This window comes from Pecten maximus, chromosome 17 (assembly GCF_902652985.1).
Source record: "Pecten maximus chromosome 17, xPecMax1.1, whole genome shotgun sequence".
Lineage (NCBI taxonomy): Eukaryota > Metazoa > Mollusca > Bivalvia > Pectinida > Pectinidae > Pecten > Pecten maximus.
In genome coordinates this window covers 3,971,758-4,043,846 of record NC_047031.1, presented here as the reverse complement: position 1 = coordinate 4,043,846, position 72,089 = coordinate 3,971,758, and the positions used below count along the sequence as shown (strand labels likewise).

General features: G+C 35.7%; 3 protein-coding genes across 3 annotated transcripts; 1 reads left to right on the top strand and 2 right to left on the bottom strand.

Moving 5' to 3' along the window:
* Window positions 1-30,251: 30,251 nt before the first annotated feature.
* LOC117315973 (putative nuclease HARBI1) lies at window positions 30,252-33,031 on the top strand. The gene is made up of 3 exons (XM_033870452.1): window positions 30,252-31,226; window positions 32,360-32,649; window positions 32,915-33,031. Exons 1-2 carry the CDS (start codon window positions 30,454-30,456, stop codon window positions 32,646-32,648), a joined length of 1,062 nt encoding a protein of 353 aa, XP_033726343.1. The 5' UTR covers window positions 30,252-30,453; the 3' UTR covers window position 32,649; window positions 32,915-33,031.
* On the bottom strand, window positions 32,800-35,199 carry LOC117315974. The gene is made up of 3 exons (XM_033870453.1): window positions 34,645-35,199; window positions 33,558-33,717; window positions 32,800-33,062 (listed from the first exon to the last, which is right to left on the bottom strand). Exons 1-3 carry the CDS (start codon window positions 35,000-35,002, stop codon window positions 32,837-32,839), a joined length of 744 nt encoding a protein of 247 aa, XP_033726344.1. The 5' UTR covers window positions 35,003-35,199; the 3' UTR covers window positions 32,800-32,836.
* A 5,528-nt stretch (window positions 35,200-40,727) lies between these two features.
* Window positions 40,728-47,162, bottom strand: LOC117315745 (perlucin-like). Its single transcript, XM_033870097.1, has 5 exons — window positions 46,820-47,162; window positions 44,208-44,301; window positions 43,030-43,115; window positions 41,657-41,744; window positions 40,728-41,097 (listed from the first exon to the last, which is right to left on the bottom strand). The coding sequence occupies exons 1-5, from the start codon at window positions 46,946-46,948 to the stop codon at window positions 40,868-40,870; spliced, it is 627 nt and encodes a 208-aa protein (XP_033725988.1). The 5' UTR covers window positions 46,949-47,162; the 3' UTR covers window positions 40,728-40,867.
* Between the last annotated feature and the right edge of the window lie 24,927 nt (window positions 47,163-72,089).

Genomic DNA, 72,089 nt, shown 5'->3' with positions numbered 1-72,089 from the left:
AATCTACTTCTTTTTGGAGACACGACTCTTTCTGAGCAAGAAAACGAATTTATTTTTATGCACACTCAGCAATTTATCAATAACTCTAACAGATTCTAACTCCTAACATCCCTCCCTTCTCTCTCTCTCCCTTCTCTCTTTGATAAGTTTAAAAAAAATCTGAAAGTATTATAAGTTTACTTGTATTTAGTCTTTCCGACGTCGGCGGCAACAGAGAAACGAATATACAAGAAAGTACGGAATGACCAGGAGGACGCTAACCAAGGCACGGGAAGTGATGGACATAAGTAAAAGTTGTGAGCATCGAATAGTGCTAGAATTAACTTTTGCCGTCGTTGTCGGAGAGGATTACTCACATTATATATGTACATAATATTGAATGATAAATATGACGCTCCCCTTCTCTCTCCCCCCCCCCCCCCTCTCTCTCCCTCTCTCTCATGACGTTTTTTTCCACGTGTGACTGTATGATAGTGTGAGATAATGTATTTTAGTATTGTAAATAAGCCATCTTGAATTTTGTAAATACATACAGTTTTATTGTAAAGAAAGGGCTTTGTATAAGTTGAAAAACTTGTGCCCGATCCTATTGTTTAAAGACAATAAAATATGTTTAAATCAATAAATTAACGAGATAATTATCGCGTGTAAACGAGATAACTAACGCGTTTTATTGCGTTTTAACGGGATAACTAACGCATTTTAACGATATAAAATTATCGCGTTTTAACGAGATAACTAACGCGTTTGAACGAGATAACTATCGCGTTTTAACGGGTTTGCTAACGCATTTTAACGAGATAACTAACACGTTTTAACGAGATAACTATCCGGTTTTAATGATATAGCTCTCGGGATTTAGCGAAATAACTATCGCGTTTTAACGGGATAACTAAAACATTTTAACGATATAATTATCGCATTTTAACGGGATAAGTAACGCATTTTAATGAGATAATTATCGCGTTTTAACGGGATAACTGACGGATTTTAACGAGATAACTAACGCGTTTGAACGGGATAACTAACGCATTTTAATGAATTAATAATCGCGTTTTAACGGAATAACTAACGAATTTTAACGAGATAACTAACACGTTTTAACGGGATAACGATCGCGTTTTAACGGGATAACTAACGCATTTTAACGAAATAATTATCACGTTTTAACGGGATTACTAACGCGTTTTAACGAGATTACTATCCCGTTTTAACGGGATAACTAAGGCATTTTTACGATATAATTATCGCGTTAAAACGGGACAGCTTACGCATTTTAACGAACGGGATAACTAACACATTTTAACGAGATAACTAACGCGTTTTAACGAGATAACTATCACGTTTTAATGATATAGCTATCGGGTTTTAACCAGATATCTATTGCGTTTTAACGGGATAACAAACACGTTTTAACGAGATAACTATCGCTCTTGAATAGGATAACTAACACTTTTTAACGAGATAACTATTCCGTTTTAACGGAATAACAAACGCGGTTTAACCAGATAATTATTACGCTTTAATGATATAGCTATCGGGTTAAACGAGATAACTATCGCGTTAACGAGATAAGTAACGCATTTTAACGATATAAAATTATCGCGTTTTTAACGAGATAACAAACGCATTTCAAGGAGATAATTATCGCGTTTTAACGAGATAATTAACGCATTTTAACGAGATAATTATCGCGTTTTAACGGGATAACTAACGCATTTTAACGAGTTAACTATCGCGTTTTAACGGAATAACTAACGCCTTTTTACGATATAATTATCGCGTTCTTACGGGATAACTAACGCATTTTAATGAGATAATTATCGCATTTTAACGGGATAACTAACGGATTTTAACGAGATAACCAACGCGTTTTGACGAGATAACTATCGCGTTTTAACGGGATAACTAACGCATTTTAACGATATAATCATCGCGTTTTAACGGGATAACTAACGCATTTAACGAGATAATTATCGCGTGTAAACGAGATAACTAACGCGTTTTAACGAGATAACTATCGCGTTTGAACGGGATAACAAACGCGATTTAACGAGACAATTATCGTGTTTTAACGGGATAACTAACGCATTTTAACGACATAACTATCGCGTTTTAACGAGATAACTATCCGATTTTAATGATATAGATCTCGGGTTTTAGCGAAATAATTTTCGCGTTTTAACGGGATAACAAACGCGTTTTACCGAGATAACTATCGCGTTTTAACGGGATAACTAACGCATTTTAACGATATAATTATCGCGTTAAAACGGGATAGCTTACGCATTTTAACGATATAATTATCCCGTTTTAACGGGATAACTAACACGTTTTAACGAGATAACTAACGCGTTTTAACGAGATAACTATCACGTTTTAATGATAAAGCTATCGGGTTTTAACAAGATAACTATTGCGTTTTAACGGGATAACAAACGCGTTTTAACGATATAACTATCGCGGTTGAATGGGATAACTTACACTTTTTAACGAGATAACTATTCCGTTTTAACGGGAAATCTAACGCATTTTAACGTGATAATCATCGCGTTTTAACGGGATAACTAACGCATTTTAACGAGATAATTATCGCGTTTTAACGGGATAACTAACGCGTTTTAACGAGATAATTATTACGTTTTAATGATGTAGCTATCGGGTTTAAACGAGATAACTAACGCGTTTTAACGGGTTAACTAACGCATTTTAACGATATAGTTATTGCGTTTTAACGCGGTAGTTATTGCGTTTTAACGATATAAAATTATACTGATGTGTTTAAATGATATTGCTTTCGCGTTTTAACGAGATAACTATCGCGTTTTAAAGAGATATATTTTTTTTATTTTACATTTCAAAATGACCCTAATAGGCTTTCGTAGTATTTGACCAGCTCTGTTTCTAATATAACCTTAAAAATACAAAATTTTGACATTCCCTGTATCAAAACTAAAATATGGTAATAGTGAAAAATCGTTAAAGATATTTGAAAAAAAGAGAGAAAAAAACGGAACAAAAAAACAACTAAACAAGGTTTATTATATTTGTTGCATGTTCACCCAAGCATGTGTTTTGTTTACGAGAGTATTTAAGGAATTATCAAGCATAGATATTATAATTGGTTGACCTAGGTAGCCACCTGCAATTACTATTTGAACATTGCTGCTAAGAAAATCTGTGTTACATAAATAATGGTAATGTATAGCTTGATAATAACTGCCTGTTCATTTAGAAAATAATGGACATGGTCAATTAACATCTGTCAAAAAGGCACAGAAAGCCAAATCTGGTCATATGAGGACAAGAATATATCAAACATTAGAGGCATATGTGTAAGCGCGTGTGGGTTACTGTTGCGTCCCATTGTATTGCTCAATAGTGTATTCATGTAAAATATACATTGTTGTACATTGTTGCAACTCGTACATTCCGATGACGTCACATTGTTTGCAGATCCCGCGTTGTGCCCGCACTGCCTGACACGAAAGCTTCATTATGTGTTTTTTAGTGTTTTTTGTCAGTTTTATTTTATTTCAATTGATCATGTATGATAAAACAACCTCAATCAATATGAGCTGTGAATTTAGTTTTGAGATAAAACGGAATGTTGCGCAAAATATTTCAACTTACACTTTGTCAGTGCAGTCGTGATCGCGGCTTAAATCGGCTGTCATGGCAACGGCGAGGACGGTGGTTTTACCACAGTGTCGAATTTACACACTTGTTTGTACAACCGAAATCTTCTAACTATACATTATGTTTTTGGAAATTATCTGTAAATAACGCCGTTTTGTATGTGTACGTGAATAAATAGAAGAATGTAAGCAATTTTTTTCGGTATTTTAGTACGACGAACAAGTGTATCACGTTTTTTTGTACGGCAAACTACGTTAGTTGGGTGATCTGGCCATATTTACCGACCAAGTGTTAATGTAGTCCTTCGTGCCGGTCACGAGACCACGCGAGACCACGATGACCGACGAAAACATCCCGATAAAGACGGTGGACACCTAACATTAAAATCCGGTGGTAAAAACAACCAAAACTGCCGGGAAAAATAATAAATAATGAATAAAGAATTTATTTTAGAAACATAATGATGTTAGTTCTTTTTAATTATATATGCAACATTAACCCACATGCGTGGACGTCAATCAGACACCAGCTTCAAGAGTCATATGAGGATTGGCGCAATGGAACACCAGCTTCAAGAGTCATATGAGGATTGGCGCAATGGAACACCAACTTTCAGTGTCATATGATGATGGGCGTAATGGAACACCAACTTTATCTTCTTGAGTCATATGAGGATGGGCGCAATAAAACACCAACTTCCAGAGTTAACTGAGGATGGGTGCAATGGAACACAAGCTTCAAGAGTCATATGAGAACGGGCGCAATGGAACACAACCTTCCAGAGTCATATGAGGATGTGTGAAATGGAACACCAACTTTCAGAGTCATATGAGGACTATCGTCGATGTGAAGGCAAAGAAAGGGTTACATAAGGACGAGCGTGAAAGACACAACAGTCAGAATCATAGTAGGACGGGCATTAAAGAGACAGAACCAGTCTGTATAATATGAGAGTATTCGACAAGAAGCACAATCCGAAGAGAAAAATAGAAAGTAATAAAAAGTAGACAGCACAAAAAAAAAAAAAAAATGGAAATCATGAAAGAAAGGTTGAGATCAAAATGCAATGATGAAACAGATCAATATTGTTCATTTTAGTGTTCCTGGATTATAAACTCTGATGTTTATTAGTTTCAGATTTACAATTAGCATCAGGTCACTAGGGAAACAACCCATAAGGAACTTCGCATACGACATGTACATTTTTTGTGCAACTGTAATCTGCCCATAGTCCTGTGACCCGTCGCAAAGCGGCACAATCCTCACTATTGTCATGCGGGTTAGGTTCACCCGGGCCCCACATTGTAGTCAACACATCATCTCCAGGCCCCCACACCCATTCGCCTTCCACTACCTTGTCGTTTGCAGCAAGCCACATGTCTAGGATCCCTGAAAATAAAACAGTTGTAACTTCCACTTCTATTTAAGATAAACTCCTACCTGACATGTGTATTGATTATCAATTTAATTAATAATGATATGCTCTAAGCACCTATTTCCACACATTAAAAAAATGCATTGCTGTACTAAACACACCAAAACCAAGCATCATCGTATTAGCGATTTTCACTTAGACTTGCGGTTTTGCCTATAATGACGGAATTATCATTCATTCATGTTGGCGTAGTTGGATTTTGATTCCCAACGTCCTATTAACAGTCGGGGCCATTTAAGGACATGTCTGGTTTGGGTGGTGAAGGAAAGCCAGAGTACAGTACAGTACCAAACAACTGTCCCGCGTAGGTTTCGAACTCGCAACCCAGATATAAAGGGCTAGTGATAAAGTGCCGGGTCCCTTTGTGCAGTTGACTACTTACAACTATCAAAAAGTAAATGTAGCTTTACTAATTGAAAATCTGGCCAAATAAAAAAAAAAAGAAATCAATTCCTTGTCGCTTATTTGAGTATAGTGAAAAAAATATTGAACAATCAGATATCTATATCCTTACCCCGTGTTGTGATTTCCGATACGAGAAAACTGTTCACCTCAGCGTTGTCAACTCTCACAAGCGTGGCATTTAATGAGTTACAAAACACCTGTGCAATTAAAACAAACTATTATTATGGTATTACTCATTTGCAATAACTTTGAAATACATGTCTCTTTGTAAGTTAAGATATCTATCTAGTAATCACTCTGTACCGCCATGTATACGTGATAGTGTCCTAAACATTGGTTTTTATCACAAGATAAATTCAAGCAAATTGATATGACAGGAAGTAGTGTGTTTTTGCCATTTTTTATTTCATTAACTCAAATGATTAGTTGGTCAAAGTCTTTAATAAAAACGATATTTTTTTTCCACGAATTCAAGTATTGGAGCATTTATTTCTTAATAAAATACATCAAGGTACATTACCATATCATTATTAACCCCTTCACCCCGTCATTTTCTGTTCTCATTCTATTCTACATTTTCTTTAATTTCTTATGTCTCTGATTTATTCTTCTTATAAAAACAGTACATATAACAACTACATGTACAAGCACTTGCACGATGAATAATTACTATAATATTATATCTAATTTAGAGTTTTGGACAAGGAATGTTCTATAGACTTTTAAAACCCATTAACAAAACAAAACCTTACGCAAATGACCTTGTTCTCGAAAATAGCACTATAAAATGATTGTTTTCTTCTTCTTTTGAGATATCTTCATGCTTGACCAATGTATGCAGTATTATTAAAATCGTTCAAGTCATTACTTCGTCTTTGCATTTATAACGCTGATCTTGTCCTTTTACATTGGACCTTTAAACAGGAACGTTGTAGGGGTTTTCTCACACTTAAACAATATATAGATTTTGATCTATGCCGGTAAAGAATATTTAAAACAATACAACCATTGTGTGTTCAGCTAATCATATTTTTTTTATCAAATATACACATGTACCGGAAAATATTTAACATGAACATGAATAACAGTTTTTGGAGTTATTCACAATCAAAACTGTTATGTCTTTCCGCCTATCCTGAAAAGGAATCGCGCCAGGGAGATATATTTGGGGCATCATTCAAACTTAACGAAAATATGTGGAATGGTATCCCTTAAAATACTCATAGTAAATGTTGAATATAATATATACATGTAGTAATATATAATGCAAATTTTACAATTTTGCTTGCTTTGTTAAGCGACACGGGGTTAGATTATTAATAGTTCCAGATATACTGTTGATACGTCTATACATAAACTAGAAAAGAGAAACAAAAAATAGAAAAAATAAAATAAAAATTAAACAAAATACCGCATTTTGTTGTTCCGTTGTATAATTTCCAGAAAATAAATAACACTTGTGGTTAAAATGCTTCCAGTAGGTCGTAGGACAAAGATCTAAAACATAAAAGTGATGTAGGCTATGATAGTGTATAAACCGTATATGATGTAATATAAGAAATGTATTTGAGGTACATCATTAAGTACTGTTGAGTTCCTTATTGCTTAATACATCCATCTAAAATAATTGTGTTAATACATTGAGATGTACGTCAGTTTGAAATATAAGTTTTTTTATGTATTGAAATGTACGTCAGTTTTAAATGTAGTTTATTGATACTGTATACCTGGTATTTTTCGCCCCAGGTTATTTTCGCCCTTGAGCAACACAAAAGATATTCGCCCCGTTTCAATTTCGTCCTAAACTACTTGTAAGAAATGTATTTTCCTCGTTCACAATCGGAAAATTTCGTTCGGAATTCTCGATACAATTGTACTCGGAACACTCGGGATTTATCCAGTTCCCCCATTTTCTTTTCTTCGCATATCCCGCTGAGGTGTGAAATGTAATCAGGTGTGAAATATACAACGCTTACCTGTGTTCTGATTTACTTTTGCCTATATTGATTCAAATAGTATTAGGTATGCATGGTCGATTTTAAGCAAACGCGATGAGTGGTAAGTTCACCGTGCTGTGACTAATTAGAAGTCTACTGACCAGTGTTTTCTTTTGTTCATTTGTCATCGATTGAAGCCACAAGCGACGGTGAAGTCATCAAATCAGCCTTCACAATGGCAGAGACCTATGTGTGTGCATAATTTTAAAACATGTTTGGATTTTAAAAGTTACTTAGTATTTAAAGCTTTTGTTTAAAATCAAATATACTAAACCTAGTACGCTGTCTTAGCCGATATTTTCGATTTAACTCCACGTGATATCGCAAATTTACAAGGCCAATATTTAGATCTAGATTTTATTTCACATGCACAGATTGGAATAAAACAATTACCTATTTTATAAACTTAGTGTAAATATATAGCACGTGTTGCCTGTAACTGTATAGGATATAACACACTTGGAAAGTACGAGGGTATGTTTTGGATCCGACTACAAGTAGCCTATGTACGATAACTTGTAAATCCTGCAATTGAGCTTGAAATTTTCGTCGTCATCTTAAATTCGCCCTATCATCAAAGGGCGAAAATTGCGAAAATTAAACGGGGGCGAAAATTACCAGGTATACAGTACATTGAAATATATATCACATTGAAAAGTAGTTTGTTAATACATTGAAATATATATCAATGTGAACTGTATTTTGATACATTGAAATGTACGTCTGTTTGAAAAGTAATTTGTTTATGTATTGAAATGTTCAGTAGTTTTAAATGTAATGTAGTAATACATTGAAATGTACATCATTTTGAAATGTAGTCTGTCAATGCATTGAAGTATACATCAGCTTAAAATGTAATATGACAAAACATTTAAATGTACATCAATTTGAATTGTTGTTTATTAATACACTGAAGTGTACATCAATTTGAAATGTTGTTTGTTAATACAAAGAAGTAAATTTGTTATCCTAGTTCTTGATAGTGACAACGTTTTATCAGGAAAACTGTTGAGGACATTTCACTCTCAGTTAGTTGATTGTTCTTATCATTTGCTGTGCACTGATACGTACATGAACAGTGTACAATCATTGTTCTACTAACGTATTGGGCTATTGAAAACAATAATTAAAAACAAGTAAGCATTTATGCCATTTTTGTTGTAGTTCATCGGAGTATGAAACACATTTTTTTATGAATCCGCGTAGCGGATTATTACAGAAGTTTGCAAACACGATTTGTTTCTTACCCCGATGGCACTAAAAATAATTGACATCAACCCTTATAATATTTTTTTTGAAAAATATTTTCTAATTAAGAACATGTTTTATGTACAATTTTACTGGTTTTAAATGATATTCATTTTCTCAAATCAATACGCAACGTCAATTGTCGCATTGTGACGTCACAGTTTTCGCGCCATTCTCGGAATTTCTTTCATAGAAGAATGAAAAGAATTTTTCGACCAATCACATTTGAGTATTTACCATGAAAACAAGGAAAAATGAATTATTGTGCTATGACTTTAAACTACTAAAATATACTGAAAACAAAATACACCTCGTTTCAACCTCAAAACACCTTCATGTTCTTATGCCACATGCATTCTCCATTAGAAGGTGTTTTTTTTAAACATACATTTGTGTTTACATTTCATTTGTTATTAGACTGGGTTTTTTTAAATGCTATGAAATTGTGTCCCTTTTGTGTACAAATGTGGTAAAGCTGTTAATACTATTAGGGCTTTGAGAGAACCAATTAGGATTTGACAAAATGCAATTGTAATACATGTTCATGGGCGATAGGTTGATATTATGACAATGGATCAATGTGAGAGAGTTTAATGCATTTGTCCTCAGGACGTTAAAATACCCAAAATACGCGAAGCAGATATATATTGATTATATATACCTAGGTCAAGACAAGTAGAGCTGTCATCCCTCATGTCGACACATACTTCAGTCTCCGAACACCTGCCAGGTAAACAGTTAGAGCTACTGTCAATCTAAAATGTAGAAATCCGTTAGGAACGGTGATAGCAAATGGTGGAAATCAGTGCACCAAGTTCAATCGGCATGCATTAAGATTGTATCTGCCTAATGGTGCGATTTTGTGATCATGAACTATTGTATTGATAACGAATTGCCGTGTTATACATTGTTAATGATAAGTATAAATCGCACAAATTCCAATATGAAACTGTCCTGTATAGCTAACAAGTTATAGCTGTATCCCCATTTGGATATATTAACAGATGTATTTAATGAATGCCCTGGTAGTTACCTGGAAATCAAATTACATTCAAAATAATTCAGTGTTTTCATGTTCATTTGAATTAACATCAGTCTTAAAGACTAGTTTCTGTCATTGTTATCTGCACAGAAATCCCCCTGGATGTTTAAATCCCAAAGGAACACTGATAGCAAGTGGCGGACATCAGTGCATCCAAGCTCCAACAGCATGCATTGAGATGGTGTCTACCTAATGGTGCTATTTCGTGCCATGAACTATTTTATTAATAACGAATTATCTTGTTATAAATCGTCCACTTTCCGATGGTTGAAATTGTTAAATATTATATTATCGAACATGACTTTCATATTATCATTTTTTTTCTACGGTACCAAAATGTTATTCCCCCAGTTGGAAATATCCTAGATATGGGTATACACGTATGGCTAAGCAGTAATTGTATACACACTTCTGTATTGTATAGGAGTTGTCAGTGACCCCTCGGTTCATCTCCATGAACAATATGAAGGCCTTCATACTGTACATGCAAATACAATTTATATATCTACAATATCCATAACGGTATAGTCATTTTTGGAGATATCTTATAATAAAGGTAAACGGGTAGCGATATTTGAGGACATTTTACTTGAATAATCAAAGGGGAGTATTTTTTTAAATTGATATGGTTACTAAAATGCTCAATTAAAACATTCGTATGAATTAAATGAAAAAAACAAGAAGTAAAATCATTGATAGGACAAAATTTATTATTATTAATCATGAAATTAAATATGTATGTTATTTCACTTTCATTCCTGTATAGGGAGTACAATGTTTGTAAAGACAAGACGTTACATTACAAAAATACAATAAATAAAAATAACAACAAAAAAACTAAAACAAAAACAAAATCATTATCAACACAAAAAAGAGGATGAGAAAAAGGAGAACAATTAAATAATAACTACACAATCAACCATGTCTCTTACACATAGAGGCACAGATACTATGCACATCATAAATCAATTGGCATAATATTTTTAAACATATATACTCAACTACTGTTGTATACGTAATTGCTGTATCAAACATTTTTTTCTTTGAATTTCATTTTGCAAAACAATGATCAACTACAATGTGGTATATTTTATTATATTGTATGGATAGGTAAAGGTTGGCACACATATACTTAATATTATAATTTTTTTTTGATTTGCAACGCAGAAATCATCCCAAAATCTATGTTTCAAATCCGCCTGGAGAGAAGATTGGGTTGGTTTGTTACATCTTTGTGTATTTATCGGATAAGGCATGGTTTCCGCCTGTTGCATTCCTAGGTTTACATTGATCCGTTGATAATTTTCTGGTCGCTTATTGTTATAAAAAGTTGAAAAATAAGTACAACATAGAAATAATGTGAAATTATTGTATCGTTTTCGAGATATGTGGATTTCGATGAATGCACCGCTTAACGTTAATGTTATTCGTCAAGTTAGTTACCTATGACGAAATAACAGGCGTGTAATATCATCAGTATTGTACATTAACAAATGTAACAGGCAGGTTATTCACTATCATCGTTTAATAAACCATGCTTTCATTGTATTTTAACATTAAGCATTCAACTATAAGTTATATTTAAATGGTAAGCTAATGAATCTATATCAATAAATCAAATAATAGATTCACGACGCGGAAATTTCTGAGTAATTACGAGTAAGCCAGGTCGTATTGCAATCGCGTTTCGACAAAGCCTATGTTGAGTAGACGAATATGTCATGTAAACTAAAGGAGACAAAAAAACTCACGTCGCAGGCGTAATCGAGACGATTCCAAAAAATATTGTTAGTATTATTTAGACCTGACGACCAGTCCTCAAAAGTGCTCGAAGTTGGACAGGTAACGCATTTCATATTTGATTCTCATTCAACAAATTGACCTGTTTGCGTTGCAGTTATATGTGACAGGGGTTTTGTCTCTGCTTTTGGCTTTAGGTTCTGTCCCATGGCCGAGACATACAAACATACACAATGTATCTTGAAAAGTAAGTTGTTACTCCTGCTAAATTGCAATAATTTGTGATTGGTTCGCCCGTCCCAAGATTAATATGACAAGGAATGTGCTCATGTTGGTGTCTTTGGAAATAAGAAAGTGATATGTCGTCTTGCCAATCAAAACCGCTGCAAAACATTCCCTTATATAGTATGTGTAACTCGTCCCATGTTTAACAGTCACCTAATCAACAAATTATATATATTTAATATGTTTTAACAAAAAGAAAAACTCACGTGTATAGATTCAACATCCAAAAGTGACGTCATAGAACGTTCCTCCCCGTACGTCATCATGAGCTCACATGTCAGTTTTTCCCGATTGTGGTGGATTTTCTCACATAATTTGTATCTCTTGCATACCTTGATGCACTGTAAGACCCCTATGGTATCCAAGTGCAAAAAGGATTTGTAATTCTTGTTCGATCCCAGGTCATCGTGTAAATTACCGGCACACAGGCCATGTCCATCGACAAGTAAAACTGTTTTTAAGATGAAAAATGTTGTCACTGTCAGGTGATGAAATATACTATTTAACATCATGTGGCTTCGTTTATAGTATTGTTCAATGCCTTGTTCACTGTTGCAATGTAACTTATCCCTTTGTCTCTAGAGTTATAACGGGTGCGACTGTCTAATGACAAACGATCAATACTACTTTTATTACGTGTGATAGATAGGTCTAGTAAGTAATAACGACGGTATAAACCAATATAAGGTTCTGGATCCTAACAAACAAATGTTGGATGCGCATTACTAGAAATATATATATGTCAAGTAGTAATAACGACAGTGCCGACAAGTAAATTGTCGAATTTTCGAGGCAATCTGTCCCTTTATCAAGACAAGGGTAAATTACATACGATCACATATAGACATATAAAATGGAACAGTTACAAAAATATAATAGGTATAAACAGAGAAAAAAAAACGTAATGTTGTGAAAATAATCCCCTCGGCCGATACCTAATTCGCCGATGGCCTATTATGATTAATTATGAAACACCTTAGGTGGTGTAGAGATGCTAAAAGTAAATGAATGAATGAATGAATGAATAAATAAATAAATAAATAAATAAACTAAGTATTTAAGTTTTATGTAATATCGAGTATTAATTTCACACCCTAGACTCAAGTGTTTGCAGGGGAAAATCTATCATTTTGGTGGACTTTTTATCTTACACAGTGGTTATGAAGGGTCCTCAGATATTTAATTTATTATCTCATTGGAATTATTTAACCAAGAACTTAATATCGAGTATGACCCATCCTCGTCTCAAGTGCGTATGTGGAATTATTCTCAATTCTATGAACTATTTTCACAGGCACATCCGCTGTACGAGTATGATGGGCCGTCAGATATGGGTTTTACTATTACTGTTGTAATATTTTTTTTCCAAAACATGATTATATCGAGTATAACCCACCCTCAACTCATGTGTCTTAAGATAATTTATCTCTTTTATGGAATTTTTTCCATGCACATTATGCGGGCATGATGGGCCCTCTGATATATATTGAATTTACTATTTCATGTGAATCATTCCGCCAAGAACTAAATATCGAGTGTGACCCACCCTCGACTTATGTGTATATTGGATTTTATTTCTTTTATAGAAATTTCCCCATGCTCATGGAATGTGCGAGTACGATGGGCCCTCTGATATTGACTTATCATGAACCTAATATCGGGCATGACCCAGCCTCGACAAATGTGTTTAAAGGGAATTGATTTCTTTCATAGAATTTTCCCTATGCAAATTAAATGTGCGAGTATGATGGGCCCTCTGATATTGAATTCCTGTTGATTTTATGTCAATGAGGAAAATATTAATATCGTAAAAAAATCCAGTCCACAAATTCCCCAAGGAAACTATTCTGCTCCAGAACCTCCAGGCAAATGACGAAAACGTGGCGCTGCCAGCTGAGACTCTGATGATAATGTTTCCTCCGGATACGGTACCGGTATCCCTGATTCAAACCATGTGCAACCTACTTCAGACATTAACATGGGCAATAATGTTAACTTAATAACGCACACAGTGGATCAAGTTATGCAAAGGATATCCGGTATTGTCGCAGCAGCAGTAGCTCAGGCTATGAAATCTGTAAATGTTTCATTAACTAACACAACATCCAGTTCTTCGGATGTAGTCCAACCCCAGCCTCCTTCGCCGCTGCCTACATCTACATTTGCAAATGTGTCAGAAGCCTTACACAACTGTGCCCAACCAGCTACCTCTGGAAATAACAATGTGGCAACTATTGACACTATTAACATTACTGGACCATCATCAGCGAATGTACCAGTAGTACATCTTGAACAGCCAGCCAACGACCATTTATCGGCTACCACAGCTGTTCTAGGTAATAACTTTCCAGACAACGACATTCTTTTAAATCTGAACTTGCCTCTAGGTTTCAGTGTCACTGATAAAATCCGTTTGAAAATTTTTCGCGGTGAATTCGTGAAATTTTCTTCTTTACTTTTCCCCATTGATGAAAATGACACCCAATTCAATATTACCATGAAAGGGTGGTTTAGGGCTGACTGCTCAGACAAAAAATAAGAAAATATTCCACATTGGACAATGGAATCAGGCCTTTGACATATTTGTTTCTATTCATGTTAACATATTTCCTCAAGATATTCAAGGCCTTTTTAATATACGGACATACAATACGCCTTCTTAACGATACTTTTGGTTTTCAAGCAGCCAACTATTATGATGAGAATCTCAGAAACCTTAGGCGTATGCAACCCATCCACTGGGACACCGTTCATAACGAGTTGTAGCGTTTGTCATCATTGGAAGCCTCAAACCAAATCTTTCAAGGACAGAACGGTGGTAATTTTAGAAATAAATTGATAAACAATGACAAACATATGCAAAAGAGAAAGAGCAGTCGGCACTATCCCAACACTCCCTTTCGTAAAAATGACCACAGAAGTAAGTTGCCCAAAGGATTATGTTGGTCATGTTGTTCAGAGGGCAAATGTCAACAACCACTTATATGCAAATACAAGCAAGAGTGTTACCTGTGTGAGGAAAACACTCCGCTAACAACTGTCCCCAGCCACAGATAAGCCTACCAACACCCGTGCAACCTCATAGACTCGCTAGTTATTTAGAAGATTACGATAGGGATATTGCATCTACACTAGTACAAGGTTTCTCAGGGAATTTTCATATAGGTATCAGTGGTGACCTCCCTTTGTTTGAACCTAGTATCATAATTAGTTTGCCTTACAGAATCCAGTCGCGGTAAAGGAGAAACTTGATAAAGAAAGGGCTATGAATAGAATCGCTGGCCCCTTTTCCTTCCCTCCATTACCTTATCTTTCAATATCACCGTTAGGTCTTGTTCACAAAAAAGATTCCGGAAAATTTCGTCTTATTCACAACCTTTCATATCCTAAAGGTCTTTCAGTTAATGATCTTATTCCTAAAACAATTCAGCAGTTCAATACGAATCAATTGAAAATGCAATATCCTTAGTCAAGAAATTTGAATCATATTGTCTAATGGCTGAAGCTGATATTGAAGATGCATTTCCTTTGGTCACTATCCATCCATCTAACTTCAATGTTTTGGGTTTCAAATGGGAGGATCAATACTACTATGACAGATGTTTACCAATGGGCTGTTCCTCTTCCTGCGAACTGTTCGAAACTTTTAGCTGGGCGATTCAATGGATCATGACCAAACATTTTCATGCCAGCATTTCCCATCTTTTGGATGATATTTTCTTTGTATGCCCCCCCCCCCCCCCCCCCCCCCCCCCCCCCTCCCTGCCTGCAGTCAATGTAAATCGGATTTACATTTTATTTTGAGAATATTGGAATTCAAGTGTCAAAGCTGAACAAAAACTCAGTGGCCATCCCCAGAGATAGTCATTTACAGTGTCCAGTTAAACACTGATACTTTGACCGCATCTCTTCCCTGTGATAAAATTGTGAAAGCAAGGTCGCTGCTAAAACATTTTCAAAACAAACGGATAATTAAACTTAAAGATCTGCAATCCATAATCGGGTAGCTGATTTTTTTCTGTATTGTAATTGTTCTAGGGGGGGGCCTTCTTGAGACGTCTTATCAATTTCACTATGAGTGTGAAACAACAGCATCGTCACATTCGCTTAAACAAAGAAGCCCGTTACGATACCCAGGGCTGGCTTTTCTTTCTCTCCGAACACAATGGAAAATCGTTTTTTTTTTTTTTATTTGATTACTGGGTTTCATCTGAAACGATAAAATTGTTCTCGGATGCAGCGGGTGTACATGGTGGCTGTGCGGCAGTTCTTGGCAACCAATGGTTTGTAGTAGAGTGGACAGAGCAGCTTCAGTCATTTCACATTACAGTGAAAAACTATTACCCATTGTAATTGCTATGGAGATTTGGGGCAAACAATTGTCAAATCACAGAATACTGTTTATGTGCGACAATGGTGTAGTTGTAGACATTATAAATAAAACATCACCCAAGGACATTTAATGAGACTAGTTCGACGTTTAGTGTTAGCAACGCTTAAATACAACATTCATGTTAGGACAAAACATATTCCTGGCTTTACTAAGATTGTTGCTGATAAACTGTCACGTTTCAAATTTCAGGAAGCCTTCCAAGTGGCTCGCTCCCTGGTTAATCCAACAGCCTGTATCAGTTCCAGCTCATCTGGTGAAAGTGTAGTAGGCCAGCTTTGATCAGCCTCCCTGGCTCCATCTACTGCAAACTCCTTTCGTCGTGTATTGCAATATTTAATTGCATTTCACTGTCAAATTTACCCTTCCTTGCCAATATTTCCAGTGACCCAAAGAATATTATCTGAATATATTTTACACTTCTTCCCTCGCAACCAGAGTGCTGCTACAATCTATTCATATGTGTCGGCAAACAGTTTTGTCCACAAATTGAAAAGCATGGAGGACTCGACTTCTACTTTCTTTATAAAGAAACTTTTGAAAAGTGTTCATAACACAAAAAGACAATACGATTGTTGACTACCCATTACTCACAATATATTTGAATAGCTATGTCATGCAACAGACAAAGGCATAACCTCCTTTCGAAAATCTCTTTTGAGACGGTCTATGTTTTTATTGGCATTTTATGCTTTTCTTCGGATCGGTGAATTTACTTTGAATCAAAACAATTCATCAGAGAAAATTTTGCAGCTGCAGTACATCTCTTTTCATAGAAATGCACAAACTTTGAAATTGACATCTATGACTTTGCGCCCATTTCTCATAGATATCCAAACTGGTCCTACCAAATTTGTATGCCCGGTTCATACTTTGGAGCAATACCTTCAACTGAATCAACACAAACATGGTCCTCTTTTCCAACTTCCAGATTATTCTCCAGTATCTTACACATATTTCTGTAACATATTAAGGTCATTGCTAAGTTTCATTAATCTAGGTCCTACCATTTACAAAGGGAATTGGTGCGGCTACCTCTGCTACAGTCAACGGAGATCCTGAACGAATTATAAAAAAAAAATAGGCGCTGGAAATCTGATGCTGTAACGAGATAACAAACGCCTTTTAACGGGATAACTAACGCGATTTAACGAGATAACTATCGCGTTTAAGCGGGATAACTGACGCGTTTTAACGAGATAACTATCGCGTTTTAACGAGATAACAAACGCGTTTTAACGAGATATATAACGCGTTTTAACGAGATAATTATCGCGTTTTAACGCTTTGGTTATTGCGTTTTAACGAGTTCAAATCATACTTCCTTGTTTTAATAAGATGGCTATCCCATTTTAACGAGATAGATATCGCGTGTTAACGGGATAACTAAAACGTTTTAACGAGATAACTATCTCGATTTAACGGGATAACTAACGCGTTTTAACGAGATAATTAACGCGTTTCAACAAGATAACTATCGGGTTTGAACGGGATAACACACGCGTTTTAAGGAAATAACTATCACGTTTTAATTATATAGCTATCGGGTTTTAATGGGATAATAAACGCGATTTAACGGGATAACTATCACGTTTTAACGAAATAACTATCGTGTTTGAACGGGATAACACACGCATTTTAACGAAATAACTATCTCGTTTTAATGAGATTATAATTTCGTTTTAACGGGATAACAAACGTGCTTTTATGAGATAATTATCGCGTTTTAAAAGGATAACTTAACGTTTTTACGAGATAGCCATCACGTTTTAACGAGATAACTAACGCGTTTTAACGAGATAACTACTGTAATTAACGAGATATGTATCGCGTTTAAACGAGATATCTAACACGGATAACTAACGCGTTTTGACGAGAAAACTTTCGAGTTTTAACTGGATAACTAACGCATTATAACGAGATAATCATCGCGTTTTAACGGGATAACTTACGTATTTTAACCAGATAGATATCGCGTGTTGATGGGATAACTAACGCGTTTAAACGATATAACTAACGCGTGTTAACGAGATAACTATCACGTTTTAATGATATAGCTGTCGCGGTTTAACGGGATAACAATCGCGTTTTAACGATATAATTATCGCGTTCAAACGGGATAACTAACGCGTTATAACGGGATAACAAACGCGTTTTAACGGGATAATTAACGCATTTTAACGGGATAACTAACGCGTTTTAGCGAGATAATTAATGCGTTTTAACGAGATAAATATCGCGTTTTAATTATATAGCTACTGTGTTTTAACGGGATAACAAACGCGATTGAAGGGGATAGCTATCGCGTTTTAACGAGATAACTAACGCATTTTAACGAAATAAGTATAGAGATTTAACGGAATAATTAACGAATTTTAAGGAAATAATTATCGCGTTTTAACGGGATAACTAACGCCTTTTAACGAGATAATTATCGCGTTTTAATGGGATATCTAACGCGTTTTAACGGAATAATTATCTCGTTTTAACTGGTTAATTAACGCATTTTAACGAGGTAATTATCGCGTTTTAACCGGATAACAAACGCGTTTTAACAAGATAACTATCGCATGTTAACCAGATAACTGTCTCGTGTTAACGGAATACAAACGCGTTTTAACGGGATAACTATCGAGATTTAACGGGATAACTGCCGCATTTAACGATGTATTGATCGCTTTTAAACGAGATATCTAACACGGATAACTAACGCGTTTTGACGAGATGACTTTCGCGTTTTAACTGGATAACTAACGCATTTTAACGAGATAACTATCACGTTTTAACGGGATAACTAACGTATTTTAAGGAGATAATTATCGCGTTTTTACGGGATAACTAACGCATTTTAACGAGATAATTATCGCGTTTCAACGGGATAACTAACGCGTTTTAACGGAATTACTATCGCGTTTTAACGAAATAGCTATCGTATTTGAACGGGATAACACACGCATTTTAACGAAATAACTATCTCGTTTTAATGAGATTATAATTTCGTTTTAACGGGATAACAAACGTGCTTTAACGAGATAATTATCGCGTTTAAAAAAGGATAACTTTATCGTTTTTACGAGATAGCCATCACGTTTTAACGAGATAACTAACGCGTTTAAACGAGATAACTACTGCATTTAACGAGATAGTTATCGCGTTTAAACGAGATATCTAACACGGATAACTTTTAACGAGATAACTATCGCATGTAAACGAGATAACCATCTCGTGTAAGCGGAATACAAACGCGTGTTAACGGGATAACTATCGAATTTTAAGTATCGAGATTAATCGGGATAACTAACGAATTTTAAGGAGATAATTTTCGCGTTTTAACGGGATAATTAACGCATTTTAACGAGATAATTATCGCGTTTTAACGGGATAACTAACGCATTTTAACGAGATTATAATTTCGTTTTAACGGGATAACACACGCGCTTTAACGAGAAAATTATCGCGTTTTAAAAGGATAATTAAATCGTTTTAACGACATAACTATCGCATTTTAACGAGATTTTTTACGCGTTTTAACGAGATAACTGCAGAATTTAACGTGATATTGATCGCTTTTAAACGAGATATATAACACGGATAACTAACGCGTTTTGACGAGATAATTATCGCGTTTTAACGGGATAACTAACGCATTTTAACGAGATAACTATCACGTTTTAACGGGATAACTAACGCGTTTTAACGGAATAACTATTGCGTTTTAACGGGATAATTTACACATTTTAACGAGATAATTATCGCGTTTTAACGGGATAACTAACGCATTTTAACGAGATTATAATTTCGTTTTAACGGGATAACACACGCGCTTTAACGAGAAAATTATCGCGTTTTAAAAGGATTATTAAATCGTTTTAACGACATAACTATCGCATTTTAACGAGATTACTTACGCGTTTTAACGAGATAACTGCAGAATTTAACGAGCTATTGATCGCTTTTAAACGAGGTATCTAACACGGATAACTAACGCGTTTTGACGAGATAATTATCGCGTTTTAACGGGATAACTAACGCATTTTTACGAGATAACTATCACGTTTTAACGGGATAACTAACGCGTTTTAACGGAATAACTATTTCGTTTTAACGGGATAATTAACACATTTTAACGAGATAATTATCGTGTTTTAACGGGATAAGTAACGTATTTTAAGGAGATACAGACCCGTGTACGTTCGCTGTTCCGTCTTAAACGCAAACGCTACGGAAATGGTACGATAATGCTACGGAAGTGCTACGGAAATGGTACGGTAATGCTACGGAAATGGTACGGAAATGCTACGGAAATGGTACGGAAATGGTACGGTAATGCTACGGTAATGCTACGGAAATGCTACGGTTGACGCTCACAAATTATCAACCGTTTCTGAATAAATTATCTTGTTCTTATAAAAAGCGGATCCTAGACGAAGCGAACTCGTAGAAACGACAGTGAAAGGTGTCTGATGGAGTGAATGTTGTATCGGGAAGTGGAAGAACGTTTTATCAAACTGTACTACTATAGAAAACCTCAGTTTGCGAGAATTTGTACAACTTTTACAAATATTAAGGTCATAATTTATTATTCTCGGCAACAAAAGACGAAAGTATTTAATTTTAAAATAAAATCACTCTCTACACTAGCGCTGCGGTAGCGTATGTGTTGTCTCTGTGTGTCCGAACTTTATCGTTTTGTTTTTATGTATTTATCTATATTTTCACTGCATTTATTCATCGCATTTGTACTGATAAACCCTAAGGTTTAAGTAATAAACTAATTGAATTGTAAAACTTGTATCAAAGTGTTAATTTAGGTACAGGTAAACAGATCAAGAATTCTTAACACAGATTGACCAGGCTATGAACAGACCCGCCTAAGGCTAATTGTAAAAAGGAGAAACTGACCAGGTGTGGTTATGACTTACACACCTGAGCCCGGTGACTCCTAATCAAGTGTATATCCATGGCCATCAGGTGAAGTTGATGGTGGTGGGGAGGGGGGGATTAGTACCCATGGCAACTGTACAAGTAAGGGGGGCAATTAAGTCAAGTACATGTACATGCCTGGCAAGTCTATATATAACAATCACTGGTACATATTAATGGTGTGTAAACATTGACGATTTGTTTAAAAGTCTGATGTCGGATCAGAGGAAATTCTGGCTGCATGGGGAGGGATAAAAAATAAAAACAAATATCAATAATTATATACTTAAGACTATACAATGTACATGTGCAATCAGATACGTGTATATCACCAGAGACATATATATGTCTCTGATATCACACGTCTGCAATGGAGCAGACTCTGTATGTTTACGTGATAATGGATAACACTCTGAAAATATTTATTAATGGACTACAACTACAATTGAGTGACAATCAGTTAACCTTTGCACCCTAGGAGAAGTGAGGAGTGCACGAGATTTAAGGTACTGAAGTAAACGTATAATTAGTACACAATAGTTTTTTTAAAACTTATTATCACAAAGGACATAACCCGGTAATACTTTGATTCAATATATAAAGACTTCAACAGTGTAGAGTGAAGAATCTACTTTTGAAATTAATTTTGATGCTGTTTGCGATCATTTTAATCATTTACATGCTTCTATTACAATACATCAGTTTGTGTCAGAGGCCTAATAATGGCTGACTCAGGTGTACATATACTTCATGTAAATATTTGTCAGACAAAATATTAATATTTTAATTGAATGTTAATTTACTAAAGTTTCTTTTACATTGTTATTCTCAACTTGAAAGGTTTTTTTACAGTACAAGTCATCTATATGATACATGTCCAGACCACATGTACATTACATTGAAGCCAAACATCTATGAAAGGCCTGTTGCCAATAGCCAACTGGGCGCAATATGCAACCCCACAGCCTTGAGGACATGCATCCTATCACACTTTACCTGTAAGATGCCAATCAGTCTAGCTCTTTTATGTCTGGCACGTGGTATACCTGGCCAGGTGACCTGTCCCCAATTAACCCCCGGGGTCCAATTATGGCTTATTCTCACTTCGCCAACATACAGAAATTTACCTATATTACCAGGCCAACATGTCAAATTTTACACCTGAGTGAGTTTAAACTATAGCAGTAGCCTGTTCTTACTTTCATGAAAGAAAATATGAAAATGTCAAGTTGATTATGACTTATACAATAATGATTCAAATGAATTTATAGAGGCTACTTATAACAAATCTTAGATAATCACAGTAAAAATCGAAATTTATAAAGTTTACATATACAAAATGTATCATGAAACCATCACCATCTCAAGAGTTTAAATTACAAATGTATACTTTTTATAATAGAAGTATTAACAAGTGTCTTGTATGACTGTTATTTAAATCTGTGTATATGTGTGAGGGTGTGTGTGTTATTTTTTTTTTTTTTTTTTACAAAATAACAATTTTAGAAAAGACACCAAAGCAATTATTTTTTGTGCATACCAATTATTATAAAATTCTATCAAACTAGCAGCGGATGTGTTTCTTAATGAAGTAAAGCAACGTTGAAAAGTTTTTGCTATTCCAACTTTGACGATGATGTTAGTGTGATGATACAAAAAAATACCTCTGTATAATATCAGCCTTAAACTACGCGATTCAAATGATTCACCCTCTCTTTTACATCTTTTACGTGTTTTAAATCAAAATTAAACGATCATAGTCTATATTACATGTTTTGTACACAATTCAACTTACCTAGTCTGGTATGTAGGCATTAATACATATATTTTTATTCAAATCTTTACATAGCCTGATTGATCGAACTTTTACATGATAATTTAACTTTGTAGTTCCACATCTTTTTTTGACTAGGTCGAGTAGCTCAACCCTGCTTTATCCCTGTAAATTCTGGATTATTGTAAGAAATTGGATTGTTCTTAAAAGAGTCCTAATTAATTAAAACTACGTTCGTCATATTCCTGACAGTTTTTTAACGTCTCACTTGTCGGACGAAGATTTGTTTTCAGAATTAAGTCTCTTTTTACTGTTCATAACAAGACTAACTTGATTATCTGGATGATTTCTATTTAGGACATCAGTTATATTTCACATGTGTACGCACTTTATATACCGTATTTGCTCTTACTTTGTAATTAATTTACTCTTGTTATACTTTATCAGATACATACATATATATCACATATGATCCGAAGATATAGATTTGAATTTCCTGTCGTAGTTTTACCGAGAGAATTATATATCACATTTATACGGTCTCTGGTTTTATCAATTTGTTATCAATTTTGTGATTAGACCTTTGGGTTTTAAAACTGAAATAAATAATGAATAACTCCGTAGATCACGATGACATTCTCATTAATGTTGGAAGCCAAGTTTTATGAAGCAGTCTATAGCCTTACCTGTAGGTCATAATTATCTCTTATTGTTCTACCTTTCACACCTAGTATCACTTGGTCCACAGAATACCGTACCTTTAGTTGACCAGTGTACAACACGCTGTGTTGTTTGTATCGTCGCTGACAGTTAAGTCTAACTACCCTAGTTTACCTGTGTGATTCTGTCTGGACCATTTGTACCCTATACATGTAGCCTGACCAGTGCATATTACATGGAACTGTTTTAAAGGTTTGACTATAGCACAGTAAAGGAAATATTGTTTATTTGACACGATCTTCATATTCGTTTCCATCGTAATGCGTCGACTACTATACTAGGATCCGCCATTTTTTTTATCACACTAATATCGATGGACCATGTGACTTGACTTGTTTTTTGTGAGAATGCTATTTTTTCTAAACAAAGATACAGAAAGATGTATAACCATATATATTTAATTCTCACCTCCTAATTAAATTATTTGCTGTCGCTACTATGCTTTAGTGACGTTCGGTAAGTATATTTAACTAAATTTCGTTTCGATAAAAAATACACTCCGTAAAATTTTCTACCGAACGGTTATGAGACGGTCAGCGAGTGAAAATAGGTAAACGCAAATGCTACGGAAATGCTACGGTTAGTGGACGCAAACGCTACGGAAATGCTACGGAAATGGTACGGTAATGCTACGGAAGTACTACGGAAATGGTACGGTAGTGATACGGAAATGGTACGGAAGTGCTACGGAAACGCTACGCTTAAATCGGAACTGCGAACGTACACGGGTCTGTAACTATCGCGTTTTAATTGGATAACTAACGCATTTTAATGAGATAATTATTGCGTTTTAATTGGAAAACTAACGCGCTTTAACGAAATAACTAATGCATTTTAACGAGATAACTATCACGTTTTAATTACATAGCTATCGTGTTTTAACGGGATAACAAACGGGATTGAACGGGATAGCTATCGCGTTTTAACGAGAAAACTATAGCGTTTTAATGGGATAACACACGCGTTTTAACGAAATAACTATCTCGTTTTAACGAGATAACTATCGCGTTTTAACGGGATAATTAACGCGTTTTAACGAGATAACTATCGGGTTTGAACTGGATAACACACGCATTTTAACGAGATTATAATTTCGTTTTAACGGGATAACACACGCGCTTTAACGAGAAAATTATCGCGTTTTAAAAGGATTATTAAATCGTTTTAACGACATAACTATCGCATTTTAACGAGATTACTTACGCGTTTTAACGAGATAACTGCAGAATTTAACGAGCTATTGATCGCTTTTAAACGAGGTATCTAACACGGATAACTAACGCGTTTTGACGAGATAATTATCGCGTTTTAACGGGATAACTAACGCATTTTTACGAGATAACTATCACGTTTTAACGGGATAACTAACGCGTTTTAACGGAATAACTATTTCGTTTTAACGGGATAATTAACACATTTTAACGAGATAATTATCGTGTTTTAACGGGATAAGTAACGTATTTTAAGGAGATAACTATCGCGTTTTAATTGGATAACTAACGCATTTTAATGAGATAATTATTGCGTTTTAATTGGAAAACTAACGCGCTTTAACGAAATAACTAATGCATTTTAACGAGATAACTATCACGTTTTAATTACATAGCTATCGTGTTTTAACGGGATAACAAACGGGATTGAACGGGATAGCTATCGCGTTTTAACGAGAAAACTATAGCGTTTTAATGGGATAACACACGCGTTTTAACGAAATAACTATCTCGTTTTAACGAGATAACTATCGCGTTTTAACGGGATAATTAACGCGTTTTAACGAGATAACTATCGGGTTTGAACTGGATAACACACGCGTTTTAACCCCTTAACTCCCAGGATTTTTTAATGGAACTGAAAAAAATCCGACATTTTGGTTCATCATGATTTTTCACCCTTTTGCGTCAACATTTTTGGTACACAACCCATATATATATAGAAACTTGAAAATATAACCTTTTCAAATTTAGTAACAAAAGTGGTGTTTTTGCATTATTGACGTTACCATGGTAACCAAAATTTATGATTTTATGAAAAAAGTTACTTATTTCATATGTGTATACGGTTTAAGCCACTGAGAGTGAATTAAGTGCTAGTTTATGAAATTAATGATATATCAGACTCTTCAAAAAGGAGGACGAACACAAATAAAAGTAGTATTTTCTTTTTATTTGCAGTTGTTGTCATAGTTACTGACTGAAATTAAAAGCAGTGATTATTGTTAAAAAGTTGTTATTGCCGTTTTATCTGCTTAGATTTCATTGTAAGAAATTTGATTTTTTTATTACAGGTATAATGGTTTAGTCAGCAGTCTATCTATATAGTCGTTCTTGTAAAGAGGACCTTCCCAGGTTTTATGGCAAAACTTCTATTTTTTTTTATTTAAAACGTTACCATAGCATCCAGAAGTGAAAATACGTAAAAATGCGATATTTTACTTGGAAAAACATGCGCATGTGCTCCCATCTGAATAAAAATGTGAAATGTAAAACAGTTTGCAGCTTAGATTGCTGTATATGATTATAAATGTTAATTATAAATCATATTCATAAGTAGGTTATTGTTTTCATGGTTTTAACATTAATAATCAATCTTTCGAAAGTTATATTCAGTTATATTTATTCCTTTCCTATTTTATGGTTTTAGTCAACAGCTAACATGTGCCTCCAAATCATGATATTGAAGCTGATTTTATCAATGTGAATTTTACCATTATGTACAGAAAATGCAGAAAATGAAAAATTGCAATTCCTCTCTTCAACATGTATAATCTATGTACATTCTGTATCCATTTTGGTTGCCATGGCTACTAATTTCGCAGGTGACCATTTTGATGTTTCCGGTCTTCTTCACTTGTTGTATTTGTTCTAGTTTCTCAACACTTATCATACTTAGCCAGCCCACATGTTCACAGATATAGGATGATTAACAAAAAGGTCATAATAACTAGCATCTGGTACTACTATTATACTAAAAACAGATTTACTGATGAAAATTAAAATTATTGAAGGCATGCAAATCAAATGGTTATAACCATCTTTGCTCATCATTATGTGTGTGTATGTCTTCCTGGTTGAGAAATCCTAGACTTAATTCATAGACAATACACATGTAGAAATATAGACAAGTGAAGAAAGTCCAAGGAACATAGTTATTGATGAAAATTTCAGTTTGAATAATCCAGTTTGGCAGACAAACAAGTTGATTGATATAAACACTTGAACTTGTTGGTTACATGTTTTTTATGGATTATAAAGAATTCTGAACTATATTTATTACATGGCCAGGCAAGCCATATTTGGTATAAATGATATATTGATGTACCATGTTTTTGAAAATAATAATTTACTTAAGATCAAAATTACATGATTCAACTTGGAAGCAGTGGAAAAACAACACCAACACAAATATTAAGTTTTGTAATTTTAATCATTGACACAGAACAGTGGGAGATGGCAGCTAAGGGAAACTATGCCTAAATCTGCTGTCTCTGGTGGCAGGGGATGGCATTTATCCTCTAGTATTGGTCACACCACAAATATCCACATAAATAAAGTCCTAAAGCTGATGTACCTGAAATTTGAAATGGGAGAAAATCAATATCATAAACATCCAGATACATGTATATACACTAATAAAATATCTTATTTGAAAGGTATTACAGATTTATTCTAAAGAATATGGTAATATATAATGCTAACTTCAAAATTTCAAATGAAACAGTCAATAATGAAGTATAGGAAATGAGCTCACATACATATCGAAAAGCAGAAACTAATGATTAATTTAAACAAAACCAAATATCCTCATGTAACCAATACCTCACACAGACGAGTATTCAGTTGAGAAATATCCTTTATTGTCCTGTTAAAGACCTAAAACAATATAATAAAATACGATTACACTCTTACTAACATTCCTCTCACGCACATTATCTTACAATCGATCATAAATAGATAAAATATGTTAGAGGAAAATAAGAGTGACTTACCAGGGATCCTGCGAGTGTTAAGAGTTACATGTCTATTCACCTGGGCAGGTATCGCAAGAGTGATACCTGTACAGGTAAACGTTTGACAGGTGGCGGGAAAAGAATAATGGGGTGGGTTAGCCAATCGCACGCTCACATGCTCACGATACATGTATTACTACATCTACCGGTGACCCCATGACCTGAATATATAATATATACCAAGGTTACACTCAGAAGATATAAGATAATAAACATTTTAATTGTAGTGAATTTGTAATTAGATAAATCTATTAGCTTACCTTTGATGTTATATATTAGGCAGAATCATCCATAAGCCAATGTTCACATTAAATTTTGTACACCAAGCTTGCTAGTAAAATTGAGACAGCTCCAGACCTTACAAGTAAGGGGAATACCCGAAACACAAAATAAACTTTATTCAAATGTTTTTGATTGCTTGTTTCACATGGTCCTGTTTAAAAGATACAAAAAAAAAAAAAAAAAAAAAAAAAAAAAATTGAGATATCATTAGTGTGGAATATATTAAAAAGCCTTGAAATGAACTTTTAGAAAGTTAAACAAACATGCCCATCCCACCAAGCAAATCTGCATTTCAAAATTGTTCTGAAAATTCAAATAAGCACACCAAAGAGTTTCTTCTTGCCCTACTGCCAGACATTAGACATTTTGATGGTAAGATCATTATGTCTCAGAAAGGACATCTCTCTATCTAAGTGTCTTATGTTTGGTGTTTAGGTCAGAGGAAACTCGGGTTACTCTCAAACAGAGAAATACACGTTATAACCCTGCTTCAGTGTCCCACTCTTCACTAATAATAACTGTGAAAACTTGTAATTACTTATTTTTTCTGTCTTGTGTGCATCCTTAGAGGATTAATCATAATAAAGCATAAAATGATAATTACTAGCTAACCAGCATTATATCTGCCAACACAAGTATCTGCCTATCTTTGATTTATTCAAATTATTTGCTTTCAACAATTTTCCCAGCCTTTACTGGCATAGAATACTTACTGAAACATGTACAACTACACATATCTCTACACATGTATACATGCATCAGTCTATTTCACATAAAAAAAGTCTGACACAACATATAATGCTGGAATTCGGACAAAAGCTGGGGTGTGTCACATGTTGATCCCCATCCATTTGTTAAGCACAGTACATTGTAACAATAAAAACACTTTATATATGGGGGTAGGGATATGAGCCCTAACATGAATATATATATAATAATCCAACCTATATTAGCACAGCATGATCCAAACATTGTAGAATTCACAACCAGCTAAACTCAAGAACAGCTTTTTGGTATTTTCAGTAATCCTCTATCACCTCTTTTATCAACCATACCATGTGACTTTTTTCTGAATTTATATACCACTGTTGCATAAAATCGGTCTCACTTTTTCATCTCCCATGTATTTTCATTATGTGAAATGCAATAAAAGCAAATTCATCCAATTTTAGTTGATACATGCATGAACAGAAATTTGGCAAAAAAAATCAAGAACGTTTTACTATTTGTACATACAAACATATTAAATATACTGATGTAAAGTAAGAATTAGAAATTAAATTCATAGAGATAAATATTGGTACATGTAATTCTGTACAAAATACTGTATGATGAAATTCAGTGTAACATAACCCTCCCCCCCCCCCTTCCCCCCTTACACACACACACACAACAAACAAAGAAAAAGAAGAAGAAAATAAAACAAAAAATAAATGAAACAAGAACTAAATCATTGTTTTTAATGTGAATATTGTTTTAACTAGTCATTTATCATTTGGAGCCAATACACAAATGTAGGCCCATCTTGTAGGCCTAACACAATAAATGACATTAAAGCAATATTACATACAGATACTCATGTAAACATATGACATGAATATATATTTGTAAAAAATACATATAAGATATTGCTTGTACTTTTTGTATTCTCGTGTCTATAGAACTTCACTTTATGTACTTACCTTATCTACGTTATGTTCATCTGTAGGCCTATCTGAACATGATTGTTTGTCTGTTTGTGTCCATATACAGGGTACGTCCGCAGCTCTTCATAATGCCCAGTGTCACCTCACAGTTTGTTAGTTGAGTTGACAGTGCATGGTCACTGCATATTGTTTTGGTGATGACTTGTATCGGTAATATGTTCGGTCCGCGAAAACAATCGGCACCAGGCACATGTCTATCCCACCATTTAGAAACCAAAAGGGATCATCAAGGAAATACCCGATTACTATAAATAGATTTTGCTGTCGTCGGCTTTATTTTTATTTATTCATTTTTTTTTTATTATTATTTTTCGTATTCAAAATATGTGCTATCACAAAAGTGCAACAAAAGTGATATTTCCTGATGAAACCAAGACCATATATTTACACTTGCACAGTTTTGTCACTATATAACAATACCAGACCGATTTGTTTACCATTCTTGCATGGAAACATTGACCTTTGAACTTGCGTATGAAAATATGACAGGGTACGGGAACTACTTTCGCCAAGCACATGGCTTTGTTTACATTTACAATTTAAGTTCCAAAGGGCTATTTTTTTTTTATTTGAAATCTAACATGTTTGACAATATTAAATATGATAATCTATCAAAATGTTTTGATTATTTATGTTAATATCATAATAAAAAACAGGACTCGTATGCATAAAAATTCTTAAATGGTTAAGCATATGCTTAAGTCAATAAATTCTGCTAATCATATTGATTTTTTTACTTAGCATATTGCTTATCTCGTTAAGTGGCTTGCATGATTTTTCTTAACGCTTGAGAATATTCTTAAACTTAAACAACCCACTCACAGGTCTTAAATCGTTAAGCAAGATACTTACTTTTGCAAAATGGCTGCCGCAAATGGACAGAATAATGCACCTCAGCAGATTGCAAGAGCTTTGAGACGAGAAAGGCACTTCCGAGACAGGTTTGACCCCCTTCAAAATTTTGACGGTCTTGAACTTTATCAAAGATTTAGGTTTGATAGGGAAGGAATCATTTTCATTAGTGATATTCTAAAAGATTACATTGCCCCAACGACGGGAAGAAACCACAGTCTACCCCCACATTTACAAGTCATGATCGCATTGCGATATTATGCTACTGGGAAAATGCAGCTATGTAGTGGCGATAATTTTAATGTTGACCAGTCCACTGTGTCTAGGGTGATCCAAAGAGTCACGAATGCATTGAATCATCAGGATGTTGTCAGGAGATTTGTAACATTTCCTCTGACTGCAGAGGCAATAAAAAAACACCAAGCCGATTTTTACGCGGTTGCCCGGTTTCCAGGAGTTGTTGGAGCAATAGATGGTACACACATACGAATTTTGCGTCCAAGCATCAACGAACCAGAATTTGTGAATAGGAAGAACTTCCATTCAATAAATGTACAGATTGTGGTGGATGCAAATTATTGCATTCTAGATTTAGTTGCGAGATGGCCAGGGTCAGCACATGACGCAAGAATTCTCCGTGAAAGTGGCCTAGCAAGAATATTTGAGACAAGAATGCTGCCGACAAGATGTCACTTACTTGGCGATAGCGGTTATCCGTGTAAGAACTGGATATTGACACCATACCTTAACCCACAACCTGGACAACAGACACGATACAACAGGTAAATGGTCCTTAAACAGTGTTTGATTTAGTCCAACCTTGTTACAAGTTTCTCTTTCAGTCGCGCGATTGTTGTCAGTTGTATTGGAGATTTTCTCAAAAGGGGACTAACTCTATTTGGTATAATGACAGGGGCTCAAAACGGGGAAATTTTATGTACACCGTGTTGTCATAGTCCAGCTCACATTCTCCGAATTTAAAAAAGTAGATGATAATGATAAAAATAAAAAGAGTGTCTGTCCTTATCACCATATTTAAATTTGCAATCGCATTATTTTCATCACCATTTTAAATTGCAATATGTGTACATGCTCATGGTACATGCACTTCACTGCAAAAGTTATTAATATATTAGGTTATATATTAGGTTAATTAATTTGATTGAAATGCATTTCATATTTCCAAATTCATATTTTGCAAATTTATTAAACGTATAAATTAATAGGCACACTTTTATATCAATATATCAAATAATATTGCTAAATAAACAATTTATTCAATGATAAAATAAAAAAATCAGTAAAACAAGAATAATTAATTAGCATGTAGAAATCTTGTTAAAAATATTTCATCTGAAAATAAAATGAAGAGAAAATAATTCAGTGGTATCTGTTTACATTGATACTGGTAGCTGAGATTCTTGGGTTGTTTTTGTATATATCACATTTCTAATTATTTTATGTTTCAGTTTTCAACTTTTGGAGTCAAATTTGAATTAGTTAATTCATGTACTTTAATTACAAGAAAAATAAACAGAATATATATTATATAAAATATCTTGTAATTGATAATATAAACTCATATGAGTTGAGATCATCACAGTATAGTGTAAGATGGTAATAATACTAAATTATGCATGTTATAATAAAATAAAGTTAATAATCATATATTTATTTTATAAAGTTACCTATTGCTATATTGTTTATGTGGGAGAAGACTGATACATGTATAGGCATAGCCTGTTGTCAAATCCCTTTGTACTTTAACATCTTATATAATAAAATTTGTTGAAATGAAAATTGCTATATGTACATGTGTATGAAGTATATACATTGTGTGTATATACCTGTTTATGTAATAGGCAATACTTAGGAATATTTATTTTCATTCTAATTCCCATTTTATTTCACTTAGTGCCCACAAAACAACAAGATGTATTGTCGAGAGAGCCATTGGGCAGTGGAAAAGGAGATTTCATGTCCTACATGGAGAGGTCAGGTTGAGACCAGAAAGGGCTAGCAAGGTGATAACAGCCTGTGGAATTCTACACAACATTGCAAAACTGTTGAATATGCCACAGCATGATGATATTGAGGATGATGGGGATGATGATAATGATGAAGATGGTGATGCCAATAATATCAATGATAATCCAGCTGATGGAAGGGCCTACAGAACCCATATTGTATCAACTCACTTCTGATGTAAGTGCATGTATTTATTTTTCTATTCATTTTAATTCCTTTTATTTAGTATATTTTTAAATTGAATATTAGGTGAATGCTTGATTTTTAATTAAAAAGATAGTTCATATGACATTAAGAATACTATCAAAGCAATATCTAATACATTTTTAATTCATTTATTTCATTTGTTTGTTATTTTGACATATCAATATTCATTTTCAGTTATTTTCTTAATTTTCAAAGCTAGAAGCTGGTTTTGTAATTTTAAATTTTCAATTTCCAGTTCCAGTTTCTGCTTTTTGAGGATGTCATAGGATGTTGTCAGAGATGAATATGTACAGGAGTCTGATGGCAAGGATGACAAGATGGATGAGGGCAGGATTTCTGTGGCCATGGTTACAGTGTTGGGGGGCTGTAGATTGTCTGAAGATCTGTAATAAAAATAAGACAATTTAAAACTGTGAGAGTTTACAATATTTCATTATGTGGACTGTTTTATGCATCATGCAGTTCCTCTAATCATATATTCATGGAAAATAAAATTTACAAAAATGAATGAATACTTCAGCACTGTTTTGGTAAATTAAATAATTGACATTTTTAATACATGCATGTACATTTTAAAATTTTGAATGTACTTAGTGAAAATTCATACAACATGATTTTTTTTTTCTGACTGTCTTTCTGTAGGACAGAATTTGTGTACAAACACATTTTGAAGGATGAATATATACAAAATATATTATATAAATACATATAAGATGAAAATGTGATGTACAAGTACCATTGCAACATAGATTGTACTCTGTGTACATACATGCACACAACCTTCAACAGTTTAAAGGTACAATGTATGTACATGTATGTATGTGCACACTTTCTGGGGCACTTAAATCAATGATAGGTTCATTGATAATAAACAATACCTTGAAATAGCTGAACAGGCTTGATCAGTATTAAGTAACATCATCATTGATGTGTCAACTGCCCCACTAATCCCACAAATGGACACATTGTCTAGGCCGATGACATTTCCTACAGCTTCGGCAATTGGGCTGATCTGAGGGGCAGAAGATGGACCACCACCTGAAATTGATACGTATTTTTAGACTGTTTAAAAAGATAACCCAAATCTCTTGTATTAACTAAATTGACATACAGCTATAATGCAATAATTAACAAAAAAGAGATATGATATAGAGTATGTACTGTGTTTTTTTTTTAAATTTTTGAACAGCATACATGTAGGATCATGCATGATCAATCAATGGTGTATTTGGGGGGAAAAACACTTCATTGAGGAAGTAACATGTTTCAGTAAAAACGTGAATTTTAAACAATTCACACTTGTTATATATTTTCATCTTAATTTGCCAATCCTAATCAATATGGTCATGAAGTTTAAGTCTAACACTGCACTGAAAAGTGTCTGAAGTTATGAATATTTCTATATATAAATATGGAAAACTTGATTTATTGTCCACCCGGTTATCGGCTACGAATTGGATACGAAGGCATGCCATTTGATTTGATCAACTTCTGAACAATTACATGTATATAAGATTGTGTTATCATAAATCATGTTATGTAGCGTTAATTCAGAATTTCGTGCAAAATATGGCATCTTACCCGTTTAGTTGTCGGAAAGGTAGCGTGAGCACACGTACTGAAATTTATTATTGCATACAAATCGAGTATTCCCATTGAAAGGAACGACAACTCTTGGTAACAGTAGTTCCAACCGCCATCGATGCGGTGAGCAGTAAGAACAAACGATGGAAAATATGACGATCTGTTGTGATTTACCACTCAAAGTAAGTAAATTGAATAATAGGAAACAAATGTTTGTTTTACATTGTTCAGTGTGTGCTCTGCAAAACCATTGTTCTATACGCCTATATACTGTTAGTCGTTGCATTTGGCAACAGCATATTTGTATGTTAAGTACATGAAGTAGGTTAAATGGTTTTCGGAACTAATTGGAATTCCGTCATCATGTTAGCGTGAACGTACCTGTCATCACAGCCTGTCTCCTGTGGTCAGACAGCTCTGTTTTACCCTTCATATGTAGATTGTGCCATTTTTTCTCGACTTCCTCCACCGAACGACGGACACATGACGAAGCGTTAATTTTGTCGGAGATTATTCGCCATGTCTCCCTCTTCCTCTGGGTAGTTACCCCGGCCCCAAACTTTGCCCGTAGGACACCCTTGTTCTCCTCCACAAGTTTTGTTAGATATAGGCACTCATCCGCGCTCCAATTCGGCTTTCTCTTTTTGCTTGGTGTCTCTATGTCTGTAGCCATTTTCAATAACTTGACAAGCAGACGACAGGCACGTGTTTTTTTCCACGTGCAGATGTTTGTAAACATAAAGTACGGGAATCGGGATGTCACGCCTTTGGCAACGAGCCATTTAAGAAGGTTGCAATATGCTTTACAAAAAACAACTAAGTATGGTGCTTAGAATTTTTATGCAACGGAATTAAAGCAACTTGCTTAATAAAGCAGATTGAAAATTTACTTAAGTATAAACTTAGGAAAATACTTAGAACTTTTATGCATACGAGCCCAGAACTATTTTTTACCGCGGAAGAAAAGTCTCAATTTGTTGTGAAGCGTCACCATTGGCTGTTCTAATAATTGACTCCCCCCACTGTGTACGACTTTTAAATGTTTTTTTTTTATTTACAAAGAAAAAATATTGTAATCACAAAGACTTATAGAAACAACATCCGTAAGTGTAAATATAGGGATTGGATTTCACTTTTATGTTAACCATGCTTTTATTGAGCAATTGCGCGCTAGCGCCCCATTTAGAATATATTCTTAGAGGAATTGCTCCATAAAAGCATGGTTAACATTAAAGTGAAATCCAATCCCTATATATTGCGTTATGAAAACAGCAGAAACTAAAAGTTGTCGATCGTATTCGCGCAGGTGCTTGCGTTATCGACTCGCTCTTGCACGACGTCAAGTTACTGCGGTGTTTCGTTAAAATAATACGGACTTATGGAAACTTTTAATCATTTATTTGGTACGTTATGACTGATAGAATTGTGTATTTTGGTCAGTATTTTCTTGGCTTCAATTGTATATGTAATGATTACATTTCTTTATGCAAAAAATCATTAAAATTTGTCGATGTGTGCTGCGTACGGTATAGAACCATACATCACATGTACTTTATTGACAAAAAACATCACTTATTGCAGGATTCCTGTAAAATAGTGGAATATGCATAAAATTAAGAGTATTGACTACCACTATTGTGATTTACAGGCATTATTTCTTGCTATATTTTAAGTAATGTGAGATACAAAATCGAATCCGCGCTTGGACGATTACGCCGGCTGAAACACGACGTCAACAATTCAAAATGGTCGAAAAAAAAGTTGGCTTGTTTTTTCAACTCATAAAATGTATCAGAAAAGTTTGCAAAATGAAATTTTACAAAGAACAAATGTTGTTGGATATTTTCTCCCGTTTTACTAGGTATATTCGGTATCTCAATAGGTAAACAAATAAGGGAGATACGACCATTTCCCTAACACCGACGTGCTATTCGCGTAGTTTGGCGTAGTTGGGAGTTAAGGGGTTAAGGAAATAACTATCACGTTTTAATTATATAGCTATCGGGTTTTAATGGGATAATTATCGCGTTTTAACGGGATAACACACGCATTTTAACGAGATTATAATTTCGTTTTAACGGGATAACACACGCGCTTTAACGAGAAAATTATCGCGTTTTAAAAGGATAATTAAATCGTTTTAACGACATAGTTATCGCATTTTAAAGAGATTCCTTACGCGTTTTAACGAGATAACTCCAGAATTCAACGAGATATTGATCGCTTTTAAACGAGATATCTAACACGGATAACTAACGCGTTTTGACGAGATAAGTATCGCGTTTTAACGGGATAACTAACGCATTTTAACGAGATAACTATCACGTTTTAACGGGATAACTAACGCGTTTTAACGGAGTAACTATTGCGTTTTAACGGGATAATTAACACATTTTAACGAGATAATTATCGTGTTTTAACAGGATAACTAACGTATTTTAAGGAGATAACTATCGCGTTTTAATTGGATAACTAGCGCATTTTAACGAGATAACTATCACGTTTTAACGGGATAACTAACGCGTTTTAATTATATAGCTATCGTATTTAAACGGGATAACAAACGCGATTGAACGGGATAGCTATCGCGTTTTAACGAGATAACTATAGCGTTTTAACGGGATAACACACGCGTTTTAACGAAATAACTATCTCGTTTTAACGAGATAACTATCGCGTTTTAACGAAATAACTATCTCGTTTTAATGAGATTATAATTTCGTTTTAACGGGATAACAAACGTGCTTTAACGAGATAATTATCGCGTTTTAAAAGGATAACTTAACGTTTTTACGAGATAGCCATCACGTTTTAACGAGATAACTAACGCGTTTTAACGAGATAACTACTGCATTTAACGAGATATTTATCGCGTTTAAACGAGATATCTAACAAGGATAACTAACGCGTTTTGACGAGAAAGCTTTCGCGTTTTAACTGGATAACTAACGCATTATAACGAGATAATTATCGCGTTTAAAAGGGATAACTTACGTATTTTAACCAGATAGATATCGCGTGTTAACGGGACAACTAACGCGTTTTAACGAGATAATTAACGCGTGTTAACGAGATAACTATCACGTTTTAATGATATAGCTGTCGCGGTTTAACTGGATAACAAACGCCTTTTAACGGGATAACAAACGCGTTTTAATGATATAATTATCGCGTTTAAACGGGATAACTGACGCGTTTTAAGGAGATAACTATCGCGTTTAAACGAGATAACAAAAGCGTTTTAACGAGATAAATAACGCGTTTTAACGACATAATTATCGCGTTTTAACGAGTTAACTATCTCGTTTTAATGGGATAACTAACGCGTTATAACGGGATAACAAACGCGCTTTAACGGGATAACTAACGCGTTTTAACGGGATAATTAACGCATTTTAACTGAATAAATAATGCGTTTTAACGAAATAACTAACACGTTTGCACGGTATAATAGACGCGTTTTAACGGGATAACAAACGCGTTTTAACGGGATAACTAACGCATTTTAACGGGATAACTAACGCGTTTTAACGAGATGACTAATGCGTTTTAACGAAATAACTATCACGTTTTAATTATATAGCTTTCGTGTTTTAACGGGACAACAAACGCGATTGAAGTGGATAACTATCGCGTTTTAACGAGATAACTAACGCATTTTAACGAAATAAGTATCGAGATTTAACGGAATAATTAACGAATTTTAAGGAAATAATTATCGCATTTGAACGGGATAACTAACGCGTTTTAACGAGATAATTATCGCGTTTTAATGGGATAACTAACGCGTTTTAACGGAATAATTATATCGTTTTAACTGAATAATTAACGCATTTTAACGAGGTAATCATCGCGTTTTAATCGGATAAGTAACGCGTTTTAACGAGATGACTATCGCATGTTAACGAGATAACTATCTCGTGTAAGCGGAATACAAACGCGTTTTAACGGGATAACTATCGAGATTTAACGGGATAACTAACGAATTTTAAGGAGATAATTATTGCGTTTTAACGGGATAACTAACGCTTTTTAACGAGATAATTATCGCGTTTTATCGGGATAGCTAACGCGTTTAAACGAGATAACTATCGCATGTTAACGAGATAACTATGCCCGCACTGCCTGACACGAAAGCTTCATTATGTGTTTTTTAGTGTTTTTTGTCAGTTTTATTTGATTTCAATTGATCATGTATGATAAAACAACCTCAATCAATATGAGCTGTGAATTTAGTTTTGAGAAAAAACGGAATGTTGCGCAAAATATTTCAACTTACACTTTGTCAGTGCAGTCGTGATCGCGGCTTAAATCGGCTGTCATGGCAACGGCGAGGACGGTGGTTTTACCATAGTGTCTAATTTACACACTTGTTTGTACAACCGACAACTTCTAACTATACATTATGTCTTTGGAAATTATCTGTAAATAACGCCGTTTTGTATGTGTACGTGAATAAATAGAAGAATGTGAGGAATTTTTTTCGGTATTTTAGTACGACGAACAAGTGTATCACGTTTGTTTGTACGGCAAACTACGTTAGTTGGGTGATCTGGCCATATTTACCGACCAAGTATTAATGTAGTCTTTCGTGCCGGTCACCGGACCACGCGAGACCACGATGACCGACGAAAACATCCCGATAAGGACGGTGGACACCTAACATTAAAATCCGGTGGTGAAAACAACCAAAACTGACGGGAAAAAATAATAAATAATGAATAATGAATTTATTTTAGAAACATAATGATGTTAGTTCTTTTTTAATTATATATGCAACATTAACCCACATGCGTGGGTGTCAATCAGACACTAGCTTCAAGAGTCATATGAGGATTGGCGCAATGGAACACCAGCTTCAAGAGTCATATGAGGATTGGCGCAATGGAACACCACGCATGTGGGTTAATGTTGCGTCCCGTTTTGTTGCTCATTAGTGTATTCATGTAAAATATACATTGTTGTACATTGTTGCAACTTGTACATTCCAATGACGTCACATTGTTTACAGATCCCGCGTTGTGTCTGCACTGCCTGACGCGAAGGCTTCATTCTGTGTTTTTTTAGTGTTTTTGTTAGTTTTCTGATAATTCAATTGATACGGTATGATTAAACAACCCCAATCAATATGAGGTGTGAATGTAATTTTAAGTTTAAACGGCATGTTGCGAAAAATACTTCAACTTTCACTTTGTCAGTGCATTCGTGATCGCAGCTTCGAACGGCTGTCATGGCAACGACATGGACGGTGGTTTCATTACAGTGACGAATTTACAAACTTGCATGTGTACAGCCGAAAACTTCTAACTATACCTTATGTCTTTGGAAATCATCTGTAAATAATTAATTGAATTAATTACGATCCATTGCATTCGTTTATTAACGTTTGTTCGTTTCTATATGCCGATTTCGATACTTAAAACACTGAAGAGTTCCAATATTGGAAAATGAACATTAACACTTGGTCTATGAATCGTCCTAGAGCACCCGACTACCCTAAATCAATACTTATGAAACAGGTACGAGCGTGAAGGTAATTGTATGAGAGCAACGAAAAGTGCTGTACATTCTTACGAAAATGACAAACACGGTCAAAATTACTTAAAAAGTAGTCAATTAATCGGCATTTCTTCAATTAACACCAGTTTATAACGCCGTTATGTAACCATACTTGAATAAATAGAAGAATGTACAGCACTTTTTCTCGGTTTCTTAGCACGATGAATAAGTGTATCATATTTGTATGTACGACAAAATACGTTGGTCGGGTGCTCTGGCCATATTTACCGACCAAGTGTTAATGTAGTCCTTCGTGCCGGTCACGTGACCACGCGAGAGCACGAGGAACGACGAAAACATCCGGGATAAAGACGTTTGACACCTAACATTAAAATCCGATCAAAAAAAACCAAACAGAACTAACCGAGAAATCATTAAATATTGAATTTATATTAAAACATGATGTTTTTTGTTCTTTTTAATTATAAATGCAACATTAACCCACATGCGCAACTTTCAGAGTCATATGAGGATGGGCGTAATGGAACACCAACTTCATCTCCTTGAGTCATATGAGGATGGGCGCAATAAAACACCAATTTCCAGAGTTAACTGAGGATTGGTGCAATGGAACACAAGCTTCAATAGTCATATGAGAACGGGCGCAATGGAACACAACCTTCCAGAGTCATATGAGGATGGGTGAAATGGAACACCAACTTCCAGAGTCATATGAGGATGTGTGAAATGGAACACCAACTTTCAGAGTCATATGAGGACTATCGTCGATGTGAAGGCAAAGAAAATGTTACATAAGGACGAGCGTGAAAGACACAGCAGTCAGAATCATAGTAGGACGGGCATCAAAGAGACAGAACCAGTCTGTATAATATGAGAGTATACGACAAGAAGCACAATCCGAAGAGAAAAATAGAAAGAAATAAAAAGTAGACAGCACAAAAAAAAAAAAAAAAAATGGAAATCATGAAAGAAAGGTTGAGATCAAAATGTAATGATGAAACAGATCAATATTGTTCATTTTAGTGTTCCTGGATTATAAACTCTGATGTTTATTAGTTTCAGATTTACAATTAGCATCAAGTCACTAGGGAAACAACCCATAAGGAACTTCGCATACGACATGTACATTTTTTGTGCAACTGTAATCTGCCCATAGTCCTGTGACCCGTCGCAAACCGGCACAATCCTCACTATTGTCATGCGGGTTAGGTTCACCCGGGCCCCACATTGTAGTCAACACATCATCTCCAGGCCCCCACACCCATTCGCCTTCCACTACCTTGTCGTTTGCAGCAAGCCACATGTCTGGGATCCCTGAAAATAAAACAGTTGTAACTTCCACTTCTATTTAAGATACACTCATATTTGACATGGATATTGATTATCAATTTAATTAATAATGATATGCTCTAAGCACCTATTTCCACACATTAAAAAAATGCATTGCTGTACTAAACACATCAAAACCAAGCATCATCGTATTAGCGATTTTCACTTAGACTTGCGGTTTTGCCTATAATGACGGAATTATCATTCATTCATGTTGGCGTAGTTGGATTTTGATTCCCAACGTCCTATTAACAGTCGGGGCCATTTAAGGACATGTCTGGTTTGGGTGGTGAAGGAAAGCCAGAGTACAGTACAGTACCAAACAACTGTCCCGCGTAGGTTTCGAACTCGCAACCCAGATGTAAAGGGCTAGTGATAAAGTGCCGGGTCCCTTTGTGCAGTTGACTACTTACAACTATCAAAAAGTAAATGTAGCTTTATTAATTGAAAATCTGGCCAAATAAAAAAAAAAGAAATCAATTCCTTGTCGCTTATTTGAGTATAGTGAAAAAAATATTGAATAATCAGATATCTATATCCTTACCCCGTGTTGTGATTTCCGATACGAGAAAACTGTTCACCTCAGCGTTGTCAACTCTCACAAGCGTGGCATTTAATGAGTTACAAAACACCTGTGCAATTAAAACAAAGTATTAGTATGGTATTACTCATTTGCAATAACATTGAAGTACATGTCACTTTGTAAATTAAGATATGTATCTTGTAATCACTCTGTACCTCCGTGTGCACGCGTTAACGTCCTTAACATTTTTTTTCTCACAACATAAATTCAAGCAGGAAGTGGTGTGTTTCTGAGTTTAGTTTAGTTGGTCAAATTCTCTTGAAAATCTGTATTGATATAAAAAAAAACCCGATATTTTGTTCTCAAGAATCTTGAGCATTGGAGCATTTATCTCTTTATTAAATACATCAAGGTAAATTGCCATATCATTATTAACCCCTTCACCCCTTCATTTTCTGTTCTCATTCTATTCTTCTTTTCTTTTAATTTCCTATGTCTCTCATGTCTTCTTCCTTATCAAAACGGTATATATCACAACTATTATCATTTACACGATGAATAATTAATATAATATTGTCTTTAATATAGAGTTTTGGACAAGAAAATTAATTATATATCACAACTATTTGCACTTACACGATGAATAATTAATATAATATTATCTTTAATATAGAGTGTTGGACAAGAACATTAATTAGAAATGATTTATAGACTTTTAAAACTCAATAACAATAAAAATAACTTATGCAAGTGACCTTGTTCTGGAACATAGAAGTCTGAAATGATTTTTTGTTTTTCTTTTTTTGCGATATCCTCATAATTGACCAATGCATGCAGTATTATCAAAATGCTTCAAATCATTACGTCGTCTTTGCATTCATAACGGTGACCTTGTCCTTGAACTTTGAAACAGGAAACAGGAACTCTGTAGGGGTTTTCTCATATTTAATCAATTTATAGATCTTAATCTACGCCGATATAGAATATTTAAAACAATACAGCCATTGTGTGTTCAGCTAATCATATTTTTGTCAAATATACACATGTACCGAACAATATTTAACATGAAGACGAGTAACAGTTTTTTTTGTTATTCGTGATTAAAACTGTTATGTCTTAAAAGGAATCGCGCCAGATTAATGGATGAAATATATCTGGGGCTTCATTAAAACTTTACAAAAATATCGGGAATGATATCCCTTAACATACTCATAGTAAATGTTAAATATATAATAATATGAAATGCAAATTCTACAATTTTGCTTTGTTAAGCGACATGGAGTAAAATACCAATAGTTCCAGATATACTTTTGGTACGTCTATACATCAACTGAAAAAAAAAAGATTAAAAAAAAAAAAAAAAAATAGAAAAAGAAAAGAAAAAAAAAAATTACCACATTTTGTTGTTCCGTTGTATAAGTTCCAGAAAATAAATAGCATTTGTGGTTGAAATGCTTCCAGTCGGTCGTAGGACAAAGATCTAAAACATAAAAGTAATGTGGGCTCGGATAGTGTATCAACCGTCCAATGATGTAATATAAGAAATGTATCTAAGGTACATCATTAAATACTGTTGAGTTCCTTATTGCTTAATACATCCGTCTTAAATATATTGTGTTAATACATTGAAATGTACGTCAGTTTGAAATGTAATATGTGTATGAATTGAAATGTACAGTAGTTTTAAATGTAATGTAGTAATACATTGAAATGAACATCATTTTGAAATGTAGTCTGTTAATGCATTGAAACATACATTAGTTTAAAATGTAATATGACAATACATTTAAATGTACATCAGTTTGAATTGTTGTTTATTAATACACTGAAGTGTATATCACTAGTTCTTGATAGTGACAACGTTTTATCAGGAAAACTGTTGACGACATTTCACTCTCAGGTAGTTGATTGTTCTTATCATTTTCTGTGTACTGATACGTACATGAACATTATGCCATCATTGTTCTACCAACGTGTCGAACTATTAAAAACGATAATTCAAAACAATGTGCTATGACTTAAAACTACTAAAATAGTATGCTTATAGGAATCTAAATACACCTAATACTGTTTACAGCAAAATACTCTGTTTATCTTTTTTCGTTTTTCGACACAAGAGAAAACAAAAAAACATCCCGTTTCAACCTCTAAACTCCTTCATGTTCTTATGCCACCTGCATTCTCCATTATAAGGTGTTTTTAACACATACATTTGTTTTTGAAAAGAACTATACAGTGACTGTGGTGAATGCGGCTACAGTGTACGAAACTATGTAGTTAGATACATTCTTCTAGGATATATTTTTACATTTCGTTTGTTATAAGAATGTTTGTGTAAAGAATACTATGAAATTGTGTCCCTTTTGTGTACAAATGTGGTAAAGCTGTTAATACTATTAGGGCTTTGAGAGAACCAATTGGGATTTGACAAAAATGCATTTGGAATATATATTTATGGGCGATAGGTTGGTAATATGACAATAGGTCACTGTGAGAGAGGTTTACTGCACTTGTCTTCAGGACGTTAAAATACCCAAAATACGCGAAGCAGATATATAGTGATTATATATACCTAGGTCAAGACAAGTAGAGCTGCCATCCCTCATGTCGACACATACTTCAGTCTCCGAACAACTGCCAGGTACACAGTTAGAGCTACTGTCAATCTGAAATTTATAAATCCGTAAGGAACAGTGATAGCAAATGCTGGAAATCAGTGCACCAAGTTCAATCGGCATGCATTAAGATTACATCTGCCTAATGGTGCGATTTTGAGATCATGAACTATTGTATTGATAACGAATTGCCGTGCTATAAATTGTTAATGATAAGTATAAATCGCACACTTTCCAATATGAAACTGTCCTGTAGCTAACAAGTTATAACTGTATCCCCATTTGGATATATTAACAGATGCATGTAATGAATGCCCTGGTAATTACCTGGAAATCAAATTACTTTCAAAATAATTCCGTGTTTTCATGTTCATTTGAATTAACATCAGTCTTCAAGATTAGTTTCTGTCATTGTTATCTCCATAGAAATCACTCTGGATGTTTAAATCCCCAAGGAACACGGATAGCAAGTGGCGGACATCAGTGCATCCAAGCTCCACCAGCATGCATTGAGATGGTGTCTACCTAATGGTGCTATTTCGGTGTCATGAACTATTATATTAATAACGAATTATCTTGTTATAAATCGTCCACTTTCCGATGGTTGAAATTGATAGATATTATATTATCTAACATGGCTTTCATATTATCATCTTTTTTTTTACGATACCAAAATGTTATTCCCCCAGTTGGAAATATCCTAGATGTGCGTATACACTTATGGCTAAGCAGTAATTGTATACACACTTCTGTATTGTATAGAAGTTGCCAGGGAACCCTGGGTTCATCTCCCTGAACACTATGAAGGCTCTCATACTGTACATGCAAATACAAATTATATATCTATAATATCCATAACGGTATAGTCATTTTTGGAGATATGTTATCATAAAGGTTAAAGGGTAGCAATATTTGAGAAAATTGTACTTGAATAATCAAAGGGGAGTAATTTGTTAAATTGATATGGTTACTAAAATACTCAATTAAAACATTCGGATGAATTAAATGAAAAAACAAGAAGTCAAATCATTGATAGGCCAAATAATGAAATTAAATATGTATATTATTTCACTTTCATTCCTGCATAGGGAGTAAAATATTTGTAAAGACAAGACGTTGCATCACAAAAATACAATAAATAAAAATTAAAAATATATATATATATATCATCAACACAAAAAAGAGGATGAGAAAAAGGAGAACAATTAAATAATAACTACACAATCACACAATGTCTCTTACACATAGAGGTACAGGTACTATGCACATCATAAATCAATTGGCATACTATTTTTAAACACATATACTCAACTACTGTTGTATACTTAATTGCTGTATCAAACATTTTTTTCTTTGAATTTCATTTTGCAAAACAATGATCAACTACGATGTGGTATATTTTATAATACTGTATGGATAGGTATAGGTTGGCACACATATACTTAATATTTTTTTTATTTTTATTTCTTTTTATTTGCAAACGCAGAAATTAACCCAAAAATCTATGTTTCAAATCGGTCCGGAAAGGAGAATGGGTTGGTTAGTTACATCTTTGTGTATTTATCGGATAAGGTGTGGTTTCGGCCTGTTGCATTCCTAGGTTTAAATTGATCCGTTGATCATTTTCTGGTCGCTTATTGTTATAAAAAGTTGAAAAAAATTAGTGTAACAAAAACAGTATGTGTAATCATTGTATCGTTTTCGAGATATGTGTGATTTCGATGAATGCACCACTTAACGTGAATGCTATTCGTCAAGTTAGTGAGCTATCTAGCTATGACGTAATAACAGGCGTGTTTATCCTCCGTATTGTACATTAACAAATGTGACGGAAGCGGCAGGTTATTCACTATCAACGTTTAATAAACTATGCTATCACTGTATTTTAACACGTAACATTCAACTATAAGTTATATTGAAAGGCTTAGCTAGTGAATCTATATTTCTAAATCAAATAATGGTTTCAAGATGCGGAAATTTCTTAATAATACGAGTAATCCATGTCGTATTGCAATAGCGTTTCGAGAAAGCCTATGTTGAGTAGACGGAATATTTCATGTAAACTAAAGGAGACAAAAAAGCTCACGTCGCAGGCGTAATCGAGACGATTCCAAAAAAAAATATTGTTAGTGTTATTTAGACCTGACGACCAGTCCTCAAACGGGACTGGTGCTCGAAGTTGGACAGGTAACGCATTTCATATTTGATTCTCATTCAACAAATGGACCCCTTTGCGTTGCAGTTATGTGACTGGGGTTTTGTCTCGGGTTTTGGCTTTAGGTTCTGTCCTATGGCCGAGACATACCAAAGTATCTTGAAATGATAGCTGTTACTCCTACTAAATTGTAATCATTTTGTTATTGGTTCGCCCGTCCTAAGATTAATATGACAGGGAATGTGCTCATTTTGGTGTCTTTGGAAATCTGCTTGAAGTAATATGTCGTCTGGCCAATCAAAACCGCTGCAAAGCATTCCCTTATATAGTATGTGTAACTCGTCCCATGTTTAAAGGTCACCTTATCAACATATTTTATATATTTAATATGTTTTAACAAAAAGAAAAACTCACGTGTATAGATTCAACATCCAAAAGTGACGTCATAGAGCCTTCCTCCCCGTACGTCATCATGAGCTCACACGTCAGTTTTTTCCCGATTGTGGTGGATTTTTTCACATACTCTGTATCTCTTGCATACATTGATGCACTGTAAGACTCCTATGGTATCCAAGTGCATAAAGGATTTGTAATTCTTGTTCGATCCCAGGTCAACGTGTAAATTACCGGCACAAAGGCCATGTCCATCGACAAGTAAAACTGTTTTCAAGATGAAAAATGTTGTCACTGTCAGGTAATGAACTTTACTATTTAACATCATGTGGCTTCGTTTAGAGTAGTGTGCAATGCCTTATCCAATGTTGCAATGTAACTTATCACTTTGTCTCTAGAGTTATAACAGGTGCGACTGTCTAATTTATTGATGAACATGGCAAACGACCCATAGCGAAGTAAATTAGCAAGTTTAATACCTGATTGATCAGTGATATATATATTATTTAGTAGTAGGTCTCACTACCATACTGATCGATGCTATTAGAGGTCGTTTTGCACCGATCGCTCTCGGTAACCTTAGTTCCATGTAAAGCTAGTATTTGCATAAGGCTAATAACAACGTGTATGTTGTTATCTTTTAAAGAGAGGATGTGAGTATGCCTGATGCTGATGTTGTCCCCTAATTTTCTCATTGACATTCCTGATATCGTGACATCTAATGATGTCCCTTTATTTGTCCCTTAGTCGATATGATTACGCTTTGGTTATGGATTATCTGTTTCCCCCTCATTTCTCCCCTAGTCAGTCTTATGGAGTTATGTCTTTCGATTAGATGTTGTCTCCTCATTTTTTCCCTGGTTGGTATGATGCCGTTATGTCTAAGGATTATATGTTGTCCTGTTTCATTCCACTGATCTGCCTGGTGTCATTACGTCTATCAATTATTATGTTGTCCCCTCAATTTTGTTTCCCCTGACTTTCTATCTGGTCTAAGGTACACGATCAATATCAGTCGGGAATATTACCTGCAAGTGCATTGCAAAAGATATTGATAAACATGCTTAACTATTTTAGAATATTCCCATCCCAACCCCAAAATAACAAAGCAAAACAAAATAAGAACAAAAAGTAAACTTAAAAAAAAAAAGAAAAAAAAGTAGCAATAAATAAACAAACAGTAATAAAAAAAAACCAAAATAAAAACAAACAAAAAATGGAGAACAAAATATTGATATAATGCTCCAATGTGGAATAGTTTATGACGTCTCCTAATATGTCGAGTCATTTCCGTACTATAGTCTACATAAAAATCTGCTCTCTCATACCCGTTGTCGACAATAGAATACCTAGTGTAATGCTCCTTCTTCCCACTGCCAACGATCGGCTAACCTGGCATTACCTAAGTATTGATTTGTTTTAAACACCCGACAAATGCAATTATCCGAAAGAATGACATATAGACAGTGTCCAAGACTTTCGAAACAAACATTTTAGTAGATAAATTTGTGTGCACGATTGAATACATTACGTCACGATTTGGCGTACATTATTGTCCGTTGGCAGGGGGACCGCAATGAATTCCTGGAGAGATTGAGCTGCTTCGGTATATTTTGCTCTGAAATGAGATGAACAAAATATATAATTGTTTCTTCAGTGATACCAAATATAATTTACTCGTGTGGCTAATATTTATATATTTTTCACTCATGAATAATATCAAGGTATGAGCCACACTATTAACATGAATTTGGTATAATTGAAAACACTGTTATATATTGGGGTGGAGGAGGGAAAGTTGAAAAAAAATTTCTCCGCCAGTGAACATAAACAAAGAAGTCACGTGATCCAGTACGGCAAGGATAAGACGTCAAATCCGGAAATAGAAATTACGGGACAATAATAAAATGGAAAAAAAACCCAGATAGTATAGCATCTTAATATTCATGATAATTGTGATGCAATAAATAGTTGCTGTTAGAAACAGCAAAATAAGTGTACGATGAAATATAATAGAGAGCACCATATTATCTTTCCAATAGGTAATTAATGATATGGTAAATATCATGAAAATGTATTTACGTGCTATAATCTGTTAATAAAGAAAAGAATGAATAAATTATCAACCCGAATTATATATATATGTGATCGTTTTTGCCATCCAGTTTTAATATGTTTTGAATCTATTCAGTTTATGGCCGTTTTATATTTGTATAATCAATCTTGATATAGGGAGGGAATACAGATGGTAACTCCCACCTACCAAAAAAAAATAATAAAAAAAAAAAATAATAAATAATAATAAGATACAATAAACAACATCACTGAATCAAGAGATGTATAGAGGAAGAAGTAGAAGATGCAGCTTGAGTGACCTGTATATAAAACCTAATAATTATCCTGAGAAGATATATGTTTGGCTTTGTTGCAATGAGTTCCTCGCAACCTTGTGTAATAGACCAATACAGTTTTGTATGGGGTTGGTAATTATTCACCACTAAACATAAACCGAAATATCGATTGTGCATACATTTAAGTATATGTGCATTAGTACAGCTTCTCTTTGCATTAAAACGGAAATATTGTTACGTATCCATTTTCTCGAGTTTTACCAAGTAGACGTTGACACTTTATCAATGTATGATTGTGAAAAATTAAAAAAACTTGATAAATAGCAAATGATATCCATAATAACCAATTATTTCAATATACAGTGTATAAAAATGTAAGTGTCTATCTTCTGCATGCCATCCTCTCCCTCTCTCTCTGTCTATCTGTCTCTGTCTCTCTCTGTCTCTGTCTGTCTCTGTCTCTCTGTCTGCAATTTTATACCAAGGACGGTCAAATAAGACATTATGTCTTACTAATTAGAAGTATCACATCATTGACACAATTAATTTGCCTGCAGGCTCATACCGTTGTGTTAAAGGGCAATTTTGATACAGTTCATGTAGCCTACAAAAATGATAATTTTCTACTTTTGCTAAATCAGTCGGGAAATAAGAAGACCACACATGAAGTCAAATACACTATGTGTTGACCTCGCGATTTTCCGTTGGAGTAAACAATGGATAGCAAGAAAATGTACGTTAGTACTTTTGTTAAGATATTCCCTATACAGCGTCAACACTGTTTTATCAGATTGCAACATCTATATTCGAGGGAGACAACGTGGAATGTATGAATATACACATCTCTATACATCAAACACTGGATGTCGTTCTTGGGTTCAATTGACAGAAAACAAAACAAAATCCTCTGACGAAGGCACAAACTCATTAGCGTGTATGATCCAGCTTAATAATGTTGTCATGAGAGGTGTGGTTGGTGCCATTCTGGCCACGGTTGTTTAAGTGATTGCTGCACCTGATAACATTGCTCTTGATAGGGTCCTATACTAACACATCTATAGTCATATCAAATGTATTATATAGTTAGAATTAACCACGATATATTGGCAATATTTATTGGGAACCCTAGTCTTATAGTCAAATATACGCTATGTTTGTACGACTGCATGCAATACAGAAACCGAAAACTAATAATAAAAATATGTTTTGTTTCATATCTAATATGTTGTTATTTAAACCTCCCACTGATTTCTCTGATTCTCTGATAATGTTTGGATTTGGTTACTGGATTTGTGAATATATCCTTACTTTATTATTAATTAGTATGTTGTTTCGAGATGTATTGTCCATACGGGACTTCATTAAGTATATAAAATGTTTCCCGCAGAGAGACCATTATACTATCGCCGTTATATTAACACTCCCTCTTTAATTGATTCGAGTCGTATAAAGTTCAAGTGTAAAATGATGGAACGATTAATAATTTAATTATTGCTCTATTAAATTCTTTTTTATACATATATTTATTTTCCCCCTTGGCATCTTTTCCCGATTTTTACATTTTTGAAATTATAATTACATTGTAATAACGAGTCCGAAAAAATTAAATGCAAATTTCGTCTCGTCTACGTCGAGAGTCTTTAGATAAAGCGTTGCAATGTTGTTATTTTTTTCCGTCGGCGACTGCGACGTCATTGACGACATTTGCCTATAGTTCTGCTTTTATTTTTAGTATCGTTAACACTGTTAAACTTTAATCAAGTGTTGATAAATTTTCAAACTACAAAGTAGACGCCATCTAAACACACATGTGATGACCATGCTACCCCAGAAACTACGGTCGCCGGGAATAATACTTTAAGTTATTTTTTTTCAAAGTGATTTTTCTTCCATACATTTGGAAGTTGAATTATTTGTTGCAATATTCTTTTTTCTTTTGATATATTTGGGATAAATAAACTTGATATTTGGACCAATTATCATTACATACATATGACTTACACTGTACATTGTGTATACAGTTGCCTCCTGACTAGTATATTACCAAATGGTTTATATGCAATGTATAATATTGGTTAATATTACAAAGAACCGCTGTGTTCAGATTTTAAGGGGCTTAACCAGTAACTAATTGAAGCTAACAGAACACTGACTATAGTCGGAGAATGGCGCCATGTTGACGATGTACCGGTAACTAATTAGAGCCGAAAGAACACTAATTATAGTTGGGGATATATTCATAGCGATGGGTGGAGTCATTTTGGCGGTAAATCCAGTAACTCATGTCGGCAAAACACTGACCATAGTTGATGATACAACCCTAGCGATGGATGTAGGCGGTAAACCAGTAACTAAAGTCAACAGAACACTGACCATAGTTGATGATATATCCCTTTCAATGTATGTAGGCGGTGAACCAGTAACTAAAGTCAACAGAAAACTGACTTGAGTCGGTGATACAACCCTAGGAATGTATGTAGGCGGTGAACCAGTAACTAAAGTCAACAGAAAACTGACTTGGGTCGGTGATACAACCCCAGGAATTGATGTGGGCGGTGAACCAGTAACTAAAGTCAACAGAAAACTGACTTGGGTCGGTGATACAACCCCAGGAATGTATGTAGGCGGTGAACCAGTAACTAAAGTCAACAGGAAACTGACTTGGGTCGGTGATACAACCCCAGGAATGGATGTAGGCGGTGAACCAGTAACTAAAGTCAACAGAACACTGACCATAGTTGATGATACAACCCTAGCGGTGGATGTAGGCGGTAAACCAGTAACTAAAGTCAACAGAAAAACTGACTTGAGTCGGTGATACAACCCTAGGAATGGATGGAGGCCGTGAACCTGTAACTAAAGTCAACAGAAAACTGACTTAGGTCGGTGATACAACCCTAGGAATGGATGGAGCCATGTTGACGGTAAACAAATAACTAATCAAAGCCGACCGAACACTGACTATCGTTGGTGATATATCCCTAGCGTTGGATGGTGTCACTTAGGTAGTTAAACAGTAACTAACTAAAGTCCTTAGCAAAATTACTATATTGAGTCATATAGGCGGTAAATGAGTAGCCAGTTAAAGTTGGCAGAATACGTATTATAGACGTAAAGGCACAGTCTAGCAAAATGAAGTTAAACAGTCACTTACACTAATTATATTAGATATATTCTGTTTTGCCATCTCAGTTCTCTTCATTATCGATTCTTTTCCTTGGTGTTTAAACTGTCGGTAATTACCATTCTATTTCGCATAATGTTCCGCATGAATACACAATTGTAATCAGACGATACTGCCATCCCTATTACCTTCACGTTATCGATTCGAATATTATCCAATCATAGTGTAATTATGCTGTTGCAATGACGCATATTCATAATTAATATCATACCTATTGATTGTTAGTAATTTGCGAGAAATAACAATTTGTATGCACCTATCCTTGGAAATTGGCCTAAAGATTTCATTATAGTCCGGGTCGCTTTACACGAATGCAATATTTATTGAAATTTCAGGACTTGCTTAATTAGTTTTCCTGACTTAGCTGTTCCAGATCTGTACATAATGATAACATAGAGATATGTATTTGATCTATTCAGTGTTCGACAGCTCAATATTTTCTCGTTTATTCTCAATTCCCCAAGCAATTCTAGAACATGATATGAAAACCAGATTTTTGCAAATTTTTAAATGTTTTGAAATATTTTTTTTTATCAGTGGCCGACTGTACAATATGCATTTCATTTTTTACCAACGATTACTCGTGTTGTGTATACACATAATAATACTGGTCATGCAGAGTCAAATTTATTGTAATTTTCAATATATATGTTAGTAATTCCGGAACTCCCTGCCGGATTCCGGAATCTTCTGTACATACGTTATAGTTATTGTTGTTACTTCCGGTGAAGAATAAAACTGATGAAGGATGAACTTGTTTGTCTGCTCTGCCTCTGATTTTAAAGCAACCATCAACGTCCCACTCACTGCCAAGCGAGTTAAACCATTTCCCCTCAAACGTTGATGCGACATGGTGGAGAATCTGTTTCTATAAGAAGATTTCGGTGTGTATTACTATACATTAATGACTTGTGCCTGAAATTTTACCGAACATTGATCACGATGCACTAGTTCTTCAATCAGTGACTGACCACGTGACCATTTTTTTTGGCGCCATGGACTAACCTCCCCCCCCCCCCCCCCCCCCTCATGGATAGTTTTTTATTCAAGACGTTGATGCGACACTCGGTTTTTACATATCGCATTTGTATACAGGAATTGTTTATCCCTTAAAAAATTACTTCAGAGTTCATGTGTATCTTATGATGATATACAAATACCACAAAGCTATCGATCATGAACAATGTGTTCCCTGTTGTAAGTAGACAGTTTTCTCACACAAAGTGCACGTATCTAATCCTTCTTCGATATGAGCAGAGGTGTTCCCGTAAGTCTCCACGTCGGTTTTTGGATCTTTAAATATAAACAATTGCTCACGTGGGCATTTTGGACTTGGATTGTCTTAAAAATTACTTATTACGGTAAAAAGTCTAACGCAAATATTGAAACTATTTTGCAATACAAATTCTAGATCCCAACATGATCAACGTGTATCAGGATATAGAGGATCATATACCGGGCTCTCCAATGTCATCTGAACAAACAAAGAACAAAACAAAACAAAAAACAAAACAAAAAACAGAGTGGTTACCTCCGAAATGGCAGGGGCTTTACAATAGGTCCCCTCATACGAAATTTAGTGTGATCCAACAGCTCTTCTCAGCCTTTGTCGTGTCGATTTCAAAAGTGACATATTGAAATCTAGCACTGCACACAATTATACAATAACTCAATGGCCAGAGATTTCCCGAGAACGTATTTTACATAAAATAGACTTGTAAATGCACGAAACACATAGATTAAAAAAACAACAACAACAACAAAAAAAAAAAAAAAAAAATCTTTTTTAATCAAGGACAAGCGTCTCAGGCATATACATGCAAAGGGAAACAACTATAACGAGAGGCAACATCCCTGACTGATATGAGGTATCTAAAATATAGTGTCATACGACGAAGTAAAATACAATTACATAGTAATTAATTTAGAGTAATACTGATAAGCGAAGGTATGAAGGTACTGACTTACTCAATATGAGTGATATAGAGCTTTGATGTAGGTGTAACGAAATTAGAAAACGTATGAAAATTGTTCAGAATTTTACATTGGCCAGACGGGCAACGAAATTAGAAAACGTATGACAGTACATAGACAGCAAAAAAGAACAGACAATCTAAGATTTTCAACAGTTAGTTAACATATGTACCAATGTTCTAAAAGTGAGTTTTATGTTTTACCTATATACCAAATGTCTAGCTCAGATGCTATAGAAAGAGAATCAAATGCAAATATGTTTATTAATCTATTAAAACCAAGTCTTAATTCATATAGTTCTGTGTATTTCCAAATCAATGTTACTGTAAAAACAGTTGTTTTCCATTACATAATTTCTAATTGTGTATCTTTTTATTTTGACGGCATCAATTTTGTATGTACTTTTGATCATTGTCTTTTATGACGTCATCAATCTATATTGTTTTGACGTAACCATGACACACAGTGATGCCGTCACAAATAAATCCTTTCATTACACCTGAAGAGCTTGCTCTCAAAGCATGTGAAAGAGCCAGTATGAATTTCTGGTTTGTGTTTTTTATTATTATTACTATGTATATCCATCACAAGGACATTATATATTTTTAATGAGGTACATTAGTCAGTTACCGCCCCTGAATGGTATAATAGGTGGCGCTCTAGTTGTTGCGGTCCCAGTGTATTTCCGGTAAGTACACTAGAGATTGTTAAGAGAGTGGACGTAAAACCCGTTAAATGATCTATCGGAGAGGATATGCCGAAAGCGTGTTGCTGTGTCCCGTATTGTAGTCAAAGAGGGAGGCATGCATTCCCGAAGGACGAAAGACTCCAGTTATTATGGTTGTCGGCTATCAAACGAAACTCGTCGGCGAAAAGATTCCAGCGGTGGACCCCAACAAAGTCGAGCGTCGTTTGTAGCGCTCACTTCAGTGATGCCGACTACAAAACAGAGACCTCATACGGTAAGTCATCGGCTTTGATGTTTCGATTATTGTTAATTTTGACGAATTCATCATGTTTCTGTAATGTTAAAGCTAGATGGTTTTGAAAACGCATACCCGTGTTTTCCCACATAGACATAGTGTCTGGGTCGTTATCGATATCGGTACTGTGGCTATTATTAAACCCGTACATATGTATACAATGCAAGTCGAGTGAAAAGCAATATCAATATCAGTCATCGGTCTTCTTATAAGCGTGTCCGCTTCTTGACCACCTGTTTCTTTATTATTCTATTTACAGTACGCATGCTCAAATCATGTATCAAGTATAGTAGATTCCTCACCCATTCATAATGCCCCAGCAAAAAAATCTTTCGCTTGTTTAATTTCAACATATATGCTGTTTACTGTTGTTGTTGTTTAATTTTCTTTTGTTTAATTTACTTTTGTTTTGTTTCATGTCATGGCCGAGTCTAATGCAGCAACTACTAATGGTCAAATCAAAATGAACTATATACTAGCCAAGCGTTCAGATAATATTGTTTGGATATATGTATAGTCATTTTGTTTGATTGATCTTACAACATTCAAGCTGCCGAAGGATGGATAGTATCATCTGATGGTGAATCTATTTGTAAATAATGATTAAAGGGTAAGTTATAACAGTATCACCTAGAAACTATATCACGACAGCAACACTATAATCTTTGGCCTTTGTGAGGCATCATATCTGCATTATAATGTTTGAATTAAAATTCTGATGGGAGCTGTCCCAAGCATTTTGCATGGAAACCAACAGAAAATTCCGGTCCCAGGGCAAAACGTCTGTGTGTACGAAATGCAGAAAAAGAATCTAATGGTAGATTTGAAATGAATGATTTTTTATATGATAGTCGCTGTCCTTCTTCAGATGATCAAGAGGTGGAAATTGATCCTTCTAGTGACTTGAATGTTGCTTATGAGGAGTGTGTTACTGACTCATCTCTATCTATCTACATTGAAGAAGATTGTATTGCTATTGCAGAGTCACCGTTGCTGACAAATGCATGTACACAAACACCACATCTACGTGTACTTTCCTTTGAATATTTTGTAAGTAATGATGCTGGAACCATGTTTTACACAGGGTTGTCTTCATACAAGGATTTTAAGTTTGTGTTGGCATGTCTAGGAGATGGTGTGAATCATCTGAATTATCTGTACAATCAGGTAGAAAATGTTTCTATTGAAAATCAACTCTTTTTAACTTTAATTAAGTTAAGACAGAACAAAACAAATTTTGAACTCAGTCGTCTTTTCAATATTTCAGAGACATCTGTTGCTAACATTTGGATCACATGGCTTAATTTTATGTATCTACAATGGCAAGAGATACAATGGTGGCCTGAACGAGATCTTGTAAGATATTTTTGTCCAACTGATTTTTTGTCCAAGTTTCTTACTACCAGAGTAACTGTTGATGGAACAGAGTGCCCTGTGAAAAACACCTAGGCCTCCTGTTGCTCAACAGTCTACTTATTCAACATACACAAATAGGAATACCATTAAAGTGTTAGTAGGGACAACTCCAGGTGGATTAGTCTCCTATTTATCTCCTGCTTATGGAGGGTCAGTCAGTGATCGTCAGATTGCTGAAAGGAGTAATTTGGTCAGTATTTGTGACCCAGGAGATTCTATAATGGCAGACAAGGGATTTAATGTTCAGGATTTGTTTGCTGTTAGAGATGTAGCTATTAATATACCTACTTTCTTTAGAAAGAAAAATAGGATGACATGCAAAGTTGTGCTCAGAGACAGGAAAATATCAAGTAAGCGTGTTCATGTTGAACGTTTAATTGGCCTAGCAAAGACTTATACAATACTAACAATGCCAATGAACAATACGCAGACAAAGCTTTCGAGTGAAATCACATTTGTTTGTTTTATGCTTTGCAACTTCAGAAAATGTATTGTTCCAAGACATGCATGAAAAGATTGACATCAACAGTCAGATTACCAGGTATATAAAAAGACATTTTGTCATAAAGATTTTGCTTACAGTTGTAGGTTTTATGTATAACTTCATTGGCAGTTCTATCACTATCAAACTTTAATATTCCATATCTGAACTACTTATCTCCTATCTTCATATTATACTACACAGTATGATTAATATCAATGGGTCATTTATACAAAATATGTTAAATAAAAACACATTTAATTTTGATAGGCAAATTACATTATGATCAGGAAGCAGTGTTGATTAATTTAAACAAGGCTTTTTGAAATATATTTTTGTATTTCAAAATCAAATTCCAACATTACAAGTACAGTCAAACCTCGATGATTCGAACTTCGTTGATTCGAATTTCTCGCTGTATCGAACTTTTTGCTTGGTCCCGAATTGTCCCACTATATAACACTACTAACGAACCTATGCATGATTCGAATTTTTGTAAGTCGAAGTTTTCGATGTATCAAACTTTTTTTCATGACTCGTTAGCTATGATATTATAGGTAATTGACATCTCATGATTCGAACAAAAAAATTACCTGTACTGGACAGGTGTTTGTCGTGACCCCTGCGGCAATATTTCACACCTCTCCCCCAAATGCCCTGACTGACAATAGGGATAACGATAGCGTGTGTTGTCACTCCCGGTCATGGGGTTAATTAATAATCAGACCATATTGATAGATAACAGGTGTATTTAGAAGCCATGACATTTAATCACTCCGGTAAAACATTTCGGTAGTCGTCTCTGATAATCTCCGCCGCCATTGAAATCAGCGGTCGGTGAGTATATTTTACGGAACTGTAAAACAACCGGACCAATTTTAAACACAAACAATTAGCGATGGCTTTACTCATATTCAAAGACTCACGTTTCAAACTTATATATAAATATCCATGTAAATCGATTATTTGTCATTCAATCATGCATTCTCCAACCGATCGGCATTCCGTATTTTATATGCACATAACGTAAACGCACGTGCCTTTAGCAGACAAGCCTAACGACTTACGTAAGTGTGCATTGTACTTCTTTTGCTTTATCTGTTAAACGCGATATAAGTGTTTTGTAACCGATACATATTTTGTTTGATTAATAAAATGCTTAGGTATAATTAATGAAAAGAATTTTTATTTTATTGTGTTTAAGGTATACATTAACTAAACTTTTCGGTGTGAGCCTGACATGCGACGATCAACACGAAGACACCGAGGACATGTAACGTTAACAGATATGGTCATTATCAAGAAAACATCGATCTATTGTCAACCATGAATAATTCGAAGTCCCGCTGTTTCGAAGTTTTTTCTGTTAGTCCCTTGAACTTCGAAACATGTATAATGAGGTACATTCGTAAAGGTGACCCCCGGCGGTAGACGGATACATTCATTAAGGTGAACCCTCTCCCAACGGTAGACGGATACATTAATTAAGGTGAACCCTCTCCCAACGGTAGACGGATACGCTAATTAAGGTGACTCCCAACGGTAGACGGATACATTAATTAATGTGACTCCCCACGATTGACGGATACATCAATTAAGGTGACCCCCGACGGTAGACGGATAAGTTATTAAGGTGACCCCCCACGGTAGACGGACACATTCATTAAGGTCCCCCCCCCCCCTACGGTAGACGGATACATTCATTAAGGTGACCCCCACGTTAGATGGATACATTCATTAATGTGACCCCGCGGTAAACGGATACATTTATTAAGGTGACCCCCCACGTTAGACGGATACATTCAGTAAGGTGACCCCGCACGGTAGACGGATAAATTCATTAAGGTGACCCCCCACGGTAGACGGATACATTCATTAAGGTGACCCCCCCCCCGCCCCAGAGTTAACGGATACATTCATTAAGGTGACCCTCCACTGTAGACGGATACATTCATTAAGGTGATTTCCCACGGTAGACGGATACATTCATTAAGGTGATTCCCCACGGTAGACGAATACATTCATTAAGGTGACCCCCACGGTAGACGGATACGTTCATTAAGGTGACCCCCGACGGTAGACGGATACATTCGTTAAGGTGACCCCCGACGGTAAACGGATACATTCATTAAGGTGACCCCTCTCCCAACGGTAGACGGATGATTTATTACATGACGTGTACATTCATTACGGTGACTCCCCACGGTAGACGGATACATTCATTAAGGTCAACCCCCCCCCCCCCCACACGGTAGACGGATACATTCATTAAGGTGACCCCCCACGGTAGATGGATACATTCATTAATGTGACACCGCGGTAAACGGATACATTTATTAAGGTGACCCCCCCCCCCCACGGTAGACGGATACATTTATTAAGGTGACCCCCCCACCCCACGGTAGACGGATTAATTCATTAAGGTGACCCCCCACGGTAGACGGATACATTCATTAAGGTGACCCCCCCCAGAGTTAACGGATACATTCATTAAGGTGACCCCCCCCCCCCGAGTTAACGGATACATTCATTAAGGTGACTTCCCACGGTAGACGGATACATTCATTCAGGTGATTCCCAATGGTAGACGGATACATTCATTAAGGTGACCCCCACGGTAGATGGATACATTCATTAAGGTGACCCCCCCCACCCCACTGTAGATGGATACAACCATGAAGGTGACCCCCCACGGTAGACGGATACGTTCATTAAGGTGACCCCCGACGGTAGACGGCTACATTCGTTGAGGTGACTCCCCATGGTAGACGGATACATTCGTTGAGGTGACTTCCCGAGGTGGACGTATACATTCATTAATGTGACCTCCCTCGGTAGACGGATACATTCGTTAAGTTGACCCCCGACGGTAGACGGATATTTATTAAGGTGACTTCCAAAGGTAGACGGATACATTCATTAAAGTTACCCCCCACGGTAGACGGATACATTCAGTAAGGTGACCCCCGACGGTAGACGGATAATTTATTAAGGTGACTTCCAAAGGTAGACGGATAAATTCCTTAAGGTGACCTCGCGGTAAACGGATACATTCATTAGTGTGACCCCTCTCCCAACGGTAGACATATACTATGATAATTACATGACGTGTACATTCATTAAGGTGACCCCCCACGGTAGACAGATACATTCGTTTAGGTTACTCCCTACGATAGACGGATACATTCGTTAAGGTGATCCCCGACGTTAGACGGATACATTCATTCAGGTGACCCCCGACGTTAGACGGATACATTCATTAAGGTGACCCCCAACGGTAGACGGATACATTCATTAAGGTGACCCCCCGCGGTAGACAGATACATTCATTAAGGTGACCCCTACGGTAGACGGATACATTCATCAATGTGACTCCCCAACGGTAGATGGATACATTAATTAAGATGACCCCCACGGTAGACGGATACATTCATTAAGGTGACCCCCGACGGTAGACGAATACATTCATTAAGGTGACTCCCCACGGTAGACGGATACATTCATTAAGGTGACTCCCCACGGTAGACGGATACATTAATTAAGGTGACTCCCCATGGTAGACGGATACATTCGTTAAGGTGACTCCCCACGGTAGACGGATACATTCATTAAGGTGATTCCCCACGGTGGACGGATACATTCGTTAAGGTGACCCCCGACGGTAGACGGATAATTTATTAAGGTGACTTCCAAAGGTAGACGGATACATTCATTAAGGTGACCCCCGACGGTAGACGGATACATTCATTAAGGTGACCCCCGACGGTAAACGGATAATTTATTAAGGTGACTTCCAAAGGTAGACGGATACATTCATTAAGGTGACCCCCGACGGTAGACGGATACATTCATTAATGTGACTCCCCCACGGTAGATGGATACATTCATTAAGGTGACCCCCGACGGTAAACGGATAATTTATTAAGGTGACTTCCAAAGGTAGACGGATACATTCATTAAGGTGACCCCCGACGGTAGACGGATACATTCATTAATGTGACTCCCCCACGGTAGATGGATACATTCATTAAGGTGACCCCCGACGGTAAACGGATAATTTATTAAGGTGACTTCCAAAGGTAGACGGAAACGTTCATTAATGTGACCTCCCCACGGTAGACGGATACGTTCATTAAGGTGACCCCCGACGGTAGACGGATAAGTTATTAAGGTGACCCCCCACGGTAGTCGGATACATTCATTAAGGTGACTTCCCGCGGTAAACGGATACATTCATTAAGGTGATTCCCCACGGTAGACGGATACATTCATTAAGGTGACCCCCACGGTAGACGGATACGTTCATTAAGGTGACCCCCGACGGTAGACGGCTACATTCGTTAAGGTGACCCCCCACGGTAGACGGATACATTCATTAAGGTGACCCCCGACGGTAGACGGATAATTTATTAAGGTGACTTCAAAAGGTAGACGGATACATCCATTAAGGTGACCCCCCACGGTAGACGGATACATTCAGTTAGATGACCCCCACGGTAGACGGATGCATTCATTAAGGTGACCCCCACGGTAGACGGATGCATTCATTAATGTGACTCCCCCACGGTAGATAGTTACATTCATTAAGGTGACCCCCGACGGTAAACGGATAATTTATTAAGGTGACTTCCAAAGGTAGACGGATACATTCATTAAGGTGACCCCCCACGGTAGACGGATACATTCAGTTAGATGATCCCCCACGGTAGACGGATACATTCATTAAGGTGACCCCCACGGTAGACGGATACATTCAGTTAGGTGACCCCCCACGGTAGACGGATACATTCATTAAGGTGACCCCCCACAGTAGATGGATACATTCATTAAGGTGACCCCGCGGTAAACGGATACATTTATTAAAGTGGCCCCCCCACGGTAGACGGAAACATTCAGTAAGGTGACCCCCACGGTAGACGGATACATTCATTAAGGTGACCCCCCACGGTAGACGGATACATTCATTAAGGTGACCCCCCCACAGTAAACGGATACATTCATTAAGGTGACCCCCCACTGTAGACGGATACATTCATTAAGGTGACTTCCCACGGTAGACGGATACATTCATTAAGGTGACTCCCCACGGTAGACGGATACATTCATTAAGGTGACCCCCGCGGTAGACGGATACGTTAATTAAGGTGACCCCCGACGGTAGACGGCTACATTCGTTGAGGTGACTCCCCACGGTTGACGGATACATTCGTTAAGGTGACCCCCGACGGTAGACGGATACATTCATTAAGGTGACCCCTCTCCCAACGGTAGACGGATACATTCATTAAGGTGACCCCTCTCCCAACGGTAGACGGATACATTCATTAAGGTGACCCCCGCGGTAGACGGATACGTTAATTAAGGTGACCCCCGACGGTAGACGGCTACATTCGTTGAGGTGACTCCCCACGGTTGACGGATACATTCGTTAAGGTGACCCCCGACGGTAGACGGATACATTCATTAAGGTGACCCCTCTCCCAACGGTAGACGGATACATTCATTAAGGTGACCCCTCTCCCAACGGTAGACGGATACATTCATTAAGGTGACCCCCCACGGTAGACGGATACGTTAATTAAGGTGACCCCCGACGGTAGACGGCTACATTCGTTGAGGTGACTCCCCACGGTTGACGGATACATTCATTAAGGTGACTCCCCACGTTAGACGGATACATTCATTAAGGTGACTCCCCACGGTAGACGGATACGTTCATTAAGGTGACCCCTCTCCCAACGGTAGACGGATACTATAATAATTAAATCACGTGGACATTCATTAAGGTGACTCCCCACGGTAGACGGATACGTTCATTTAGGTGACTCCTACAGTAGACATGTACAGTGCACAGTGACATATAATACATTTAATATAACGAAGCAACGTAATTGAAACCAAATACTATTTATATTCAATATGCCTGAAAGCATGGGCGAAAATTGCATTCATTTTTCATAACACCAAAAGCCTTATTACATTGTTTAGTAATGACAGAGACCGCATTACCACGGGTAGCACTATTCGCCGTCGGATTTTTCTTCTCTTCGAGTTCTGTTAAATAAACACTATCCATGTTATATGTACGTAAATGCAATGCTGTTACGGTCTCCTAAATGTTAAAATATACTTTATATGATGTCACAGAATTAATATATTAATATTGAAGGTGGAACTACTTTTTGTGTGTTGTTGTTATGATGGTGGCCATGACCGTAACGAGAACTGTCTGATACTTTTCTGGAAGACGGCTGTTATCTCGCTGACACGTCACGCCAAAGTGAAATCATGAAAAATACATTTTTTTTGTTGCGTGCTTTAACAGATAAAATAAAAATAAGCATAATAGAAATATAAGGAGTGCAATTGATTTTGCTACATTCATGAGATCTTAACAACATTGGCATGTTTAGAAAATAAATTTCATTCATTCAATGAATAAATGTACGCGTTAAACACAAAGCTTTGTCCATCATGTTATATTATGAAATTTTCAAAATATATGTTCAGAAAATATCATAAGGAAATGATTATTTACAAATCAACGATAAATGTAATTCATCATAGGTAACTATTGTGAACATGCTTCACTACATCGACGCTATTATTCTCGGAATTTACTAGACTCGAATCGATAACACAGGGAGCTTTATTGGATACGGCAGGATTGCTATTCAAATCTGAAAATATACATCAGCTAGACTCATGATCCACGTCGGCAACAAGCCATGAAACAACTCAATTAACAATGTGCATTCATGCGAATTGACACGGAAAGCTATAGACAATTAAATCATCCGAAATCATCGATAACAGGGAGAGGTAATGACAATAAAGACGCTAGCGGTTTAACATAACTCGAAATATTGGCAAGTTTCGTTTAACTGAGTATGGTCAGTGACGGCTTTATTTAGACATTGCATTACCGCCTACATGACTCCGCCTGTTGCTAGGTTTTGTCTCACTGACTATAGTCATTGTTCTTTCGGCCTTGGCTAGTTACTGGTTTACCGCCTACATGACTTCGCCTGTTGTTAAGTTTCGTTTTTCTGACTACAGTCATTGTTCTGTTGGCCTTGGCTAGTTACTGGTTTACCGCCTACATGACTTCGCCTGTTGTTAAGTTTCGTTTTTCTGACTATAGTCATTGTTCTGTTGGCCTTGGCTAGTTACTGGTTTACCGCCTTCATGACTCCGCCTGTTGTTAAGTTTCGTTTTTCTGACTATAGTCATTGTTCTGTCGGCCTTGGCTAGTTACTGGTTTACCGCCATCATGACTCCGCCTGTTGCAAGGTTTATCTCACTGTTTTTTTATCAATGTTTTTATGGCTTTAGTTCATCACTGGTTTACCGCTTACATGCCAATACCTTGAATTAGCTTTCGTCTGAACCACTTTAGTCAGTGTTCTGTTGGCTTTAGTTAGTAATTGGTTAATCGCCTACATGAATTCACCAATTGGTAGATGTTTTTTTTTTTAAGTTTTCTTCTATCTAATAGAACACCATGATTCTGTATTATGTTATACAACATTGAGTGTATAACTCTATATTTGAATGTGCCATAACCTTAGCAAGCATTGCATTCCTTTAAAAGTGCTTATTCCGTTTACTGAAAACCTGTTTAGAGCCTATATGCCGTGCTAATCACCAATATTATTTGGTCAATATAGCTGCATCCATAAAGAGACGCTTCTAATGAACAAATATACATTTCTCTATACTGTCATACTTTATGTAATGCCAAACCTTTGGGTTATCTAACCAATAGTTTGTGCTCAGTTTGAAACTGTCTAACACTAATTAACGAAAAATGACGTTAGATGGTACAGTGACCACACTGACAACCGATTACAGGAAGACTCAAGTCACAATTTCCGTCTTCGGTTTGGCTTTCAAAGTACGTGTTAGCCGCAATCCTATCTAGAACAGCATGTATCACCTTAAATATGCATTTTTATTTATTAAGGTTTAATAAGCATCCAGCCAGATTTGGTCCAAGTGCCGATTGGAACTATATAACTGACACTTTGTGTTGAGTCTGTAACCGTTTGTACATGAACCTACCAAGAGAGACGGCATCAGGTATAACGATCACTCCGACAACCATGACAAGGATAGAACCAGCCACGCTTCCCATGGCTACACTACTGGGCCGGGAGTCATACACACTGATGTATTTACGCCTCTGGGTTGATAAATTGGCTTTGTTTACTGCCAACTGAATCCTCAACTTACGCAAGACATCTTCAAGTTCATGTTGATCAAGTTTTATCTGGGTTTTACCAGAACAACAGTTAGCACATGTGTCATTTTGCACGTTTGACTTAATCTTAGCCGTAATGGTTGATATTTCTACCGTTGCCGATGTTGTCGGATCAGATGGCGTCAGACTGTTTGCTTCCGTCGTTGGATCCGTGTGTCTAGTGATATTTGAAACATCAATCCCTGATGTCTTTGAATATGTAGATGACTCTATAGATCCTACATCAGTTACCTTTATCGATGATGCCCTGGTCTGGTCGGTCGTTGTTGATGCAATCGGTAAAGTGCGGACAGAACCTGGAAAATAGTGTAATTTGACAGAGGTCTGTTTGCTTTACCTTCTTTTTCAACGTATCTTTAAATATCAATTGTAACATTTTTTAAGTGTTCTTTAACATTATAATGCGAATAATGTAAAATTGTTCCCGAACGAAACAATTGTAAACAACGTCAGATTTGTTCGAAATCGTAAAAAAAGAACAATTTGTTTGTTATTTATATCTCATTCAAGCTGTTCAGTCCTAAGCTTAGGTTGCACGTTGTTGTTCTATTGCATTAACGATTTACACGAAAGACCAACCTGTATTAAGCTAAATTCTAACAAGATTCTTTTGCAACGCGTGTTTTTATTGGTTACTGACCAGGTTCTAATCTGCGATAGAACCATGATCTATCCTGTTAAGCCACGCCCCGTTTCTAATCAAAACAATATGGCGTCAAGTTCGACTCGTACCGAAATTCAACACTCTGCACCATTTATGATTGAATGATCCATGAGATTGGAATCGAAAATGAAGAAATCGAAAAGATGAGATAACTGAATAAATTGAACAAAAATCGTTAACATCATAATTCTTACCGTCATTTATTGATTGAAACGTTCATTTCGTCCGTGTGTAGGCATCTAAGCTTAGGCCTAGCCTATCTAGTATCCAAGTAAAATCCGAAATGAAATGAAACAAGTGCACATAACTTTCACATAACGGTTGAGCCTATAGAAACACATCAACTCTGACTTTGTCAAAACGCCCATGTCGTTATGCATACTGCGTAAATCCAAATATGTCGTTAAATCTTCGGTAACAGGACTTTCACAACAATCCAAATACACCGCTTCGTCAACATACAGATCGAACTCTCGCCAGTATGGGCGTGGCCAATTGACCGACTTTGAAAGCTTCTTTCTGATTGGTCAATCCGCCACAGTATGACACGTCACTAGCGGAGGTCACAGAGTACTTAACAGCGTACTTGTAGCGATGTAAAACAATGTTTCTAAATATATGCGATAGTAAACGTGTTAGAATGGGGATAGTACGTTGTTTTTCGTGGCTATACTGGTGATTAGAACATGAAATTTGGTTTAAACTCTCGACCTATCGGTCTCGAGTTCAAACCAAATTTCATGTTCTAATCGCCAGTATAGCCACTCAAAACAACATACTATCCCCTAATTAAAAGTAAAAAGATATTTACCACTTTCACACAGAGCTCGGTAATACCAAGAACATGCAGCTGTGAACATCTCATTGTATCGCAGGCGAACACATTTCCTCTCAGGACAGTTGTTAGGCTCTTGATTCAGGTCACTCCACATTCCCCATCTACTCCATCCATTATAGACCCATTGCATTGCATTTTCTTTCTGTTTGCACGTAAAGGTGTCATTGAAACGCATACCTATCCAGAACTGGCCTTTGTTCCTTTGAAACAACGATAAAAGAGTCTTTAAAAATGATGGAAAATAGCACTACAAATTATGAAAGGAATAAGGAGAGGAAGATGGATAAAAATGTTCTTCAAAACGGCTGACGATTAAAACTGTTGGGTCTGTCTTTGGCAATAACATGTATTATGGCAAAGAAATACAGTTATATGAAGATATTAATTGATCATTTCAGTACATTTCTATAAGTTTGGTTGTATTAATAAAACATAAAATTTAACCGTGTGTGGATGGTTTTCTCCACGTGTTCGCTTTGTGACATTGAACAATGAATATTTATCATGCCAATTTTATCGCGGTAAAATGATTCGCCTACGTAGACCATGTGATTATTGTACAATTCGCTATTTCCAGATATAAGTGTTATGCTACTTTTTATAATTCGCCGAATGACCTTCAATCCCTGGTGAAAATAATATATCTCAAGACATAACTCGTCATAATGAAAACGACTTTGAGGTCAGATTATCATTCTTAATTATATGGAGTACCGTATATTTTTTTTAGCGTATGCTAAATTTCGCGTTTTCTGTACAAAATGACAAGTTTCATTTTTAGCGTATTTAATTTTTTAGCGTTTTCACAACGTGTAATTCAAATTTTAGCGAACATGTTTCATATACAACAAAAACGAAGAATTACAGTAATAATCATGTATCTACACGTTTGTTTGCTTCAGCAAACTAAGTCTGTCCCTGATCTGTATTTGTCCTTCCGTGAAACGGTTACAAATCGTAACAAGGCCATGTTTCACTTGGCAATGCCACTCTCGTTATGATTTCAAATAAATCTATACAAAGGACAAAACATATGGTCAACTGTGAGTACATTTTTTTTTTCAATAAAACAGTTCAGTCGAGTCAAGGTCAATTAAGCACACCTGTATATGGCATATGTAAACAGGCGATCGGTTGATGACAACACCCCTCAAGGCAGCCAACTTTTACTGTAAAATGTGACCAATTTTAGCGATATCTTATAATTCGCGAAAATAGCGGAAATTAGACACTCGCTAAAAAAAACCCGATATACGGTAATTCATAAACTGCAATCAAACCTGCATATTATTCATTTTTTATCACTTAGTGAACAAGTATAAAAAAAGTATTTGCTTTTTTATGTCATATATTATATATTGTATATTGTAATAACATTTGCGCATCTTTCAATAACCGTTTTTTGGAAAGGTTGACACTTACAAGTTGTTCTTTAGATATTGCTCGTGTGCCGTAAAGTAGTCCCACTTTTCCTGACTATCCAGAACGATAAGACGGCCATTCCTTTCCTTACAGTATTCTCCAGCAGATGTCCAATTGAATGCATCTGGACTAACAAGCAGATCCGCGAAGAAAGGCATTCCCTCTGGTATTGAAAAAAAAACATAAATCAGCACGATTTAGATAAATAATTATCAAGTTATATCATAAATATCGCAAGAAATATGTGTATTAACACAATAGGTATGATGACAAAAAAAAAAAAAATAAAAATCTTGACGTCGCCAGTTGATGCAACAAGTACTGTCCAAATCAAATTCGCCTGTGAGAGATGGAAAAGTTTATTCATAGTTTCACATATAATACGAGTTATGTGATAAACAGATTATGTCACATGGTGTGTAGTAAAATGTCTATTGCTGTTGGTATGTATAGTAATATGCATTGAATCATTAGTTTGATATGACACTTGTCTTGCCTAGTATATACTATGACACTTGTTGCCTAGTATATAATATGATACGTGTCTTGCCTTGTATATAATAGTACACTTGTCTTGCCTAGTATATAACATGACACTTGTCTTGCCTGATTTATAAAATGGTGTTTGTCCTGCCTGCTATATGATATTATAATTGTCTTGCCCGGTATATGATATGACACTTGTATTGTCTAGTACAGTATATAATGTCTTGCCTAGTATATAATATGATACGTGTCTTGCCTAGTATATAATAGTACACTTGTCTTGCCTAGTATATAATATGACATTTACCTTGCCTGGTATATAATATGACACTTGTCTTGCCTGGTTTATGATATGACACTTGTCCTGTCTGTTATATGATATAACACTTGTCTTGTCTGGTATATAAATTCCTGATTGCACTAATACATTCAACTGTTTATATACATTTGTTTATGTATATATCATAGTCATTACTGGTTATTGATTCGAAAGTTAAAAAAATAAATTTCCTGTCGTAATTCATCAGTGTTGAAATACTGTAGCAAGCGCCCATGTATGTTTAAACAGTGTGACTATTGTTCATATAATCTTAAAATTTGTGTTATTTTATAGCCTTAGGTATTTTTGACTAGTGCCGTACATATTTATTGAAGACCCGGTTTAGGCAAAGTTCATAAAAAAATATCTGTTTGTTTCTTGTCTTATTATAGTCAATATTATATATTTCATATATATCTCTTCTTTGTATAGAATTGTTTTGTATTCATCCTGGTCATATCGCATTATCTCACGACGAAACAATTTCTTATGTTTTACCTCTCAAAAGGAGCGTCCATAACGTCAACACCACGGCGTTCATTGGTAATGCTATCAAGGGGTCTATGTAAACGGTATAGAAGCGGTGTCCTATTTCACCAACACCCATACATCCATTGGTAGTGCAGTCGAGAGGTCTATGGTTGCGGTATGGAAGCTGTGTCCTATTTCATTAACCCCCCTACATCAAATCGATAATGACGCCAAACCACGACACCTGCTGGAAGTCTTGTCCATGTGTTGGATCTTGGTTCTGTTGATTCATTGCTGTAAATATTTAATATACCGTAACGATTCCCACGCAAAAGATTTGTCTTAAAGAGATTTGGAACAGCTTTGTCAAGTGTGTTAATGCTTATTGATGGTTAGATCACTTCCGAATAAGCATTTGTTTTAAGGTAAGGTTGGTTTTGGTGTAAACAATTTGTTTTCTTTGTCCATAACATACCTCTAAAAAGGAGCGTCCATAACGATATCAACACCACGGCATTCATTGGTAGTACTATCAAGAGGTCCATGGTTGCGGTATGGAAGTTTTGTCCTATTTCACCAACACCCCTACATCCATTGGTGATCTAATCAAGGTGTCTATGGTTACGGTATGGAAGCTGTGTCCTATCCCCCCCCCCCCCCTACATCAAATCGGTAATGACGCCAAACCACGACACCCGCTGGAAGTCTTGTCCATGTGTGGGTTTTGGGTTGTGTTATTCTTTGTTGTAAATATTTCATAAACTGTAACGATTTCCACGCGAAAACATTTGTCTTAAAGAGATTTGGAACAGCTTTGTCAAGTATGTTAATGATTATTGATGGCTAGATCACTTCGGAATAAGCATGTGTTTTAGGTAAGGTTGTTTTTGGTCTTAACAATTTTTCTTTGTCCATAACATATGAAAATCAAGTTTCGCCATAACTCTTTTTTATCAGAAGACAGCCATACAAATACAAACGCGTTTCTGGTAATAATATGATTCATTCAAATTTTGGTTCCCTTTCTTTTATAAATTCGACATCACATGTAATTTGTTAGAATAAGATACTAATCTTTATATTACTTTACAAATACATATTACCGATCATACTCCTGTACGCATTATATCATAACATTACTCGATAAATGATGTAAATCCACCAGTCCCATAACATATTTCATTATGGTAAAGCATCCATGTAATTTTACATTAATAAAATAATGTGATATCGGGTATTGAGAAGGTTCTTGAATTCTCAGTCTCCTTGGCCCTTTTTTGTATATTTCCCGTTCATATGTCAATCTATTCACATAAACCCTCGATATGTCGATCTGATTACAGTAACCCTTCATATGACGATATATTCACAGTAACCCTCCATATGTCGATCTATTTACAGGTAACCCTTCATATGTCGACCTGTTTACAGTAACCCTTCATATGACGATATATTCACAGTTACCCTCCATATGTCAATCTATTTACAGTAACCCTTCATATGTCGACCTGTTTACAGTAACCCTTCTTATGTCGATCTGTTTACAGTAACCCTTCACAAGTCTTGCAGTCATGTCATTCAAAAGTAACGACACTATTCGTCATTTCTTTATAACAATTCAATACTCGAAACAATCTAGAATTGATGAAATAAACAAGAGGCCCATAGGCCTTAACGGTCACCTAATATTTGAAATATTTCAGTTAATTTAATTTACCCTTTTGCCCCGCCCGTCAGCCCCTTGGGGTCAGTCAGGGCCAACATGTGTATACCATCAAACTGCCATCACAAACAGATAATGTTAACCAGGTTAGAATGAATTCCAAACGAGTTCAAATAAATTATAGTTAAAAATGTGGTTTCCCTATATAAACTATAGTAAAGTTTACCCCCTTCCCTAGGGGCAAACGTGAGACCCCATAATCATAAAGTTCACAATTTTGGTATAGCATCTTAAGACCCTTCCATCTATGAAGAGTGTTTGATTCCACCATATCTGAGAGTAGAGGAGACGATTTTTTGAATTTTTAGTCATTTGGACCGTTTTAGAACCGCCCCTTATATAAGGCCCCTGGGGGTGGGGACCATATAATTCACAATTTTGGTTGACCTTTAGCCATAAAAGCGTCCAGCCAAATTCCATTGAATTTAGTTTAGGGGTTATGGAGAAGAAGTCAAAAATGTAATATATTTACGGACGCACGACGGACGACGCACGACGCACGACGCATGACGACGGACAAAAGGCGATTAGAATAGGTCACTTGAAAGTTTGTCTCAGGTGACCTAAAAAACATACATCTAGAGCTAGATAGCACAGAATTTCACAAAGATGAGAAGTATCAGCGGACGATTTAGAAGCCTTTTGTTTCTGTATCCATTCCGCAGCGATCTATCGCAGATTAGCTGTTTTCAGCCTTAAAAATGTCTGATCTGTGT

What these genes read in the sequence shown, in the direction of transcription:
- LOC117315974 (XM_033870453.1), bottom strand. Translation starts at nt 35,002, where the DNA reads ATGTTTACAAACATCTGCACGTGGAAAAAAACACGTGCCTGTCGTCTG. An exon ending in GAGACAGGCTGTGATGACAG is followed by an intron (nt 33,718 to 34,644) that starts GTACGTTCACGC and finishes TATCAATTTCAG; the next exon opens with GTGGTGGTCCATCTTCTGCC. An exon ending in GCCTGTTCAGCTATTTCAAG is followed by an intron (nt 33,063 to 33,557) that starts GTATTGTTTATT and finishes TTTTTATTACAG; the next exon opens with ATCTTCAGACAATCTACAGC.
- LOC117315745 (XM_033870097.1), bottom strand. Translation starts at nt 46,948, where the DNA reads ATGTATGCAAGAGATACAGAGTATGTGAAAAAATCCACCACAATCGGG. An exon ending in TGGATGTTGAATCTATACAC is followed by an intron (nt 44,302 to 46,819) that starts GTGAGTTTTTCT and finishes TATAAATTTCAG; the next exon opens with ATTGACAGTAGCTCTAACTG. An exon ending in CTCTACTTGTCTTGACCTAG is followed by an intron (nt 43,116 to 44,207) that starts GTATATATAATC and finishes TTTATGTTTTAG; the next exon opens with ATCTTTGTCCTACGACCGAC.
- LOC117315973 (XM_033870452.1), top strand. Translation starts at nt 30,454, where the DNA reads ATGGCTGCCGCAAATGGACAGAATAATGCACCTCAGCAGATTGCAAGA. An exon ending in CAACAGACACGATACAACAG is followed by an intron (nt 31,227 to 32,359) that starts GTAAATGGTCCT and finishes TATTTCACTTAG; the next exon opens with TGCCCACAAAACAACAAGAT.